Source organism: Heloderma suspectum, chromosome 3 (genome assembly GCF_057233095.1).
Source record: "Heloderma suspectum isolate Gila_16-S chromosome 3, 16-S_ref, whole genome shotgun sequence".
NCBI lineage: Eukaryota > Metazoa > Chordata > Lepidosauria > Squamata > Helodermatidae > Heloderma > Heloderma suspectum.
This window is the reverse complement of record NC_139460.1, coordinates 307,448,494-307,520,128: the sequence shown is the minus strand read 5'-3', so window position 1 is coordinate 307,520,128 and position 71,635 is coordinate 307,448,494. Positions and strand designations below refer to the sequence as shown.

Below are 71,635 nucleotides of genomic sequence, written 5' to 3'. Positions count from 1 at the left end.
CCCACAACAAAAATAACAAATGGGCAGGTAGAATGCCTAGCAACTGGCAGCCCTAGGGACCAGAAACACTGCAAGACCTAGCCTCTCTCCCCTTCACTATCTGTGCTGCGCTCTGTTGTCTTCACGGTTCTTCACAGTTTGGCTACACTTTACCAACTGATCAGTGAATCAATTCCTAGTAATGGGAGCAATGTGTCCCTTGTCAATTGCTTAGCAGCTGCAAGATACATGTTCAGTTGTATATGGATTATGGATTATGAGGTGATAGCAAAGGGCTTCTCCCCTTCCTCCCCTTCCTCATCCCACTCTCAGCTGAACCTGCGAACAGGCCAGGCACAGGCTGCCAGGCAGGTGTAAGTGGGCTTTGGAAATAAGGTGGGCTTTGGAAATAAGGACACCACCAATAGACTTGAAGCTCCAGCCTAATGTCCCCTTTGCCCAAGGGTAGACCAGGCCTTCTCTTCTGAACAATTAACTGCCCAAGTCAGTCGGGTAACTGGAGCCTTTACATCTACATACTGAGTTAGTGGAAAGAGCCTGCAGTATGTAGCAGACTTTTCCCTATGGAAGGAGCCTGAATTCTATCACTTGTGAGTCGAGGCAAGTCTCCCTTGATAAATGATTAATCAAATCAGCAAACAGTCACCCCATTATACCATCTGCTATCAGGTAAATGTGGAGCAAACTCCAACAATGGCTCACCCTGACCAAATGGTGGTTACCCGATGGGCCTGACGATGTTTAAGAATGTACAGAATGTGACTGCGGAGTCCGTGTATGCCAGTGCCACAAAGGGCTGGCATCATGTGCCCAACCGATACGAAGCCTAGTCAACTGGCAAGAATCAGCAGTCAGCAGAAGGTCTGTCACATCCAGTGGAGGCTGGTGGCTCCAATGTCAGTGGGGCAGTGCATCTGCTCCAGGGTTCAGGCAGAACCGGCCAGAACTCCAAGGGAGCTAGCCAAAGTGCACAGCCTCCGCACTTTGGATACCTCCTTTAGAGCTCCGACTGGTTCTGACTGAAACCCAGAGTGGCTTCACCGCCCCACTGACATCAGAGCCACCAGCCACAAAGAACCATCAGGGGGGAGAGCAGGAGGGGCCTTGAAGCTGCCCATCCACAGTTAGCACCTGATAGCAGACTGAGCAGCCGCCCAGGTCACCTCATCACAGTCTTCCCCGCTATGGTGAGACTGTATTCCTGTTTACATTGTAATTATAATTTCTAAATTTGCATCTATACATGTAAATTAGTATATGCAAATGTAATGCAAAGTAGCACTCTCTTTTGTTCTTATTTTTGATGATGCATAAGTGGCCACCCTACCTATGGGTGCCTGTATGTTTTTGGCCAATGGGGCAGATAGCACCTTTGTGGGGGATTAGGATCATGGTGGTTGGAACCTGGTGGTCGGAGTCTACTACCGGCCACCCAACCAAGGAGAAGACGAGGATGAAACTTCTGAAAAGCAAATAGCCAATGTTTTAAGGAAGCATGATGTAGTAGTAATGGGGGACTTCAATTTCCCCGATATTTGTTGGGAGACAAATTCTGCAAAACATGGCCCCTCCAGGAAATTCCTGACTTGTGTGGTGGATAACTTCCTCCTACAGAAAGTAGAGGAAGGAACTAGAGGATCGGCTATCCTTGACTTGATCCTTTAAAAGGATGCAGACAAACTGGAGAGGGTTCAGAGGAGGGCAACAAAGATGATCAGGGGACTGGAAACAAAGCCCTATGAAGACAGACTGAAAGAACTGGGCATGTTTAGCCTTGAGAAGAGAAGACTGAGGGGAGATATGATAGTGCTCTTCAAGTACTTGAAAAGTTGACACAGAGAAAAGGCCAGGATCTCTTCTTGATCATCCCAGAGTGCAGGACACGGATAATGGGCTCAAGTTACAGGAAGCCAGGTTCTGGCTGAACATCAGGAAAAACTTCCTGACTCTTAGAGCAATACGACAATGGAACCAATTACCTAGGGAGGTGGTGGGCTCTCCCACACTGGAGGCATTCAAGACGAGGCTGGACAGCCATCTGTCAGGGATGCTCTGACTTGGATTCCTGCACTGAGCAGGGGGTTGGACTCGATGGCCTTGTAGGCCCCTTCCAACCCTACTATTCTATGATTCTATGATCAGGAAAACGGCACTTGTGGCAGGGTTAACTTCCTCTTCCCCCACCCTGAGGTCTTGATTCAAATCGGGGTGGGGGAAGGGAACCTTAAACAAAGCATGTGGGAGATTCTGTTGGAGGTTTCCCATGTCACATCTTGTTTGGCCCTGAGGCTGCAATCCTATGTACACTTGCTTGGGAGTAAGTGCCATTGAACTCAATGGGACTTATTTCTGAGTGAACACAGATTGGGACTGGGATGCATCAGGGCCAGCCCACATCCTTTTGCTTCCTGAAGTGAAGGACCAGATGGCACCCCCTTCCATTCCAACTAGACCTGCCATTGAATCCTACTGGCAATGGTCCAGCATCTTCCACTACACATGAGGGCAGTCAACTATCCTCGGGGGTGCAGGGCATGCCGTGCAGCACACCCAGCTCTATCCTCTAGCACAGAACTTTCCAAACTGTGTGCTGCGACACATTAGTGTGTCGGCGGCAGTGTGTAGGTGTGTCGCGCGAAATGCAGAAAATTGTGCGGAAGGGCACCGCAGAGCTCCCTTACTTGCGTTTGCTTCCCTTGGCCCCTCCCCCGGAACTTCCTAAAGCAGCTAATGTTAAAGCAGCTAAGGTTTAGCTGCTTTAACATTAGCTGCTTTAGGATCATGTGGCGTCTTGACGTAGGACGCACATGATTGGCGGTGTTGGAGCAGTATGGCGAGGTTAAGGCGCAGGGCGAAGAGAGGGGAGGGGAGGCGCTGCCCTGGGAGTAGAGCTTGGCTGACGCCAGCGCAAAGTGGCAGCGGCCACCAGCCCTGCGAGATTTCGAGCATGCCCTTCGTGGACTTCTGCACCGCGCTCCTGCGCGGCCAGGCCAGAGTAGCGCACGGGTGGAAACGCCGCCTGGGCCTGGGACTGCACCAAGCAGGCCATCCGCCATCTTGGCCAGTCAGAACGGAGTTCAGTGGAGGCCAGAAGCCTCAGAATTGGCGTGCTCCCAATCACCTGGGCGAGCGCAGCTGCAGGCTGTCACCCAGTCAACCCACCTGCTGCTGGCTGAAGGGAGGCCACCCTCCCAAACCCAATGTGGCAAACAGCAAGCCACCCACCATGTGGCACTTATAATTTGATTTCTGCCATTTATTTTTATTTTTACTCTGCTGTAATTGTGGATTAACCACCCACCGGCAGTGTACCACCGGAGAGTGCTGGAACTGGACTCTGGACATAGGCATTGCAAATATTTACAGCAATATAGCCTTGTTGTGAGACATATATATTTACACCATTTTTGTTGGACTTTTGCTTCTCTACTTCATGTGTTTTTGCAGCTGAGCTCCTACCTGGGCCTATGTATCTTAATATGTATTGTAAATTCTTTAATTAATTTTGTTTATTTTTCACATTTTCTTGCACATATTTACATACTGTTACTCATTAATGACCACAATGTATGTTATTATCTTACAAATCATATATTTTAAAAAATATAAATGAAAGGTTTTCATGAGATATGTTCTATCCCCATACATTTCGTTATTACAATTTATGTATGTGTCTGTATCTCTTATAACGGGTTAGTTTAACGTCTGGTTTGCTAGTAAAACTGAATTACCGTGTCACGAAATGATGCATGTGTGTCACCAACATGAAAAGTTTGGAAAACTGTGCTCTAGCATCTCCCCACTCCAGGCCCAATATCTGCTGCCTGATGCACCTGCCTCATTCTGCTTAACGGTAGGGCTGGCCCATGACACATCCTTCGCAAAGGAATATCCTCATCCCTTTATCAAACACTTATTGGCTCCATTAGTGAAACAGTCCCCCTTTGGCATAGCCTGTCAGCAGGGATATCAATTGGCCTAAGTTTAAGAATGAACTTTTCTCCTTAAGTTAAAGTTTTACTTGCAAGCAGAGCCAAGATTAGTGTTGTCTTGTTAGCCAAGGACATTTCATTTCCACGTGAAAACTGCCTGACAGGATCATGGATGGGCAGTGTGGGTTCAAAAAACAGCAGCTGTGGTAGTCGGGGCAACATCATTAAATTTCTTCCAATGACTTTGACCCAGATGGGATTTCCTCGAAAGATGGATCTCCACCCAGGTTCAGCATCCCTTTGAGAGTGCTGGTTTGGGCAGAGCCTATGGTGGAACTTGTCGTGCTTTAATCATGATGATGACGAGTCAGTGACACTCGGTTGTTCTGGTGGACACCAACAAAACTGTTGCCAGCCGGCCCAGGCCAGATTAGTGTTGATGACCTAGAAGAACCAAGTCATGTTCATTGCTTGTAGCTAAATATATTAACTGTAGTTAATTGTGCCCTGGTTAATGGGAAATATAAATTTGTGAAATATGTTTGCAGCTCTCCAATTTTGCAAATACTGTGTGAACACTGGACATAATCCAGCAAACATGAAACATATTAGACTGCAGTCCTAGACACAACAGATTCACAATGGGGCTTACTCCCAGGTAAGTGGATATAGTATTGTACCCTAAGCCTGCAGTCCTATGCCCACTTACCAAGGAACAAACTCAGTGCAACTCCATTGCACTCAGTGAGGCTTACTTCTGAGTAGACATGCACTGGATTGCATTGCAAAAGTCGTATTGATTTCGGCGGGACTTAAAAGTGAGTAACTTTAGCAGAATTATGCTCACTATGTGTAATCTATGCACAGTATTACTGGAAGCTGTAGTTGGTGGACTAACAGTCCAAATCTCACCTAAGTCATTGGGTGGCCTTAAGCAAGACACTGTTTTCTTAGCCTCAGCACCCTGCACTCTTGGGATAATAATAGTAGTGACCTACCTTATAGGGCTGTTGTATGGATTACATGAAATACCTCCCAGCATGTGAAATACTTTGAGCAGTTCAGAGCAGAGTTTGTCAAACTCTGGTCCATGGACTAACGCACCATTTTAGTCGATGAGCTCCTTTCAGGGGGTCTGCATAAAGTTTGTGGAACAGTTGAGAATATTTGTACTTGGGCACTTGATTCTTTTTCTTCTGACGATGGAGGATGAGGCCATTTTGAGATTGGCTCGATTATCCAATAGTCTAACAAGCCCCCCCACCATTAATTTTTATTATATGGCATTGATTTTGACCATGCCCATGCTGAAGAAAAAAGTGTTATTAAAATATAAGTGATGCACGTGCTTAATTCATAGAACAACAGCAAAACAAAGATTGCCAGCAATTTCCGAGTAGTCTGCGGTGGCAGGGGGGATTTGGGAACTGCTGCTCTAGACCTTAATATAAATGCCATGAATATCTGTTGTTTTCAGCTCTGAGTTCAACTGCTTTAAAGAAAACTGCTTTGGTTGGAAATTACTGAAGGAGTAGTGAGCTGATATCTTTTTTGCACAAGGTATTTAAAATGATGAAAACAAGTTGTATAATACCACAGAGCTCTTCTTCTAGTGTTCAATACTTTAAGAAAGAAAAAGAAAAGATGTTTCATACATTCAGACTGATGCTAGTCTGGTAACAAATGTTCTTTATAACACAATAAGCAGAGTTTATCATTACCAAGTAAACTTATAATAATTAGATCTTCTATTAAATGTATTAGAGCATACTATGGACTTGGCCAAGAATTGGACTTTGTAATAAACATAGCTGGTTCACACAGGGCTGGCACAGGGCTGGCACACATTCTGACTGGCTGTGAGCTCACCAGGAGCTTCTGAGAGCTCCAACTGAATTGGAGGGGTGTGGCCTGAGTACTCCCAGCAGCTGACTGGGCGGGAAGCTTCAGTCTGTTTCCCGCCTCCCAGCTGAGCAGAGCAGAGCAGAGCAAGCTGCTCCAGCTGGTCCAGGGACTACAGAAGCAGGCAAGCTCCCAGAGAGCGAGCGAACAGAGCGAGCGGACAGGGGGAGCAAACAGGAGTTGGCCAGGGGAGTTCGGCAGGGGAGGTCAAGGGGGAGGCCCCTAACATTTTTTTTTAACTAACTTTTTCCCATTTATTTGTCTTGTAACACACACTTCCACACCAGCGGGACTCTGCTTTTAACCTCTACTGAGTAGAGGAGCAGGCACAGGCTAGTCTAGAACAATCACAAAGCTAGACACAAAAAGGGAAACGGGGCTATGGAAGGACAAGACTCTCCAGTGGTGGTGACCTGCAAGGTGTGTGCCATGTTTGTTTTCTTGCCTGAGAACAACATGGCCTACACCTGCAACAAGTGCAAGTTGATCACGCTGCTGGAGGAAAAAGTAAGTGGACTGGAGCGGCGACTGTCAACCCTCCGGGGAATAAGAGAACACGAAGAGTTCTTGGACAGAATGGGGGAACTACAGCAGCAAAGGGCAGACCAGAAGCTTGAAGAGCAACAGCAAGATGAGGCAGAAGTGGGAAATGCTGAGGAGAAGAAAAATGGAGTAGAGGATACTCCTTGGAAAACGGTGACAGTTAGGAGAAGAAGAACTAGATGCCACTCTGCACCAGTGGAAGCGGTGGAGCTGTGGAACCGATTCCAGGTACTTGCAGATGAGACTGGAGGACAGCCTGCAGAGGAAGAATCACAGGGGAACCTGCATGAGAGTGAGCAAGAGGCTAAAGGTCAGTCAAACAGAGGCGATGAAACCCAGGCCTACAAGAAGAAGAAGAGAAGAGTGGTAGTAGTGGGAGACTCCTTGCTGCGTGGGATCGAGACCCAAGTATGTCGCGAAGACCCGTGGACTCGCCAGGTATGTTGTCTCCCGGGAGGACAGATTAGAGACGTGACTGAAAGGTTGCCTGCACTCATAAAGCCTACTGACAGGTATCCCTTTCTTCTCATCCATGTGGGAACAAATGATACCGCCAAGCGGAGCTACGAAGAGATCACGTCAGACTTTGAAGCTTTGGGAAGGAAACTCAAGAACTTTGCGGCCCAGATAGTTTTCTCATCCATCCTTCCAGTAGTTAGAAGAGGGATAGAAAGGGAACGAAAAATACTCCGGGTGAATGACTGGCTACGAAGGTGGTGCCGACGAGAGAGATTTGGATTCTGGGACCACGGGCTATACTTCCTGGAAGATGGGCTGTTGGCTAGGGATGGGTTGCACCTCACAAAGGATGGGAAGAATGTGTTTGGCCACAGCATGAAGAACTTCATCAGGAGGGCTTTAAACTGAATCCTACGGGGAAGGGAGATGTAATGTTGGGGGTAACAATGGACGTAGGCGCATGCACTGCAATGGAGAGAACAGCGCTGATAGCGCCCAATAATAGCCTTCAGACACATGTAGGAAGAAAGCCAGACTATGAAGCACATGGTCTTCGATGTCTATATACTAATGCCCAGAGTATGGGAAACAAACAGAACGAACTTGAACTCTTAATACAGGAGGGAAATTATGACTTGATAGGTATAACTGAGACTTGGTGGGATGACTCTCATGACTGGAATACAGCAGTTGAAGGATATAACTTGTTCAAAAAGAACAGGAGGAACAGAAAGGGAGGCGGGGTTGCACTGTATGTGAAAAATACATATCTCTGCACAGAAATACAGGAGGAGGAGCTTGGTAGCCCCATCGAGAGCATCTGGGTTGAAATAAATGGAGCAAAGAATAAAAGGAACCTGGTGGTCGGAGTCTACTACCGGCCACCCAATCAAGGAGAAGACAAGGATGAAACTTTTGAAAAGCAAATAGCCAATGTTTTAAGGAAGCATGATGTAGTAGTAATGGGGGACTTCAATTTCCCCGATATTTGTTGGGAGACAAATTCTGCAAAACATGGCCCCTCCAGGAAATTCCTGACTTGTGTGGCGGATAACTTCCTCCTACAGAAAGTAGAGGAAGGAACTAGAGGATCGGCTATCCTTGACTTGATCCTAACCAACAGAGATGACTTAGTGGATAAAGTAGCAGTTACAGGAACTCTGGGGGAAAGCGACCATGTTGTACTTGAGTTCTTGGTTCTAAGGGAAGCAAAAGCCGAGTGTACTCAAACGCGTACCCTGGATTTTAGGAAAGCTGATTTTAATAAACTCAGAACAATGATCAGTAAGGTCCCATGGCAAACAATGCTAGCGAGAAAAGGAGTCCAAGATGGGTGGGAACTTTTAAAAAAGGAAATTCTCAAGGCACAATCACAAACAATTCCAACAAGAAGAAAAGGTGGAAGACAACAGAAGAAGCCAATGTGGCTTCACAAAAAGCTTAGGGATGACCTGAAAACAAAAAAGGACACATATAGGAAGTGGAAAGAAGGCCAAGTAACAAAGGAAGAGTACAGGCAGGTAGCACAGAATTGCAGGGATGGCGTCAGGAAGGCTAAAGCGGAGAACGAGGTGAGGTTAGCGAGGGATGCTAAAAACAACAAAAAGGCTTTCTTCAGCTACGTGCATAGTAAAAGGCAGAGGAAAGAAATGGTTGTTCAGCTATTAAATAAGGATGGCAAAATGATAACAGATGACAAAGAAAAGGCAGAGGTGCTCAATTCCTACTTTGGCTCAGTCTTCTCCCAAAAGAGGGTCTATGACCCCCCTGGCAAAGGCGAAGTACAGGCTGAAGGGGCAGGATTGCAGCTTGAGATCGACAGGCATATGGTCAAGGAACACCTCATTACTTTGAATGAGTTCAAATCTCCAGGGCCAGATGAACTGCATCCTAGAGTAATAAAGGAACTGGCAGAAGAACTCTCAGAACCGCTGTCTATTCTCTTTGAGAAATCATGGAGGACCGGGGAAGTGCCAGATGACTGGAGGAGGGCTAACGTTGTCCCTATCTTCAAAAAGGGTAAAAAGGAGGAACCTGGGAACTACAGACCAGTCAGTCTGACATCAATCCCTGGGAAAATTCTGGAGCAGATCATAAAGCAATCCATCTGGAAGCACCTTGACAACAATGCCGTGATTACTCGAAGCCAACATGGATTTGTCAAAAACAAGTCCTGCCAGACAAATCTGATCTCATTTTTTGATCAAGTCACCTCCCTTGTAGACCGTGGGAATGCTGTAGACATCATATACCTCGACTTCAGCAAAGCTTTCGACAAAGTGCCCCATGATATCCTGATGAGCAAACTTGCTCGAAGTGGGCTAGATGAAACAACGATCCGGTGGATCCACAGTTGGCTACAGAATCGGACTCAAAGAGTGCTTATCAATGGGACCTTCTCAAGCTGGGGAGAGGTAACGAGTGGGGTACCGCAGGGCTCAGTCCTGGGCCCAGTGCTCTTCAACATTTTTATTAATGACTTGGAGGAGGAGGTGCAGGGAATGCTGATCAAATTTGCAGATGACACAAAATTGGGAGGGATAGCTAATACTTTGGAAGACAGAAACAAAATTCAAAGTGATCTGGATAGACTGGAGTGCTGGGCAGAAAACAACAGAATGGCATTTAATAGGGACAAATGCCAAGTTCTGCACCTAGGAAAAAGAAACCAAATGCACAGTTACAAGATGGGGGATACGTGGCTCAACCACACTACGAGCGAGAAGGATCTTGGAATTGTCGTCGATCACAAGCTGAATATGAGCCAACAATGTGATGTGGCTGCAAAAAAGGCAAATGCTATTTTGGGCTGCATTCATAGAAGCATCGCTTCCAAATCCCGGGAAGTACTAGTTCCCCTCTACTCAGCACTGGTTAGGCCTCATCTGGAGTACTGTGTCCAGTTCTGGGCACCACACTTTAAGAAGGATGCAGACAAGCTGGAGAGGGTTCAAAGGAGGGCAACAAAGATGATCAGGGACTGGAAACAAAGCCCTATGAAGAGAGACTGAAAGAACTGGGCATGTTTAGCCTTGAGAAGAGAAGACTGAGGGGAGATATGATAGCACTCTTCAAGTACTTGAAAGGTTGTCACAGAGAAGAAGGCCAGGATCTCTTCTTGATCGTCCCAGAGTGCAGGACACGGAATAATGGGCTCAAGTTACAGGAAGCCAGATTCCGGCTGAACATCAGGAAAAACTTCCTGAGTGTCAGAGCAATACGGCAATGGAACCAATTACCTGGGGAGGTGGTGGGCTCTCCCACACTGGAGGCCTTTAAGACGAGGCTGGACAGCCATTTGTTGGGGATGCTCTGACTTGGATTCCTGCATTGAGCAGGGGGTTGGACTCGATGGCCTTGTAGGCCCCTTCCAACCCTACTATTCTATGATTCTATGATTCTATGATTTTTTAACATTTAGAGAGAGATATTCTTAATTACTTCTGATTTCATATACTGTTTGAGGCTTGAGAACCAGTATGGTGTAGTGGTTAGAGTGCTGGACCGGGACCTGTGAGACCTGGGTTCTAATCCTCACTCAACCATGAAGCTTACTGGGTGACTTTGGGCCAGTCACTGTCTCTCAGCCTAACCTACCTCACAGGGTTGTTGTGAGGATAAAATGGAGAGGAGGAGGATCAGGTAAGCCACCTTGGGTTCCTTGCAAGAGGAAAAAAGGTGGGATATAAATGTAATAAACACAGAACAAAGTGTTGAAATACAATATGGTGATGTTTTGATTGAACTGGTATTGATATCTCTCCATAAAGGACTATTCTAATCACCCCCTCCAATTTGTTAGATAAAATGAAACATACACCTGCAATCCAGTTGTATTTCCATTCAGTCTGATGAGGAGCTCTGTGTAACCTAAAAACCTGCATATTGCAGACTGAATAAAAGATGATCAGCTTATTAATCTGGAACTCCTTCCCCTGAGATGTTTGCCTGCCTCCTCCATTCCTGATTTTCCACTGTGGTGTGGAAACTTTTCTGTTCTGCAGGGATTTGGGGACGACTTAGTTGGATATATTATGTTCCTGCTGGTTGATTTTGCGATTTGGCTCTGCTGCTCTGGATATTGTTATGATTATAATTAATTTTATTGTAAGTGATCATTTTATGTGTATTTTTATTATTTTTTGCTGTTTTTGTTGTCAGCCACTTTGGATGTTCATTCTGAATAGAGAAGTTGCAGTGTGTGTGGGGGGGTGTTAATGTTTTCAAATTAAAAAATTACAAAGTTTTGTATCTCTTGTTCTCTTGGGTCATCACACCAAAGAGTCTCTATACTTAATGTCAGTAATATGATAAATTCGCAATGAGAATTTCAATTAATTTCGGTGGGTTTATCAATGTACAATGCTCCTTTGGCCTTTGCTCTTTTCCTATTTAAACAATTGGTAGATAGAAGGTAAATGCTACAGAGTGCTTGGTTTTTCATTAACATTCAGGTTGATTAATTCTATCCTCACAGGCCACAAATAAGCTTCTTCCTACCCTCCCATGATGTCTCTCACCTACTGCCCCTCCTCCTGGCGTGGGTGGGTTAAAAACTTCATAGGAACAACTATGCCGGTCCAGCACTCTAAGCAACAAGCATAGTAAAGACAAAGGAACTCTTTTGTTGCACGGACTCCTTTTGCCAAGTGGCTACAAGCTTCTTGGCTACGTTGATCAACTGGGAAAGAGGAAGACGATGGGGAAGAAAGCTAAACATTGAATAATGAAGGTAAAGCTGATCCAAGATAACGTATCGGACCGAGATTGGGATATCTGAATTAGGTGAGCACTCTTACAGTGTAAGCCTATGCCTATTTACTGAGAAGTAAGTCCTACTGTGTTCAACGGGGCGTACTCTCACGTAAGCGGGTAGAGGACTGCAGCCTTACAACGCAATCCTATGCATACCTACTGGGAAGTAAGTCACATGGAACTCAGTGGGACTTACTCCCAGCCAGATAAGTGTATATAGGACTTCATTAATTACTGAGTAAATTCATATTAATGAAAAAAATAAAGAGGAAAAGGATAAATTCATAATTACAGGGGGAAATGTTTGGTATAGTGAGAAATTTCTATTTTTGTCTCCAAGAATGAGAGCTAGAGAACTGGAAAAAGCTTGTCTTTTCTTGCATCTATGGAACACACCACCTTAACTTACTTTGAATCTCTCGTGGATAAAACATGATCTCAACCGATCTCACACTGAGAAGGCTGCCTCTACTGAATTTAATGTATCAAGCATAATCTTCCCCTGATAATTCTCATTCTGCTTGAAGCTGTTACGAATATTTTCATGAAACCCAGTTCTACATAATTTGCTTATTTCTTTTCTTTATTGGTGGATATTGTGATGTGATATTGGTGGATCCATTCAACAACATTTTGGACCATTCGTTTTTGTTTAAAAAACAAAATTCTCATCCAAATTTGCTGAGTGAACAAATTTAACAGCCCAATAATCCACATTTGAGTCTTGGGGTTAATCCAATGTTTGCGTCCCCTTTAGAGACTTCAGCCTGTATCCAAACCCATGTATTGGAAATGAGTCTCACTGGTTTCAGTCAAACGTAGAATCAACCCACATGTGATATGGGAGAATTTATGGTGCGACCACATTTGTAATACTGTGTACAGTTCTGGTCACTGCACCTAAAAAGGATATTGTAGAGTTGGGCAAAGTGCAGAAAAGGCAACTAAAATAATCAAGGGGCTGAAGTAACTCCCTTATGAAGAAAGGTTACAACACCTGGGACTGTGCAGCTTAGAGAAAAGGAGACATGACAGAGGTGTACAAAACTGTACACGCTGCGGAGAAAGTGGATAGGGAGATATTTTTCTCCCTCTCTAATAATATTAAAACATGTGGTCATCCCATGAAGCTGATTGGTGGGAGCTTCAGGACAGATAAAATGAAGTACTTCTTCACACAGTGCATAGTTAAATTATGGAATTTACTTCCATAAGATGTAGGGAAAGCCACCATTTTGGATGGCTTTAAAAAGGGATTGGACACATTTATGGAGGAGAAGGCTATCAGTGGCTACTAGTCCTGATCGCTATTTGCTGCCTCCAATATCAGAGGCAGTATGCCTAGGTGCACCAGCTGCTGGGGAACATGGGTGGGAGGGTGCTGTTGCACTCATGTCCTGCTTGTGGGTTTCCCATGGACTGCTCATTGGCCACTGTGTGAGCAGAATGCTGGACTGGATGGACCCTTGGTCTGATCCAACACAGCAATCTTTATGTTCTTATGACTGGATATCCTGACATGTGTGTGTGTGTGTGTGTGTGTTTACTTTAAAGCAATTGGGTGCTCAGAATTTGACTAGAGTCATGGTACTGGGGCAGATGGGCCTTTACCCTTGTTCCTGTGCCATTTTTCCAATATTACTAACCTCCAAACTACTGTTAGCCTTGCAGGGGGAAATACATATTTGTTTTCCATGAACTAACTGAAGCTTTGGGCAGTTAGTTCCGAAAGATACCGCAGAGATAAATGGTTAAACACCCTCTTCCCCAGCTCCACTGCTTCAATAATTGTGTGTGTGTGTGTGTGTGTGTGTATGTGTGTGTGTGTGTGTGTGACTGCTTTAAAATAAAAATATCCAACCACAGATCTCCCACATAATGTGTAATTTGGCCCTAACAACTCATTATCTCAATATACTTTTTTCTCTTTTGACTATTCTGAGGTACAAAACTTTGGCAAAACATAAGATATAAACACACATAATCAGAAAAATGGCTATCAATAATTCCCACAGTTGTGGGATCTGGGAAAATTGGAATTCTAGCAATTGCTTCTGGGCATTTCTATGATTGAAAAGGCTGCCTTGTTAATTCTGGACATTCCCCCTGCCCCAATCCCAGAGGTCTCTGGTGCCATGGTACTCTTACACAAATGGACCTACTCTGCATGCATTGAGCTATGCCCTGTATTGAAGTGAATAGGGTAGCCCTTGTGTTCAGTATTGGATCTCTTGCTGCTATGGGATTTCCTCGATTGGGGTGCTGGTCAGTTCCAGTTCATGTATTTTAATTCCATTGGATGGGAGGACTGTTCACAAAGTATGTCAGGTTTCTTAGAGCCTTCCTCCATACACTCCTCCTAGTACAAAAACCAAGCCTCCCAGAAGCCAAGTTTGTCACTTCTGTTATGATATCCACCCATCTCTCTCACACACACAGCTTTGTCATAGAGAGCTGGTGTTCGTATTTTGAGTGACTCAGCAGATGTGCATGAATGTGTGTGTGGAATAATTGTGTTTTAATGCATTTGTTTTATCATTGTTTTAATCAAGTTTTATTTGTGATTGTAAGCTGCCTTGAGTGCCATTTTTCTAGGTAGAAAGGCAGGGTACAAATCAAATAAATAAAAGGAAATCAAAGGGTGCTTCCAGACAGACAGCTCCTAGGCCTACCAAGCAAAAGGCATTGCAAAATGATTCCATCTTTCCTTCCTTAATGGGTTTTTTTTTTTTTTGTAGTAAGAAAAAAAAAAAAGGAAAACACAGGAGGGCTACAAATGGAAAACATCATCATCTAGACTAGGGATGGATGAAATCTATCAATTAAATTAAAGTTTCTTTCAGTTCCTCATTTTTCCAGTCTTAAACTCAGCTGTGGGTTTTTCAGGATCTTTTTCAATCTTAAGTTTGGTTTGTCCCAAACTTGGAGGAAAAAGATTGCATGAAATTCATAAGCATTTTTGTGCCCATTTCTCCCAATGTATGCATTTTTGTACATAATTATGCCCAACATACATGTTTTTGCATGCAGTTTTCCTAATATGATGCATTTTGAATGTTATTTTCACGGATATATTTATTTCTGTGTGCACTTTTGCATTAAATTAAATTTTTAAATTAAAATGCAGACGGAACAAACATCTTCCCTATTCCTAGTCTGGATCCCCTTGTAAAATGATATGTTTGAGGCAGGGCTCTTCTGAAAGCACCTAAAGAGAGACAACATAAACGTGGACCTAGAGATGAGCCATAAATTTTGAGTGTATGTGGGACTTCCAAGAAGTTCTTGTTAGAACATTGCCCTCCTTTCTCTGATCGGCACTGTAAAATCCTACCCAGAATTTTAGTTCTTCCAGTTGCTGCATTGTGGTTTGATGATGGACAAGGACTCTTAAATAACAGTAGTCAGTGCAGAAGGTTGCCTTCCACCTGTTTTGATGCTCTATTACCTTGGAATGGCCATCAAAACATAGCACCAGTCTTGGTGGGGGATTAAATGAGTCTGGAATTTAATCTGCAAGGTTGCTAAAAGGATTTCTGAGAAGAGGCGGGCGGCAGGAGGGGATGGCAGGGACTGATATTGCCATTAATCTAGATCTGCCTGCATGCTTGCTTCTGAAATGCTGCAACTTGATCAACCCATAAGTGAACAGATTACTACACCCATGTCAAGACTGCAATCCCATGCACACTTGCCTAGGAGTAAGCCCCTTTGAACACAAGGGGACCTGCTTCTGAGTAAATGGGCATAGGACTGCACTACATGAGGTTCATGGTCTAGAGACCCAAGGAAGCCGCTGAAATCTGGTGAACATCTCAACTCAACTTATTCAGGTTGTTGTGTTGGTGGTGGCGGTGGTTGATCCACTAATTTAATCTCTTTAAAAAGAGGAATTTGGGACAAAATTGGTATGATGATTTACTAGGACCAATTTTCAGAGGGGCAGCCATGTTAGTCTGTTGCAGTAAAATCAAACTGAGTATTTTGGCACCTTAAAGACTCACCCATTTATGATGGCACCAGCTTTTGTTCTATGATGGCATCATGCTGGCCAATGGCCAGGCTGGCTGGGGAAGATGGAAATTGCAGCCCAACACATCTGGAGGGCACCAGGTTGGGAAAGGCAGCTTTAAGAGGCTCGGAATTGTTCTTCTGTGATGGAGGAAGCTAAGAATCTCTAGCAAAGAATACTCAGACCTCGCCAACTTACATTTTCCAGGATTCTGTGGGAGGAATCCCAACAGCGGAAGAATGGCAGTTAGTGAGGTATAAAACTGATCTCTATTTATAATATTCCGGATCTTAATGGCATTTGAGTCTCACCTCTTATAATTTATGCTTTCTAGAAATCTTATTCATTTATTTATGTCTGTTAGTGTGTCTAAGCTCTCCTATTTTCATGGTTCTGGGGCAGCTGGCCAGCCCCACACTAGTATCTCAGATGTTATGAACGAGAAAGGATGGATCAAAAGAAAAGTTGGCCTTCCTCTCGCCCACATCTTCTCGGGATGACTGATTTATCTAACCTCTTTGGGTGGGATTCAGATTTGCTCATCCTTAGAGTAGACCCATTGAAATCAGTGGGACTTGAATTAGTCATGACTAACTCAGTCCCATTGATTTGAATGGGTCTATTCTATGGGTAAAAACAGATTACTTTAAATCCATATCTATCAGCTATCTCTCCCCCCTCACTCCCCCTGACAACTTTTACTCTGGAGTAAGTACAGGGGCCCTGATAAAATCAAGACTGGTGTGGGGGTAGGAGGGCTTTTAAGATCTGGACTGAGCTCCTGTACTTACTCTAGAGTAAAAATAAAAAAGACATCACTGCTAGATGCAGATTTATAGTAATGTATGTTGTGTATGGACCCAGCCCTTTGTCCATGGCCCCATCTACATGAGCCATTTACTCCGGGGCTGCTGCAATCCGAGAACCTTTGGGACATACAACACAATTGCCACTTTGCAGCAAAACCGTGGTTTTCACAGGGAAACGCAGATTTCAGCAGAGGCGTTTTGCTGTGATTTTGTAGCTTGCTGCAGATTTACCGCGGTTGCTGAGCTGTCTGTCCCTTCCTTGAACTGATTTCGCAGTTTGTGATGGGCGTGGGGTAGGCGTGCTTAGTGATTGTGTCACTCTGTGATGCCTTTTCACTCCTCCCCGTTCTTCCCTGTTCCTTTGCAGCTGTGCAGTAACAGAGAGGTACACCCAAAACTCAGAGGGATCCATTTTGGAATGATGGGTAGGCACGTATCTCTCACGTGGGCACACCCCTTTGCATGCGCGAACCATTGCGAGAGTGTGGGGCTGGAGGAATGCCGCTGTGATTGTGTACAAACAGTTGGCATGGTAACAAAGGAGCAGACTACCCACATCTTACCAAAGAGGGATGGACAGACACAAATGAACCCCTAAAATACAAAACAGCCACTAAAACCTGAAGTGTGTCGAACCCCCATCCTCACGTGGCTGTATAGGTGCGCGTTTTATTATAATGGTTAAAAAAAAAAAAGCAGTGCAACTGCTGTAGTTTACTTCGCTTTAACAGCCATGTATCAGGGCACAGCAGATTTGTCCATTGGAGAAGTCCACAGTAAATCACCTGTGTACCGCAGCAGAAGCTAATTCACAGCTGCAATGCTGCGCAGTTACGATGGAGTGAATGTTGAAAGTGGTGCCGTGCAGATGGCCCCCATGATAGCCAGTAGAGTTACGAGATCTCCACTCAGATATGGTGCATTTCCTTTTTAAAAGCTCTAAAGCACTGAGAACAGATGTAACATTTTGACATGGGGTGGGTGGGCTCACTTTCTAACCTGTCAGTTTATAGGCAGACCAGTCATTCAGAACTGCAGTGAGGCAAAACAAGAGTATGAGGTCGCCTACTGTGATGACTGTGCAATCTTGTACACATAATCACATCTCTGTGATGTAGTGATGTGGTGTTTACAGCAGCTTTCCCCAACCTGGTGCCCTCCAGATGTGTTGGACTGCAGCACATCTGGAGGGCACCAGGTTGGGGAAGGCGTGTTTACAGTGTTAGATTTAGAGCAGAGAGATCTAGATTTGAAACCCAGCTCAGCCATGAAGCTTACCTAGAAAAATCGTACATAGCCATGTTGGTCCATTAGAAAAATATATACATCCCAAAACACCTTTTGTAGGGACAACTAAAATGTATTTATAGAGAAATCCTATGTACCTGGGGGAAGGGAGATCTCTAGCAGTGTCCACCATCCTGCTGGTTTGCTGGAGCAGGGCACAAGATAGGGAATGGCACATGCCCCAAGGTTAGCACTGTGTTAGGCACTTTTTCTGGATGTGCCAAGGGAATGAGGGGGCTTTCGATTCTGCAGATCCACAGGCACCTGTGACATGCCTCAGTCCCCCATCCCCCCACCCATCAGCAGGACATTGACAATGGAGCAAATATACTGTTGGAGTTGTTTGCTGGCATTCTAGGAGATCTCTGATGAAGTACATGTTATCCCACTAGTGGTACTGAACCCAAGCTGAGATTTGGAAATCCAAGGTTTTGTGCCTCCCATTAACTATTGTGGGAAAACAAATAATGCCTATAACTTTTTTATGTTTGTCAGAATTGGATACATTTGCAGCTATAGTAGTCCCTTGGGAGGAGATTACGCCTGCCAAATTTCTTAGGTGCAGTAGTTTTTGTGCTACGCACCTTTATATTTTGCTTTCCCCACCCTCAAGGGAATTGATGATAACTTTTTTTTCATGGCAGAAATGGATGAAATTTGCAGGGGTAGTTGCCCCCTTTGAAGGGGGGCAAGCTTGCCAAGTTTCATATGAACAGGTACAGGGAATTTTTTTTTTTGAAAGAGCAGCCTTTACTTTTTGTGGGGATCCAAAACAGGACATACTTAGCCCCCTATTTTCCTTATGGCCTATTCTGAAACAAGCAGACAGCATAGAGGTGTCCCTAAGTAAGAAAAGTTCAAAGTTCCATAAGGATAGGTGCAGCAGTTTATGTGGAAGGGAAGTCCTCAAATTTGGAGGTTGGGGGTGAGTGATTTGCTTCCCTTTCTCCCCTATGGCCTTTTTTTGTGTGTGGGGGAGAAATTTGTAGAAAAATGGCACACATCATAGAGATGTCTCCAGCCAAGAGATGAGCAAAGTTTAAGAAGGGTAGGTGCAGGGGTCAGGGAGTTATGATGATTGAAACCCATTTTAAGGCTTTTTCATAGTGAAGTCTGGTGGCGTTGGAAGAATAGCCATCTCACAATCCCTTCCTTGTCCTCCCCCAAAGCACAGTCATTGGAGAGCCCCTGGTTAAAACATGCCCTATGATTAGGAGGTGGACTTATTGGACATTCAACTCCCTCCCATCTCCCTCTCCCCCACCTCATCAACGTTTTAGAGAAAGAAACAAAAGACACTATTTTTGGAGACATACTGTCTGCCTTTCCAAAACTGAATCATGAACAAAGCCTCGTGCAGGGTCCAGCTTTCATTCTGGCCACTTCAGAGGGAAGCCTGGGGCCCATCTATATGACACCGCTTTGACCTCCCCCCCATTGCAACTGTGCAGCAATGCAGCTTCGAATCAGCATCCCCTGCGATACACTCGTGATGTACTGCGTGCTTCCGTTACAGACTTGCCGTGCCCTTTTTTTTTGCCATTTTACTGAAATGCGCAGCTGTCCGGTCCCGTGAGCATGGGAGTGTGACACTTCAGTGGCTGTTTTGTATCTGAGGGGCTCTGCTGTGCCTTTCCATCCCTTTTGAGGTAAAAAGTGGGTGTTTTGTGCTCCTTCATTTCCTCACCATCAGTTTGTCAGTTCCCCAGCCCAAGACTCTCACGATGGTTCGCACTCACAAGAGTGAGTGCTACATGCCTAGCCATCACTCCAAAATGGTGGCTGGAGCAATGATGGTCCTCCCCCAAGACACCCCCCCCCGGCCCTTGGGTACTGAGTCCACAACCATTGCGAAGATACGAAGCTGCAAAACTGTGGGAAAGTGTGATTAAATAGTTGAAAATGCCCCTCTGTGCCTCTGTAACTGCACAGCTGAGAAGGGATAGGAGAGTAAAGGGGTGTCACAGAGTGAAGCAGGCATTATGCAGGCCTACAACACGTCCATTGCAAAATGCGAAGTCGGTTTGGGGAAGGAACAGATGGCCCGCAATCGTGGGCCACAGCAAACCCAAAAAATCTCAGTAAAACGACTCCTTGGAACTCTGCATTTCCTGGGTGAAAACCATGGATGGCTGCGATGTCACGACTGTGTTATCTATCATGAGGGACCTCAACTCACACCCGCCCCAGAGTAAAAGCCCCATGTAGATGGCGCCCTGGTTCACTTTGGGAAACACCAGAAATGGTCCATAGGGACCCAATTCAGTTTGGACTTCGGGCTGCAGCCAAATCCAATGCACGTCCCTAGTATTAGGGCTAAGATTCCACCTCTGCTTTATATCTTGGCCAAAAACCTGAGCACTTGTCTCTGAGCCTCATCAGGTTGCCTTCTATGAAATGGGTGTTGGAGCAGAAAACTATGGGTTCAAAAGAGTGGTTTTGTGTTTTGGAACTCAGACACACACACACACACGCCCTGTACTTAAATTCTTGGGCAAGTTTCTTTTTGTCTCATCAGTCTGCCATGCCCACCATGGCAGCCATTTTGTGAATGGGAAGCCTCCTTTATAGCAGCCATTTTGTGAGGATGCCCAGAACATTCTCTCAACATTCCAAATGATTTTAACATGTGAAGAGGGTTCAGATAAACCTTCCATCACAACAAGCTTCCTTGGGTGGGCAGAAGGGAGATTGGATTCTACTAGTAGATATCTGAGTAATTTGTAGTAGATTTGCAAGGATTTCTGACTCCGAATTGTTTAACGATGGATCTCGAGGTTGTAGTAAAAAAATAGATCCTGATGTCTGCCCAGCCCAGTACTAGACTCTTGCCTTTGTCCTCTTTTTGTTTATTTTGGCAGCTGATTTAAATGTGCCTCTTCTGTTTAATACAGGCCCCTCCCAGGACTATACCACCTCAAAATGAATAGTGGGAGAGTGTCGCTTGTGGAAAAAGCCAGTCCCATGGCAAAACCTCTCCTACATGTTGAGAGAAGGCCAAACTGTATCAACCCAGCTTTGAGATGTACTTTTCCTTTAAGATCCCAGGGCATAGTCTGAAAGCACATGAGGCAGCCATCTTGCTGAAGCTACGCAGGTCTGGGTCTGGTCAGTGCTTGGGGGGGAGACTACCTGGGAACCACATGTAGCTACCTTGATTTCCATGATGGAAGAAAGGTGGGATATTAATGTAATACATACATAAATAAGGTTGCCATGGCAGGGAGAAATAAGCACTGATGCAAGAAAGGCATTCTGGAGAGGGGAATGGGCATTAAGTAACCTGAAGAACATGGCTGATGGCTTCGGTCAGTCTGATAAATTTTCACCAGAGAAAGGGGAGCCAGCACAGCTTAGAAACATCCATTTTTTTTCCTGATTTAGTTTCCCCATTGATTATTACACAAGTGCAAAGCCCATGTCTATAATAACAAAGTTGGCTTAGGCATAAAACTCAACATAGGGCAAGCTCTCTGGCATGACTGTGGCATGACATACAAAGCATTACATATGGATGTATGTATGGAGCCCAAAGGGAGATGTCATATCCAACTGTGGAATAAATGTGGATTCCTGAGATAATTTATGTGAGCTGGCTTGCACATTCAAAAGAGTGCTTTCTAAATGCTTGGTTCAATGATCATTACCACTATCTCTTACAACATCTGAAAGCCATTTTAATTCCCTTCTGAGTAAAACTAGACAAAGCATGTTACTGTGCATCTTCTTGATTAAAACAGGAGAGGGCTGTTAAAGGGCAGTCAAAATTGCTTTGGGCGATCATACTGCCTGCACACAGTTGACAGGCTCCCCAACCTCTTGGGGTTGGTGGGCACATTTGGAATGTTGAGGGAGCGTTGTGAGTGCTCTTAGAAAATGGCCGCTTGCCCATTCCTAAAATGGCTGCCATGGTGGACATGGCCAGTCACAAAACACTCATTTCCCAGAAGGCAACTGGTAAGGCTGAAAGAAAAGTAACTTGCCCAAGAACCTAAATACAAGGCAGAGGTGGGGTCTGAGTTCCAAAACACGAAAACATTCTTTTGAATTCAAAGCACAGGACTGGAGGGCAGCACTTTGCTTTGCAGCATGCCAGCCTCCCAGTTAATTTTTTAAGGGCGCAATCCTATGGGGATAGGCAGCCACATCCGAATTTGGAGGCGACTGCCTATCCAATGCAGGGCAGGAGAAGCGCAGAGGGGATCATCCTTTCTGCACTTCAGCTGCCCTGCATTTGCGGCCAGACAGGTGGTTTTGGCTGTCTAGCCGCGGGAAGGCAGAGCGGGGGAAGCAGCTGCCAGACGACACATAGAATGTGTCATACTGGCATTTCCACCTTCCCTGCCCCGGAACGCCCTGTTTTCACTGCTCTGCGCTCCTCTTCTGAGCGTGGAGTGCAGGGCCATTCCAAGTTGCCTGTGAGGCAGCGTGGGAGGGGGTGAAAGTTGGTTCCTGGAAACCAAGTATCCTATGGCCGTCTAGCTTCTGATTAGCAGCCATAGGATTGCTCCCTAAAAATCTTTAAAAATAAAATTTATATCAGGAATGACAGGTAGCCTGACAGGCACCGATTGGTGCCCAAGGGCACTGTGTAGGAGACTCTGGTGTTAGGCCATCCCTAGCAAAGGCAAACCTTTGATGGGATAGTAGTAAATGTTTTGATGGTTTTAAACCAGCTCAGGGCAAGTGGTTGGGAAAGATATGGTTTAGCCTTCACAGACACAGCCTGATTCACAAAAGAACCCAGTCTGACGTGATGATAGGGTGGTTGTGTGTCCTAATTTACCAAGGAAAATCCTCAACTTGTCCTTTTATTTGATGGGCTGTCTGGTCCAAGTCCAGTTTAAAGATAAAGAACCAGAAGAAGGGAGAACAGAGGCCTTGTTTTCTATCCATTGTAAGAACCTGGACAGCAGAAAGAGCAAGTTACACAGGTCACCAGATCAAACCCCACTATGATGAGATACATTGTATGTAACATATGCAATTTTTTATTCAACTCTGTATTGCGTTTTGTCCCCTTTTTTGGTGATGGATAAATGGTCACCCTACAATATGAGGTGTGGATTGGCCACAGCTGACACATGATTTCTTCACCACATTCAGGTCCATTTAATTTACACTATTAGAACATAGTAAGCAGCATTATACCAAGTGAGCCTATTTGTCTCTCTGGCTCAGTATGGTTTACACTAACTGGCTGGGGTTCTCAAGTGTCTGGGAAATTAGTGTTTTGTGACTGGCCATGCCTGCTATAGTAGCCATTTTATGAATGGCCAAGAACCCACCCAATGGCAGCCATGTTGTTAGAGCACTCACCACATTCTCTCAAAATTCCAAATGTGCCCACTGACCCAAAAATGTTGGGGACCCCTAGATTAATATGTTGGTCACATTAGCAGGTGATTCAGATTTGATAACTACCACATATTTCATGTATTAATAATAAGATCATGTCTATGTTTAATGCGAAATGCTCCTGCCTTAAGCAGTTGCCTTGCCTTATTTTTTTTGATATTTTGAACCCTTACTGTTTTCATATGCTTTATTCAGAAAAAAAAGTATGATTTTTAAAGTGGCTCAAGGCAAGGGGCTGGAATGTAATGCATATCAGATCTCTTCCCTCCCACTTATTCTCCAGTCTGATCTCAATCTGGTGATGAAACAACACAAAGTGACATTGGCCCTCATTTGTTGCATCTTTCCTAGGATGTCACTTGTACCCTGTTTTTCTCTGTCTTCACTGCGGTGCTAGGCTTTTTCCAGTTTGGATACTGCATTGGAGTCATCAATGCTCCACAACAGGCAAGTAAATGTATTCATTTTTTTTAATTGTTTTGATATTGTTTATCATATTTGGTCCTTGGTCCTTTGGCCCTAAGGCCAAGGGATGCCTGCCCAGATTTTCCGAGAATGCACCACTGCTACAAACCAGATTAGGCAACACAGTTAAAAAAAAATGTAATCATAGTTTAGCATTACATGCATGAGCCTGCTCCTTCCCACTCCCCTCTCTTCCTCTGGCAGAGCTGTGAAGAAGAGATTGGAAGCACCCACTTCTGTTTTCAACTAACCACAGTTTATCATTACATCTGAACCAGGAACTATGGTTAGTTTTAGCTACAGTTTATCAAAACAGTTTGAAGTTGGCTTGTTTGGACAATCCATAGTTAAGACTAACCATAGTTTGTTCTAGTTAAGACAAGATGGCAAACTGTGGTTAGTTGAAAATGGAAGCAAATGCTTCCAATCTCCTCCTTTTAGCTGTGCTAGAAAGAGAGGGGAGGGCATGAGCCTGAGATTCATATAGCCCTAAACTATGGTTTGTCATTATGTCCAAACACAACCACCATATTGTTGTCTGATTTGTACTATTCGTAGTAGTTGTTGTGTGTAAGTGCGTGTGTGTGTGTGTGTGTGTGTAGATAGACAGATGTAGATATATATAAATTTTTTCTAAGCATATACCTAAAAATATAAATGTGACAAACACGTTAGCAAATGTGTACCATATAGGTACATTTATCAGAGTAACGGGATTGACTGAAGCTCCCTGTTGAGTGTATACTTGGTGTCAACCATATCCAGATTAGGCACCATGTACTATATGAATAGCCCCTGGTATTTCAAAGGATTTGTGGGCTGTTTAGGGCAAATGAAATGATTAATAAATTTTTGTCACCACAGATCATCATGATGCACTATGGCAAGGTGCTGGGCATTACAGATGACATAATGAAAAACCCTACAGTCATAATGCTCTGGTCCTTGTCTGTGGCCATGTTTGCTGTTGGTGGAATGATTTCCTCCTTCACTGTTGGATGGATTGGAGAAAAGATGCCAAGGTGAGAACAAGCAGTTTTTGTTTGATTTCACAAGTGGCCAGGAAAATTAATCTCACATTGTAGGCCAGTTGAGGATGATGATCATTATCATTGGCTAATGGGGAATATGACATCGTTGTTATCATCACCACCATCACTACCAATTCGGCACTGTACAGAAATTATGATGAGTCCATGAAGACACTGGCATTTTAATCTAGACCAAGTAGCTATGTGGGCTTATGATAATAAAACCCATGGGATCAATTAATACTTTTATTAAGGCCAACCACTGTTCATAATACAGAATTATTCCTTAGGCCAGGGGTCTGCAACGCAGTGCCCGCAGGCAATTTCAGTGGCACCACAAATGGGTCCCCAACGTGGTGCCCGGAGGCACCTGATTTTTTTTTTTAATCCCCCATTGTTTTAATATACATACATGGATTTGTATGAACTGCATACAACTTCCTAGCAATTATACATGGAGTTCAACAAAAGTGGACCAAATATCCAAATAAGTATCCATTTGGAGGTGGCGCCTATATGCCACCAGTTCAAATACTGAAAGCGTTGTAAGGTCCTCAATCCATTGCATTATAGGAAGTGGGTGTTTATCCTTCTAATATCAGTCTTTTAGCTGTCAAAAGGGTGTACAAAATCCATTTATGCTGACCATTTGTTGGTTTCATGTCTATTGGAAACCGCAATGTCTCTTTCATAAGGGATTGTCTAATTTCACTCATTGCTGGTAGTACAATACAGCTAATGCTTCTTTTTAAGCATTAGCTATATTCTTTTGGCAATATTCAGTAGTTGCTTCTTTTTGGGAGGAGGTTATTACACAGACACATTTTGTACTGGAACAGTCTTTAATCATCACTGATGTACACGCTCCTTTAAATTATTTACCTGCTTCATGGAAATTTTTTTTTTCATGAATAAGATGCAGCCTAAGATCCATAGATGCGACAGGGAGGCACCAAAGTGGTGATCCCCTGATTAGGCATTTTGTGGTGGTACCCATAGCATGGTCTCAAATTCCTAAATGTGCCCACGGGTCCAAAAAGTTTGGGGACCCCTGCCCTAAGCTGACACTTGAGTGAATCTATACACTATAATAGGGCCGCGGTGGCTTAGTGGTTAAGACGCTGAACTGCAGACTGGAAGGTTGGCAGGTCAGCAGTTCGAGACCTGGGTGCCACGTGACGGAGTGAGCTCCCATCTTCAGTCCCAGCTCCTGCCAACCTAGCAGTTTGAAAGCAAGAAATTGCAAGTAGATAAATAGGTACCGCCTCAGCGGGAAAGGTAACAGCGTTCCGTGCACCTCGGTGTTCAGTCATGCCGGCCACATGACCACGGAAGCGTCTTCGGACAGTGCTGGCTCTTTGGCTTAGAAACGGGGATGAGCACCGCACCCTAGAGTCGGACACGACTGGTTGGGGACACCTTTACCTTTTTATACACTATGAATGACATGAGGATGTGATGAAAAATAACATCTTCTCATCAAGTAGTCCTTCCCCATAATATGAAATATCATGTACTCCATGCATGACATTATGCCTTTCCATTCATCCCCACCAGCAGCAGCCAGAGAACTACCAGTAGACCCAGAGCTGCCTTCTGCCTACTGCTGTTCTAGAGCAGTAGTGTGGAACTGCACATTGTGATGTCATAACATGGAATTAATGTGACTATACGGAAGGAAAAAGGGGAGTCCTCAACATGGGAATGCCATATTTTGCTAGCATCCTTGTGTTTGTCATAGCATGAGTGACCTGTAATTATTATTGTAGCCCTATAATGAGGAATATCTAGCTACTCAAAAGTTGTTCTGTTCTTTGGGGACAAAAAAAAAAATCAGTGGAGTTAAGCATGTAGATTCCAAGACTTGAAGTTTGTCCTAACTCTGACCATGTCTATAGACACAATGAGTCACTTTGGACAAGTGGTCTTCTCTACCCTCAGCTCCCCATGTACAGTATCAGGAAATACAACAAAAAGAACATCTATAAGTTGACCCTATCAGGATATCACTTGATTCCAACCTCACCCCCCTCCAGCCCCTTGTGGAACATGACAGTGTCATTGACTTCTTCTCTCCGATGGGCTTCCTACAGTGAGCATAGAGGGATTGGCAGCTCCAGATGTTTGCTGGTCCAAGGTATGAGACATGATAGAGGTTTATGACAAGGGTGAAGAAACCTCAAGCCCAGGATTAAAATCCTAATGCCGATGCACCTGGGGTTGTAAGCTCTTCTTCTTCTCTTGTAAGCAAGAGAAGTGAAGTTTCAACTCAGGGCAGAGGAGGCTGGTATGCACTTCCAATGGTGCATCTTAATTAGAGAATGTTTAGATTATTAAAGCATCAGGACCAAGAAACATCACTGATGCACTAGGATGTCATAGAATACTGGACTTTACCTGCCTGCCTGGGTTAGTGCAAATGTTCCATCCCTCACCCCTTAATTATAGTTAAGGGATTGGGGTTGGGGTGCAGGATTTCCATTCTCCCTCCCTATCTTCTCAAATATGATTTCTCCCTACCCTTTTGAACCATGGTTAAGGGTTATAGCAGCACCAGGTTTAATCATGGTTAACCCTAAGCAGGTGCACTTTTAATCAGGGTTTTCTAGACCCCCTTAAAGCCTGGTTTCAATGCCTCATTCAGAGAACTTGGTTAGTGCTGTGTCTTAGTAATGGCTGCAGTAATGAAGTGGGCTTAAAGTTCAATTTTCAAACTTGTCTAATAGTCAGAGTATATCAGACTATACATCTACCAATTTTCATCGGTCTATCTGTTGTGGAAGAGCCATAATCATTTTGATACTGTCCTATTGTGAAGTGAGTGAATGAGGCTCAGGGGTCTTTTTGTACAAATGTTGAACTGATTTCCCTCCTTTGCTTCAGAGTGAGAGCCATGATCCTGGTGAACATCCTTGCAGTCTCTGGGAATATCTTTTTGGGCATTTCAAAATATGGTCCTTCGCATGTCCTTATTATCATAGGAAGAGCATTAACTGGACTTCACACTGGTAAGTTGAGGCGGATCTCAGCTGAAGATCAATTTCTCTCCAAGTTTCCCAGATGTTTTGCTGGACAGCTTGGAATTGTTATCAGTATGCCAGATGGCATGAGCAACAAGAGAAAAGAGAAGAAAAAGCCAGACTTTAATGGGCTTCTCCAGACAGGACTTTTATCTTGCAACTGAGATTGGTTACTAACAGAAGTTTGCGGTTCCTTAACATGACGTTGTCAACCTCCAGGGTGTGTCCTGCGCTAAATGACCTTTATCCCATTTTTTTAAAGATCAGAGATAATGAGCTATCAAATTACAGCGCATTGAATTTCCTTGTGAAAAGAGGAAGTCGGGCAATAAGAGGCGCTAGACCGCAGCGCCATCTAGTGGCTTTATAATGAAACATATAGAACACGCAGATAAAGGGGTGGAAGGGGGGAAGGGAAGCACGTGTAAAGAGAGCCCATTGTGATCCTGCATTTAAAATGGAAGCAGAAAGCCCCAGTCAAGTTGCGGGATTTTAGCCTGGTGTAGAAATGCTTGATGAGATGGCAGAAAAAGGAAGGAGGAGGCTTTGGTAGGCCTGGTATCAGCATGCTTGGGCAGCGGCTGGTGCTCTAGGGTCCCACCTGCCCAATGTCCAGGGCCTGGCTTTACCAAGCAACAGCAGCAGGCAGCTAGGAAGCTTCTATTTTGAATTGCTCACAATGCCTGGTAAGCCTGCCAGAGGGGCACTGATGCCAGACACCTTGCTGGAGAAGCCCTCAGATCTGGCACTGGGCTGTCTAAGGCAGATTTGATTGGCAATTGGGCAGATCAGACCCCATGATAATGTCAAAGCACTAGAAGGTGCAAGAACTGTGGGGAAAGCTGAGGGAGGGTGAAGCACAGCAATGTGGAAATGGTACAGTGCTACAGAGGGTTGTGGAACTGCACAATAATAAAGCAAAGAAAGGCTAACTAAATAAAATATTCAGACAGTTCTGAACCTGGGCTGCATTCACGCACTGTCTTTCCTCCATCCCTGCCATGCTGTGGATGCAAAACATTGAACTTATGGCACTTCTCCATGTTTCCAGAGCTCCAAAAAAAAAAGGACAGACTCCCTTATCTTTTTTGAAATATGTTCTCCCTCCTGCTGGTTGCACCTATGCATGCCCAGAACCTTCTTAAGGGCACAAAGATAATTGATTATTGGTACTGATTCGATCATTGACTCATATGCATGTTTTGCCCAGGGCTCACCTCTGGACTTGCTCCAATGTATGTTGGAGAGATTTCGCCCACAGCTCTTCGAGGTGCACTGGGATCACTGCACCAGCTTGCTGTAGTTATTGGCATTCTTGTCAGCCAGGTACGTAAGAACACAGGGAGGACGAAATGACCATGGAACCCACGTATGAGTCAGGTGCTAGATGGGACAGCCATAAGCCCTATATTGAACGTCTTGTTCTTCAAACTTGGATGGTTTTGATCTTACTTTGTCATTAATACAAGAGGAATTTAGGGAAACATGACTTTTTTAAAAAACCCAAAGCAAAAGATCTCAGAGCTTAGGGTTTGAGGCCATTAAGAACATAGGAAGCTGCTTTATACTGAGTCAGACCATTGTCAGGGTGGACACTGAGCCCATAGAATCCCAGAGTAGTTCTGATGCTGAGGAAGAGCAGTCGCTCCTTCGGGAGAGGAGCGCGCTCCTCTCCCGAAGGAGCGACTGCTCTTCCTCAGCATCAGAACTACTCTGGGATTCTATGGGCTCAGTGTCCACCCTGACAACCATTGGTCCATCTAGCCCAGTATTGTCGACACTGATTGTCAGCATCTCTCCAGGGTTTCAGGGCCTTTTCCTAGCCCTACCTGAAGATGCCAGGCATTGAACCTCAGACCTTCTCCAAAGCAGGTGCTCTACCAGTGAGCTCTGGCCCTTCCCTTGAGCCAGACTCAGGTTGCACCATCTCTATTTGCAGTGAGTAGAAAATGGCTCCTGTGATCCTGAGAATGGTTGCTGGCTATATCTGTGATCAGCTAGTTCAGTCATTTACTTTTCTCTGCATGCTCGCATGCCAAGAGAGCACTGGAGCTTCTTGGATGGTGTGCAAACTGGCCCTTAGTTTACAATAGCCCTGCCAAAGGCAAGTCTTTATAACTGAACCATTCCAATGATACGGCAGAGTTACCGAGAGAGTGCCATTTTGCTCACAGGATAGACGAAGGGGGTACCCTACCTTACCTAATGCTTAATGCCAAGAAATATGTTTTCATTTTGCCCATGTGAGGGCCCTCTAGGGGTTGCGAGACCAACATTCTGACAATAAAGGATAATTGATTTGTGGTTATGGAGTTCTGTTTTGCAGAAATGTATGGAACTAGAGGGACAACAATTGTTTCTCACTGTGACATGTCTTGGAATAAGGAGTCATCTCTTAAAATAAAGGATATCCCCCTTAAAAACAAAACACTGGAGCAAATGGGTATAAAGCCTCCAGGAAATTGTCTTAAAAGGAAAAGGTTCCTTGGGCATTCAAATCAGCACTGGTAACTGTAGGAGGGATTAGTAATGTGTGTGTGTGCATGTGTGCACACACACACACGCACACACACACACACACACACACACACCTGCCAACTTAGGATAACCCTTCAGTGGATGAAGTGGACTCTCGTCCACAAACATTTATGCCATGATAAATGTATTAAGGTGCCACACGACTCTTGGTTGGTTTCGCTGCAACTGACTAATGCAGCCTTCCCCAGCCTGGTGCCCACCAGAAGTGTTTGGACTGCAATTCCCACTGTTTCCAGCCAGCATGGCCAATGGTAGGGGTTGCAGTCCCAACACATTTGAAGGGCAGCAAGCTGGGGAAGGCTCGACCCCTCTGGACATTCTGGCGATGATAGCTCTCAGTGATGCCCCAACATATAGACATACATACACTTTCACAGGCGGAGTGGGGAGGGAGAGGAGAAAATTGTAAGAAGTGAGGTCAGAGAGAAGTGAAATGCAAAAAATGCAGACTGTGACAGTTACATTAAAGCTTAAAAATGTATGTGCCAATATACCTGCTAACTTAAGATTACCCTTCATGCATCTGGTGAAGTGGACTCTAGCCCACAAAAGCTTATGCTTTATTGATTGATTTATTACATTTTTATGTTGCCCAATAGCCAAAGCTCTCTGGGTGGTTCACAACAATTAAACAAATAAATATGTTAGTCATTAAGGTACCACAAGACTCTGTTGCATTTGGAGATAGGACTGCTGGAACAAGTTCCTGGCACTCAATGATCTGTCCTTGTCCTGCAAACTTGACTCTGATCTTCTCCTCTGGACCTGTATAAGCTGTCTGCCAGTGAGAGAGCCAGTGTGGTGTAGTGGTTAGGGTGTTGGACTGGGACTTGGGCGATCTGGGTTCTCTTCCCTGCTTGGCCATGAAGTTCACTGGGTGACTTTGGACCAGTCACTGATTCTCAGCCTAACCTACCTCACAGGGCTGCTGTTGTGAGGATAAAATGGAAAGGAGGAGGATCCTGTAAGCCACCTTGGGTTCCTTCAAGGAAAAAGGATGGGATATAAATGCAGTAATAAGCAAGCAAATAAATAAACAAAAGACCACACTGTGCTGTCTTCCTCTTGACCCTGATCATTGCTATCATCCATGCTGTGGGCTCCTGCTGCCTGAGAACAGGACACCCCATTTCACATCATTCGCTGGCAGTGGCGAGGAAATGTACCATGTCCTGCTATCCCGGCACTGAATGTTTGCAGAAGCAGTGCTGTTCTCTTTCCTATAATGTCTAGTTCTCAGTTGTCATTGCTGAGCTGTAGGCAGGTGTCAGAGGGGACTTAGAGCCAAGGGACCAAGCCAGGAGACAGAGCAGACCAAAACACCACAGCCCAAACAGGAAAGTCTGCAAAGGGCTTCCTGTCTATGAGGACCCAATGGCTAGCTTGGGTGGGTGGGATCTGACCAGAGCCTGAGGATACTGAACAATCAAGGAAGATGCTCCAATCCACAGTCCTGGTGGTTCACTACACAAGGCAGTTAAACACAAAGCGGAGGGTTTCCAGGTCTAACCCTGGGGGCTCCTGATATTGATGGAGCATAGTGGCTAAGAGACTGAGCTTCACATCAGGAAGTCAAGTCCCTGCGATGAACACACCAGGCAGGCTTAGGTGTGCCACTCTCTTTCTCAGCCTTGGCACTTCCATCCCCGATATGAGGGTCGTCATCATAGTCACTTTACAGGATTCTATTGTTGCATGGTTTGCAACAAGTTATGCTTGTGGAGTGCTCTGAATCACATTTCACTTCCCAATGAATCACTTCCCAATGTGATACAAATGCTAAGTATTATTACAGCTCTGCCCTAAATCCAAGGAAAAGTCCAAGGAAATCAAAGATCTCTTTTCCTCATGCTTCCACTAAAACCAAAGTGAGTCACAGGGTAGTTTTCTCAGGACAAGTGATGGTGTAAACAAGCCCAATTCCTGGGAAGATGTATGTGTTGGGAAAAGGGTTCTCTTTAAATTATATCTCTTATGAACTCTTCATTGTTGATGTCAAGAAACTAATCTATGGATCCATGTTCCCTCAGATTCTTGGCCTAGACTTTCTCCTGGGCAGAGATGAAACTTGGCCATTGCTTCTTTGCTTGTCTGGTTGTGCAGCTGTTCTTCAGATTTTCCTGCTCTTCCTTTGCCCAGAGAGTCCTCGGTACCTGTACATTAAATGTGGAAACACAGAAGAAGCCAAAAAAAGTAAGCCCATGTTGAGATAGAACTTTTATCTTCTCTGTGGACTTCTCAGTCTTCAAAGTGTCCCAGTGAAATCAGATTGGGAGATGGGGTGGTGGTGGTGGCAAGCAAGCAAGATGGCCTCCTCTCTGAGGTGGGGCCTAGCTCTGATGGAGAAGAGGAAGGGGAGGTGATGTAGTTCTGAGACTTCCCTCTCCCCATGGTGAACCAGGAGGTGGATTCAAGAGAGGGGAAGCAGGAGGAAGGAGGCAGTGCTCTGGAAAGGCATTGGGCTGGGTAAAGGCTGAAGCATGGCAGCTGGCAGTGTGTAGGAGCTGAAGAAGGGTAATGGGAGGTAATCAGGAACACAGTTAGGAACACAGGAAGCTGTTTTATACTGAGTCAGACTATTGGTCCATCTATACCAGGGGTGCACAACTTTGCATCTATACCAGGGGTGCACAACTGCACGTGATTCTGGCTTGGGGGGGGGGACATGTGCATCCACTCACACACACACACATACGCACCCATACACACAAAGGCGTGTGCGCGCACACATCCCAGTGATCCTGATACAGATGTGCATCAGGATCACTGGGTGAAGGGGCAGACAGAAGGACAGACCTCTGGGTGAGGCAGTGCAATTAAGACCTGTGGGAGGGGGTGTCATGGGTTGTGAGTCTCGGGTGGAGGCTTTTTCTTATTACTACGTACCAGATTCTGTAACTGGAGCTGCCAGAAACTGGACAAACTGAGAGGGTTCAGAGGAGAGCAATGAAGATGAACAGGGGACTGGAAACAAAGCCCTATGCGGAGAGACTGAAAGAACTGGGCATGTTTGGCCTTGAGAAGAGGAGGGGAGATAGAATAGCGCTCTTCAAGTATTTGAAAGGTTGTCACAGAGAGGAAGGCCAGGATCTCATCTCAATTATCCCAGAGTGAAGGACACAGAATAATGGGCTCAAGTTACATGAAGCCAGGTTCCGGCTGAACATCAGGAAAAACTCCTGACTGTTAGAGCCATATGACAATGGAACCAGTTACCTAGGGAGGTCGTGGGCTCTCCCACACTGGAGGCATTCAAGATGAGGCTGGACAGCCACCTGTCAGGGATGCTCTGACTTGGATTCCTGCATTGAGCAGGGGGTTGGACTCGATGGTCTTCTAGGCCCCTTCCAACCCTACTATTCTATGATTCTGTGATACACCTCTCCCCCAATTTCTGTAATTAATAACATGCAAATTAACAAATATGGGTGCACAGCATCATTTATTTTAGACTGCTCTGTCCTCAAGATGATATTCATATGCTTAGGTGGATGAACTGAGTGATGGGGTTCCTGAGGCGCTGAGGATCTTCCCTTGGGAAACAGAGCTAGATGTGAAAGCCACATGGTTCTCACCAGTCATTTTTGAATTTATAAAATATTTGCAGTGAATGGGCTGCATAGGATGATTTCCATTTACCCTTTTAGAAGAGAAGTAACCATGATCCCCCCCCTCCCCACCCTTCCTAGGTTTGAAAAGGCTGAGAGGAGAAGCCTATGACCCCACCAAGGAAATTGAGGACATGGAGAAAGAAAAAGAAGAAGCATCAAGAGAAAAGCCCGTCTCCATCTGGCAGCTCATCACTGCCCCGATCTACAGACAGCCATTCCTAGTGGCCATAGGGGTTCATATCGCTCAGCAGTTTTCGGGAATTAATGCTGTGAGTGTACCAAGTGATGGGTCCTAGCAACTAACCACATTTAGGCTGCAGTCCTATATAACAAGCATGGGGAATTTCTGGCTTGTGAGACAGATATGGGCTTCAGGCTGCCCCATTTGGCTTGCCAGCCTCTCCACAGGCCCTACCCCTCTCACCATGGTCGTCCCCCTCTCCCCAGCCCCCTTTTCTTGCTGCTTTTCCGTGCTGTGTAGTGACAAAGAAATCTGCTTTGTCACCACATGCTAGGGAAAAACTGTTTTCTCCAGTCAGAGACAGTTCCACTGATTGGAGATAACAGCTTTTCTCCACTGTTATCTCCTATCCGCTGTGTTATCTCTGGTTGGAGATAACAGCTTTTCTGTGTTGCATGGTCACAAAGGGGTTCCCTTTGTCACTGTGCAGCATGGAAACGCTGTAAGTTGGCGTAAGTCTCATTGAACTCAATGGGACTTACTTCTGGGTAGACACATTATGCAGGTAATCACTTCATACTCTAAGCATGATCTATGTTGTCTGAAGCCAACTGCAAGGTCTTAATAGATTGTCAATCTATTCTGGATAATATATGCATTATTGTAAATACAGTTGAAGGCTTATTTGTACCAGTGATGTCCTGGAACACCAGGAAAATCAGCTCCATGTCCACATGCATAGTGTGGTGAGAAGATAAATGTCAATAGCCATTAGTACTTTTAACAGTTTACTCTTATCTTCTTTGTTAGATTTTCTACTATTCTACTGACATTTTTAACACAGCTCAGGTCGGCCAACCTGTGTATGCGACCATTGGAGTGGGGTTTGTGAACACCGTATTCACTGTTGTTGCTGTAAGTAAATACAGGTTTAAATGTAATATGCTTAGTCTGGTTCCATAGAACTGCTGAGGAATGTCTTGCTGAATAAAAGACTCGTGTGATTCTCTTTCATATTGTTGTACAAGGGGAAATATCATATTCTGTCACTAGGTGGGGCTATAACTGTTTGTTATCTCAACCATGGCTTGCCACTGTGTTTGTTAGGCTAACAGTGGCATACCATTTTGTGAACTGGTTTTGCCTAACAAAAAGTTAACTTCTTGTTTATTTTATTTAAGGCAATGTTTGGGAGCTTAGAGAGCAGAAAACTGTCAACTCTCTAGACCTGCCAAGATTTTAGAGTATGGACGGAACGTATGGGAGGAGGTGCTTCCTCATTATATGAGGATGGGATATTGTGCAGCTGGAGCTGGATACATAGGAAGCTGTCCTGAACCAAGTCAGAGAAATGGTCCATTCTAGCTCAGAATTGTCTACCCAGACTGGCAATGGGTCTCCAGGGCTTCGAGCAGAGTCTTTACCTGGAGATGCCAGGGACTGAACCTTGGACCTTCCCCATGGAAAGCATGTGAGATTAGCAAGATTGTAGGACTAAGGTTACAATCCTACACACTTTTACTAGAGAGTAAGCTCTACTGAAATCAATGGGACTTGTGTCTGAGTAATCCTGGTTAAGAATCTTGCTGTAAAGAAGGGGGGCAGTGAATCCAGGCTAAAAAAATATATCCAGAAATGCCCTCAGACTCTACTGACAGTCTAAACAACAACCTATTTTGCCCAGTTAGTTGGATACCATTCTGTTGACCTAGGATGACCAGGGATGACTGTTTTTCAATACCGTCTTCCATTTGACATCTGCAGTAGATGCATTTTCACTAACTTCCTGACAGTGTTTGCTCTTTTCTTTGTTAACCACTAGCCTTTCACTCTTGCCTGATATTTATCCAAAAGTCAATGACTGGTGGTCCAGATCAATTGGCCTGCTAGATGTAACCATCTAGATGTAACCTTGAGCACCAAGGTAGCAGAAAGAGCAATCCCAATAATGTGTAATTGCAGCCAGCTGGACAGATGGAGGCCTGGCAACTCAATAAGAAGGACATGGGCATACAGATACACTGTTCTGCAAGAATATTCTCACATGTTGCCCAGTCTCCGAGGGGTGAGATATTCCAGTGACAGGGCTACTATCTTTAGTTTCCTTAGCATGAGCGGGACCAATAGAGACTAAAGGCAAAATCCTATGTATGTTCAGACAGAAAAAAGCCCGACAGCTCCCAGCTGGAACTTAAAGTCTCTTTAAATCTTAAAGTCTCCTTTAAACATTTGCTTTATTTACAAATATACAAATAGAGCAAGCATGGAAGCCAACAGAGACTCCTGCAAGACAGAAGATTCCCCCAGAGAGCAACAAGGCTGCAACCCTAGTTTTCAGCTAATTTTAGTTAGAAATGTTCCTCTCTCTCTCTCTCTCTCCGACCAACCAATGTTTCTGTGCCACAATCTGCTAAGCACTGGCCTTAGAACCCATTGCTGCAGGCGATTTGCCCATTCGAAGGGCCATCCCCCCTTCATCCAGAGATGAAGAAACATTGCCATCCTTTTGTCAAATCCCTAATGAGGTATCCCCTTATTTATTTTACTTCACTTAAAATATGTACAGGCCACTCTTCAGCAATCCTGTTGGGGTGGTTTTCAATAAAATAATTAAGTCACCACTGAAAAATGATGAATCATTAAAAAAAAAAAAATCACAATAGAACAAGCCACAGCAGAGCAATCAAATAAGATCAAATGCCAGCATAAAAACCTTAGACACTGAAAAGGCCCAGGTAAATAGGCACTGGAAAGAAAACTAGAATGATGCCAGCTGTACCTCTTGGGGCAGGGAGTTCCAGAGATGGGGGCCACAACAAAAGAGACCCTGTCCCTTGTCATCTCTCTCCTCCCCTTGGAAGATGGTGAGATTTGGAATGGATTCATTTGTCCACAGAGCATAACTGAAGACACCATGTTGTGCATCTAAATGCCCCTGACAAGGACATTTTTCAAAACATGTTGGCTTGTTAATTCTTTATTCTTGTGCCCCACTGAAATGCCATCTCTCTCTTTTCTCTCTCTGGTATTTGTGCCCTTCCTCATTTTACCTTTTCATGTCCCAAAGCAGAGCCTCAGAGACTGATCTTAACATCCAGGCAGGTTCAAGTGGGAACTGGTGGTCCTTCAAGTAACATGGTTTGGCACTGTTAACAACTTTGTTGGTCAAAACCAGTACTTCAAATTGCGCCCTTTGACAGGCCTTAGGAAAAACCATTGTGAGAGACATTCCCCATTCTTTAGACATAATATCATACAGCATTATGGGTTTTCTATTATTTGAAGCATTTTCCCCCCCACTCTTTAGCCAAATAAATGCTCCCAGAGTAGCTTACAAAGATTAATAATAAGACAAACTCTCACCTCAGGCTTTCAAATTTAAAAGACATGACACAAAAGGAAAAGGTTTGGGGAGGGAGGAGGAAAACAAACAAACAAACTGAAACACAGGTTCTTAGTTACAAAATTTAGCATTTGCATACTGCACTTCCAGAGTTCAAAGCACTCCACGTACATCGTCTCTCTAACCCCTGCAACAGTTCTCTAAAGTAGGTCAGTAGTGTTATCCCCCATGCTGCTGACGTGGGGTGCAGATGAGACTCCAAAATATCCGAAGGACATGCTGTTGGGGAAGGCTGGTGTGGACACTGGGTTGGATCCTGATTTAACCATACTTAGAGTAGGCCCATTAAAATCAATAGGACGTAAGCTAGCTAAATCTGGATCCTACTAATACTCTGCAAGGAACTTTGCTGCATGCGTCATGCAGCCGCGTCAGGCTGCCAGTTTCCAGACTATTGACTGTGGCAATGCAGATGTAAAGCTGTTCGACCTGGCTCTTCTTTTCTTCCATGAACAGGTCTTCCTGGTGGACAAAGCAGGGAGGCGCTCCCTCTTTATGGCTGGCCTGTTAGGCATGATGTTTTGTGCAATAACCATGACCGTTGGCCTTGTGCTTCAGGTAAGGCTCTTATTTGTGAGTGTTGAGAGATTATTTATGTTACCATCAGCTAAGTTTGAACATTTAATTCCCCTTCACAAAATGCTCCAGCTGTACGATAATCAGACATGCATTCATTCAGTGTAAATTGCAAGGTTATGTGTTATTTATTTATTGATTGCATATCTATATCACCCTTCTGAGGCCAACCAAGGCAGTTTAGTCCCACAGAGCTGTAGACACTTGTCTTACCCAACCATCATTACTAAATAAAAGATTTGTGTGATTCTCTTTCGGATTGTTGTGTGAGGGGGTAATACCATTTTCTCTCAATAGGTGGGGCTATAGTGTTATTTGTTATCTCTTGGTGTTTTCTCTTGGTGGTGTCTATCATGAAGAGTGCTGTAAGTCTCATGGTTCAGGCCCACAGTGGAGTTTGAACCAGGAGCATGAGCAGTGGCAGGTGTGCACCCCCACTAAGCACAGGCAACTCTAACTATAGAGTAACCAGACAAACCAGCACAGAAGGCATCTATTGGCCAGGTCAAGTCACATGATAAGCTTGACCCCCTTTAAAAGCTTCCAGGTGAAGCTTGCTCTCTCGTTTGAATAACAGTGGTTCTCCTCTACAACCTGGTCTGGCTGTATCCAGTCTTACCCTATTTACAGGACATTGCTTCCCCAGACATGTCAGAAGGGGTGGAGGAGAAGCAGCAGTGGCCAACCCAGAGAGGATGTGTGCTTACCTGAGCAATCACAGAACGTGTACACACAAGCCATGGTAGTCAACCTGGGGGAAAATATCACCTATATGTTGATTGTGTAAACAGAAAACATTAGTGAAAACATAATCTGCTGCTTTTCACTGAATAAAGTCAAGGGTTTGGACAATACGTGAAAGAACCAGTCTGGCCCATTGTGTGGAGTCGAGATTACTATCTCCACCTCCATCACTCTGGTCCACCTGAACACAACCTAAATCTCACACATGTAGGCCAACATATCCATCACTTGATAGAATCTGGGATTCGACCATATGATCGAGGCCTACATAGAGCGGCCAGGTGTCCTACTTTACAGATGACAATCCTCCATTTTGGAGAGCCGGCAGGGTACAGTCCTCTGTTTGAAGGTGTTCTGTATTTCAAGAGCTGTTTGGTTTAAAGTGAAAGGAGAGCATAAGGAGGGAGAGTGCGAGCCTTGAAGTTGCCCATCAACACTTTGCACTTGGGCAGCAGCATGAGCAGACACACAGGTCACTCAGTCAATCTTGAGATGGCTTGTATTTGTAGTTATATAATAGTTATTATCAGTGGGGGCTGGGGGCTCCAATGTCAGTAGGGTGGTGAATCCATTCTGGATTTTAGTCAGAACCAGTTCAGACTGGTTCTGACTGAAACCCACAGCGGATTCACCACCCCACTGACATTGGAGCCCCCAGCCCCCACTGGTTCTTATTGCTATATTTGCATCTATAAATATACCTGTGCATATGCAGATGTTATTCTGATTGGTGTCCTCTTTTTTGGGGATGTGCAAGTGGCCACCGTACACATAGGCCATACTTGGACAGGCTTTCCCTATGTGAATGGCAGGGGGTGTCAGATATGGATCTGGCATGCTGGCTCCCCATGATGGGCTGGAGTTGTCCTTTCAGGTATCATCCGGTCTTGCCCACTGACAATGGCTGAAGACAGATGCATTGGAAATGTAACCTCTAACCTTGCTAATATGCTTCTGTTTTGCTTTGCTTTTAGCCCAAGTTTGAATGGATGAGCTACATAAGCCTGACTTCCGTCTTCCTCTTTGTCAGTTTCTTTGAAATTGGGCCAGGACCAATTCCCTGGTTTATTGTTGCCGAGCTATTCAGCCAAGGTCCTCGCCCAGCTGCCGTCGCAATGGCTGGTTTTAGCAACTGGTTCACAAACTTCTGCATCGGGATGTTCTTCCCATACATTGCTGTAAGAAAACCCGCAACATTTACTGTATTGCAATGAAGTCCCATTGCATGAGAATGTCAAGGGGCTCGGATACATTTAAAGTTTAATGTAGGGAATGGAACAGGCTAGAAATACAAAGTGACATATAGAAAATACATTTCTAGACTGCAGTGACAACTAAGAGTGTATGAATTCTGTACCCACTGATGCAACAAGAAAGAGAAGAGAACCACAGTTCTGTCAACAAAAACACAGTGAAAGGAGACGTCTCCATGACTAGTGGTTGAGGATGATTGGCCAAGGCTCATGCGGTACCTAGCTTGAGGGCCTATCACTTTGCCACCATCTTGGCAGTAGAGCAGGGGCATTGAACCTCTTTCAGCCCAAGGGCCAAATTCCATTTCAGAGAAGCTTTTGGGGGCCACATTCCAGTGGTGAGACGGGCCAAAGGCAAAACAGGCAAAAGCCAGCAAACCACCAAACAATTGGCAGTCTGGGGAAGGGGGGTGTAGAGTAAGGAGGTGTGGCCATCTGGGGAACCCTAGTGGGTTGGACTGGAATCTAAGATGGGCTGGATTTGGCTGGTAAGCCTGAATTTCTACACTTCTGCAGTCGAGGTAGCACATTCAGAAGGAGCCTGGACAGATCAGAGGCAGTGTGCACTAACTTTGGCCTGGCTGGAGACTGCATAAAATGAGAATGTGCCCAGGGAAGGAGTGGGGGGAGGACAGAAACTCAAGATCCCACAAAAATCTCCAGCCAGCCCTCAAGAGAGGTCTGCAATTTGGTTACTGTATACTCCCTTATTTAGAAGGGAGAGGCTACTCTTCAGTACTCTGAGGTGGAGATGTTGCTTATTGGCCAATCTAAACTATGTAAACTTAACAAAGCCTAACTTGGATTCATGCCCTTAACTCAACTTCACAGTTCAGGACAGGTTAAAATGTGGTACTTTGTCACAACCCTTTTCATTCTTGCTTGTGAGGAAGGTGGGAAATTCTTTGCTTGTTCTGGGTAGAGGACCATAGGATGATGATCATTCCAGATTCAGGGAGGCAGAGCAGCAAGGCATGACCTTGTGTATATGGTTCAAAATGTTATGCCCTGTAAAACCTACCTCACAAGATCATTGTGAGGATACAAGTGGGAGGAAGAATCAGGTACCCTGCCTGGAGAGGAAGGGAAAGATATTAATATCATTAATAGTAATAGTAAGCATTATGGAACAAAAGATATCGCATAAATAGTGTAACTTTAAATCTCTTAGTGGGTTCACCCTGTTGTTTGGCATTGTGGGCTCCGCTACATGGGAGCCATCCAGGAGCAGAATCCAAATCCAGTGAAGACACAGCATGGTGCAATTTACTTGGGTCAGGTTATTGCTCCATTTAGCCTAGCATTGTCTATTCCAAAGGTGCAGCAGCTCGCCCGAGTCTTGGGCGGAGGTCTTTCACATCACCTGCGACTAATACTTTCTGAAGTATTTAAAGTATTAAACCTGAAGTATCTGAAGTATTAAATACTAAACCTGAAGGATTTGAAGTATTAAACCTTGAAGTATTAAAACTGGAACCTTCTATGCACAAAGCATGCAATCTACCCCTGAGCTATGGTCCCACCTTTTGGTATCATAGAAGGCATCCCTATGATGGGAGAGGAGGTGAGGGGCCATAGCTGTGTCAGAGTATATACTTTGCATGCAGATGCTCCCTCATTTGTTCTCTGGCATTTCCTGATAAAAGGATCTCAGGTAGCGGATGATAGGAAAGATTCTTGCCCAGACAACAGCTGTCAGTCAGAGTACACAGCACTGGGCTAGGTGGACCGATCACCTGACTCAGTATCAGACAGCTTCCTATGTTTAATGCACCCACTTCTCCTTTCAGTCACATCCAGTGGCCCATTTTGAGTGGTCCAAGGACCAAGATTATAATATACCCTCAGCTCAAAAGGGATTTTGCCTGGCAAGTGTGACCAAGCATGCCAGTCCAGTCCCACGTGCCAATTACATGGGACAGTATATGATACAATTTATTTTATTTTTAAAAATCTGCAGCAAGGTAATTCAAGGAGGGGGAGGGAAATCTGCATTAAGAAGCACCGAGAAAAGCTGAATTCTGCAGGCTGTATAAATTATGCAGATTAAGCATATTTACATACAGGTCGCAGAATTTTTAAACTTTGTAGCTTTCCTTCTACTTCTGCCAATTATGTGGAGGGTGAAAGAGCTATGCAGGCCACTAAACATGGCCTCCTGATCACTAAACATACTGTGGAGCTCCCTTCTTGCATTTGAAAGGCATTATTCCTATCCTTTTAAGCCTATGTTGACATCCATAAGGACTATGCTTAGTCCTTATGGATGCTTGCTTTTATTATTTTAAATTTACATGGAAATCTTCAGAATGATGAATATCAGATCTTAATACCAGATTCAGCAAAACAATTTCAACTGGGGAAGGAGGAGAGGGAAGGTTACTATTTAGTTTTTCCATCTCAGGCACCAAAACGACTTGGACTCAACCTTAAAAAAACAAACACCGGTAATGCTGTAATATTCTAGAAGAGAGAGAGAGAGAGAGATCTAATCACAAAAATGCAGCCTCCTCAGCAGGGCTTCTGACCAATAACACTGCTGCTAAAGGGGGGGAAATTTGATTAACAGGTTTTCTCTTTCTGTTTTGTCCATCACAGAAACTATGCGGACCATACGTTTTTCTGATCTTTGCCATTCTGCTTGCCTTTTTTGTTATGTTCATTTACTTCAAAGTGCCAGAAACCAAAGGCAAGTCATTTGATGAAATTGCAGAAGAGTTCCGCCGCCGAAACAAAAGAGGTATCAAAGGACCCAAAGCAGCTACTGAAATGGAGTATCTGGGAGGTTCCCAGCAGGCATAGAGGCATCTGTGCAAGAGGAAGACTGGAAAGAATGTGTTATTCACTGCTTCTGGGAGACAGCATTTTGTTAAAAATGTAAAAATATGGAAAATGAATGCTGGTAGGTTGCGTCTGTTCTGTAGCTTCAGGTGGATGCATTTGCAAGGTGTATCTGTTTTCCTTGCTTTCCCAGGAAGTTGCTTCATAGCAAATTGTGAAGTCTTAAAGTTTTACACAAAAGAGGCAGAGGAGGGAACTGCCATGATCCATGAACGGGAGACATCTTGTGTCCCAGTGAATTTGCTCTGTGGCATTCAGTGCAGAACAAGAGAGATGCAAGGGCAATGCAGAAAACAACAACCAAAGGGCTGTGGTGTGGTCATTCCTTCTCAGAAACCTGACATTTTACATTTATAAAAACTCCCAAGTCCTGTGATTAGAAGGCATTTATTTTGCCCATTAGGAATTTCTGCTATTACTGACTTAGCTTGACTATGTTATTTTGGCTGCCTCATTTATTAGGGATTTTAAGGAGAGGGGCAATTAAGCAGAAATCTACTTTTTGTTCTGCATTTTTTTGGTTGTAGATTGGGCAAGAAGAAATGCACCCAAGTGAGTAGATCAGCCTTCCCCAACCAGGCGCCTTCCAGATGGAGTTGTAGTCCAACCCCATCTGGAGGGCACTGGTTGGGGAAGGCTGGAGTAGATGCTTTACCTACCCTTTGTCTGTATGGGCAGTTGTATGTTTCCCCCCTGCAAAGTAAATGCTTGGAGGGGTGGGGGTGGGAATGCAGATCAGGAAAATGATGCAGGAGAAGACTTAGTCCCCTCCTCCAATGCCACAGGCCTGACCCAAATCAGGGGACCTATCCTTTAGAAACACCGATGCAATGAATATGGACTTGAGCACACTCCGGGAGAGAGTGGAGGACAGGAAGGCCTGGCGTGCTATGGTCCATGGGGTCACGAAGAGTCGGACATGACTTAACGACTGAACGATCCTTTAGAAAACCCCTTTTAAAAAACCACGGGAGAACCCATCACAGATCTCCCACTAGTTTTGAGACTACTTGCTTTCTTAGGCCCATGTGTGCTCTCCACCAACATGTTCATTTCATTTCACTTTTGTCCTGGAAATAAGTTTTTTTAATTTCCATTTATGCAAGCATTTCCTCCTCCTACAATGGAATGCACAGGATCAGTATTTTTTCCCTCCAGAATACACAGAAGCTGGAAATCATTAGTGCTTGGAATGGCACTTGTACTTCAGAAAACATCCTAAATGCCAAAACAAAGACTTCATATATATGGCAAAATACCACAGGGGTAACAAGGTACCACTGGGATATTTTGCATGCTCAAAATATAGGGTTCCCCTTCCCTCTACAGTAAAAGTAAATTTGGAAATCAACATTCAAATTTGCATGTAACAATTTGAAATTCTGATTTCATATTCTAAATGTAAAACTGAGCAGTGTTCAGGTCTTGTGTGAATTTCCCTGATCTCATGCTTGTTTACTTGGGAGTAAGTCCCACTGATAGGGTGACCATGTGTCCTACTTTACAGTCCTCTATTTGAAAGGCTATCTGGTTTAAAGATAAGTAACCATAAGAAAAGAGAGCAGGGGCCTTGAAGTTGCCCATCAACAGTTAGCATTAGGACAGCAGACTGAACAGCACGCACACAGATCACCTGGTCACAGTCTTCCCATTATGCTGGGATGCATTGTATTTCTATTTAAATTATAGTTATTATTTCAAAATTTGCATCTAAGCGCATACATTACCACATGAAATCTGTGTCCTTCTTTTGTCCTCTTTGTTAGTGATGCAGTACTCAGTGGGACTTGGCTTTGGTGTGTGTTTTGGACAAAAAGAATTTTTTACAATCCAAATATCAAATTCTGAATTTTCAGAACATCAAAAAATTTACATTTGAAAATGGAAATTAGAAAGTCTTCACAGTTTAACATGTGGCAAAGTTTATTAGGGCACTGCTCTTTTCTACATATGTTGTTGAAACTATTTATTTTATGAAAGGTATTAGTCATTTGAGTCACAATAATACTTCTGGAGGACATTACTCAGTTATCGCCATTGGTTTGTAACTAAAATGTTCCAAAACTATTTAAGTGCTGGGACAACACCTTCAAAGCAAATCTTATCACAGCCTGGTAATGTTTCTTTCTTGGATGTATCGACACCACTATTGAAGAATACAAAATAAAAAACTTTATATTCAGTGGCCAGCTAACGTCCCTTCCATTGCAATTTGGAGTGTTGCAACATTAAGTCTGACCTTAAGGTGCCAATGTCAAGTGGAAGCAAAACTCTTTCCAACTGTGCAACACATATTAGTAACGTCTGGTATTAAATGACACAATCCAAAGGGTCATGGTGCAGAAACCTCTCTCAGCATCGAAACGCATTGGCCTTCTCCACAGCCTTGCCTGATAGATACTCAGTCATGGCACGGCAACAAAGACCCTCTACTTCTACTGTGGCATCGTGTGACCAGCTATCCCCCACTCTGTGCACACACACTGTTCTCTGAAGGCTATGCAAAGCAAGAAGCAGAGCAGAAGAACGTGTGACTCAGTTTGCACGATGAAACAACCCATGATTTAACTGTGGATTGTTTGGGTGTGCGGGGCATGCTGGCTCCCAACTGTTTGCCCTCTTCCTGTGCACTAGACAACCCCTGGATTGTTCTCTGGGTCATCCAAACCCAGACCGCTGGGTTGTTGAGGGAGAAACAAACCAGAGTTATAACCCAAGAACAAACCATGGGTTATAACTCTGAGTTGTTTCTCCTTCAACAATGCAGAGTTCCAGGTTCTGACTTCATGGAGAATAACCCACAGATAAAGCCTCCTGGGGTTGTTTAGCCCACCAGAAGTAGGTGAGAGCTCAGGAGCCAACACGCTTGGTCACTCGCTGCTGCGCACTCCCAAATAACCCATGGTTAACAAACTGTGGATTGTTTTATTGAGCAAACCAGGTCTGTGTATGTGCATGTATGTTAAAAGGGTGTTTATGCAATCTAAGAACTTTGACTCTGCCGACTGTTACTCTGTACATTCATAAATTTCAAAACCATACAGGTTAAACCAAAGTTCTTCAATTTTAAGTAACCTCTTGCAGAAAAGCTAGAGAGATTGAGGTGCTTTGTAAATAAAATAATCGTCAAAATACTAGTGACCATTAAAGTACTTTTATGTATGTTTTTAAAAACACCGGCTCTTCAATCTGATGGAAACAAAACACTTTCCAACAGTACAGTATATTTCAGTGACAACTTGTGTTAAAGGACACAATCCAAAGGGGCAGGGTGTGGATGTCTCAGTATTGAAACACACTGGCATTTGCCACAGCCTTGCCTTATCGATACTCAGCAATGCTCCAGGTCATGGCCCATGATCTGGCATTTTATTATCTGTAGAAGCATGCAGTCCTTCTAGGGAAAAATGTAGTGTAAACCATCTGACAGAAGCAATATTCCAAGTATCGCTATATACTTCCTGTCTTGTCCTGACGTTCCTTCACACTGAGCTTTTATCCTGCGATTGAGATTGCTCCATCACGGAAGTTTGCGGGCTCTTTACATGACACCGTGATCATTCAAGGTATCTCCTGCACTAAATACCCTTTGTTCTATTCTGAAATAGATAGTAGATAATGAGTGATCAAATTACCCCATTCTGTGAGGGAAAGAGGGAAAGTGGCAAGAAGAGGAGCGAGATCAATGAAAGATAATGGAAGACTCAGATATGGGGAGAAGGGCAGGGAAGGGGCTGGGGGAAAAGGAAGCGTGTGAAAAAGGGAGTTGTTGGGATCCTGCATTTAAAATGGAAGCTGAAAGCCCCGTTTTAAATGCAGGATTTTAGGCTGGTGTAGAGATGTGTGGGGAGCAAAGGCAAACTGAGTTTTTTGTGGGGAGTAGACCTGGAACAGAGGATCAAAGGTACCAGCCAGGCAGGCAACAGGTGTGATCAGACTGGACCAGTGGGACCTGCTCCAACAATGTATTATTTATTTACCACCATTTGTATGCTGTCTCCTAGCTCAAAAGGGTGCTCCCAGTGAGGCTTTATCATTCAATTGCCCTACCTCATTCACAGAATATTATGATGGATCCAGACACTGTAGTCTACTTGTAATCTTCCTGTGTTTCCCCACTGCTTCATCTGTTTTTATTTTTTCTTATCACAAAAAAATCCGTTACAGAGGAAAAGTAAGAACAGCTGCCCAATGTTTTGTGATTGGCAATGGTAGGACCCATCCACCTGGAAGCACTCAAAATTCTCTGGGCTGCTTACAATATATACATAAAAAAAAGTTTAAATACAAAGGACATGAAACCATAAAATCAAAAGCAGCATAAATACAGCCACAGAAAACATAAGTCACAGCAATGCCAGAATATAACAGACTATATATAATCATTACGTAATCTCAAAATCTCTAAAGGATTATAAGATTAAAACATTAAAGGTGCTGGCTGGCAAATACTGGGAGTTGTTGTAGGACTTTTTTCTGTTTAAACATGCATAGGATTGTGCCCTAAGAAGCTAAAACATCTGGAAAAATAAAAAGGTCTTCACCTGGTGCCCAAAAGAGTGTAAGGTAGGTGCCTGATCAGCCTCTCTGGGGAGGGCATTCCACAACTGACAAACGGTGTTTCTACATTAAGCAAAACCCCCGCAAAAACCCACATCCTTTCCGGAGCTTCCTGCTTTTGGTTTCTTTGCAAGATTACTACACAGCAGCCGCTTGGTTTGAACTGAGTGCCTTTCTCCCTCCCTGGCATGTGTGCAAAGGAGGGCAGGGGAGTCTTGTTTTTCTAGTTTAACTTCTACTGCACTGTTTTCTCGCAGCCCCCCAGGAAACCTCTGACTTACTTCTGAGTAGACATAACATGTAAGTCTGCAGCCCTTGGCACACTTATGTGGGAGTAAGCCACACTGAACTGAATGGGACTCACTTCTGTGTAGACATAAGGTCACCCTGTAAGTCTGCAACCTTTGGCACACTTACTTGGGGGTGAGCCCCACTGAACTTAATAGGGAGCTCTGAAACAACAGAGGACGGTGCTTCTGAGCCTGGTGGGGAGCGGGATCAGATGTGCCTCCCTTCGTTGCAGGGCGGCATTTTACCCTCTTCTCCCTCCAACTGAGAAATGCAGAGGCAGGAGACACAATCGGCAGGCAATTCTTGCCCTTGCTCCTGTCAAATCTCATCCTGCCTGTGTTCCCAACAACCGAAAACAAACGCTCACAGCAGGCAGACACAGCTGTTTCTTCCGCTATTGGAGATTTTCACAGGGAGGACATGGTGCTCCTGTTCTGTGGGCTGGAAAAAATACCACATTTTTTGCTTTTGGGGAAAATATGAGGTAGGCTGAAGGAAATAGCAGGAGACACCCTGGAGGGCAACCGTGTCATCTAAAGAGCTCTCAAACCTCCGAGAGAGCTTTCTCAATAGCAGGATAAAAGCTCTGTGTGATGAACCCCAAAGCCTGGAGCCAAACATATGGCCACCTGGCCCTGCTACCTATCACAAGCTCTGCCCCTTCTGAGACAAGATATTTAAAGGGGCAATCCTTATGCCTGGAGCCTTGTGCACTTTTGCCGTTGGACCACATCTAGCTTTGTCTGTTGACATCTGTGTGTCATGCCTTGCCTAGACCTCAGCCAGGGAGTCTCCTCCTCCGGTTCAGATTCTGAGACACCATGAGATCCCTTGACTTCAGTACTCCCCTAGGGTAGGGGTCCCCACCCTTTTTGGACCCTTGGGCACATTTGGGAATGTAAGAAACTGCTGTGGGCACCACCACAAAATGGCTCCCATGGAGGATTGTCGCTAGTCACATAATGGCTGCCGTGGGGGCCTGGCTAGTCAAAAGAGGTGGTTGTAGAGGAGAGAAAGAGTGAGGCTAGATGCGGTGAGTAGGAGAAACAGCAAGATAAAGGGGTAAGTGCGAGAGAAAGAACAAAGCCAGGGGCTAGGAAGGAAGAGAAAGAAGGCTAGGGATGGGGAATGGAGAGAAATGGGGAGGAAAGGGGTTGGGTAGTGAGACAGAGAGCACGAGAGAGAGAGCATAAAGGAGAAAGGTCTGTATGGATGGAAGCGGATTGAGTGGGGCTAGTGTGTTAAGAGTGGAACACACTAACATGTTCGTTGTCTAGCCAAGAGTCCAATAAAAATCAACTAGACATGGGTAAGCTCTGGATCAGACGTGTTTATTGCTTAAGCAAGACAGAAGTCTCAAAGAGAAATCAGCAGCGAACAAAGGGCAGTACACACCTGTTATATTGTGCAGTAAAGGCCAGTCTTTCAACGGAAAAATACTGCTGTTAGACAGAAAACAACTATGTCACATAGGTCATGTAGACAGGAAGACCCCTCTGGCCGGGCACCTATCAACATTCCATTGTGTTGACTCACAAGGCAGAACGGCCAGTTTCTGGAACAAACTGCTGACAGGGCCGTTCTTTGGCACGTAGCTTTCCTAGCAGAACTTGAGGAGGGGAGACACAGGTCAAACATGGAGGGGCTTTGGTTCCCTTTCTTCTCAGTCCCCCCTTTGAGCCTAGTGGGTCGACTTAGGCTCATTTTACCTCGTCCAATTTCTTAATTCTTCATTATGGAGTTTTGGAAGCTGCATCTCAAGATCAGCACCAGGGAAGGCAGCATACATCTACCCTCTCACAACTTTTGTACAGTAGTGCAGACACAATGGAACACACTTGATACAACAAAACACTATGATGAGTAAAATTATTACTGGAATGAGGAGCTTTACCAGAACTCCTAACACACCAGACAGACCTGGCCACCATGAGATAAGTGAACTAACCTAGACAGGAAACTCTTTCTCTTCTGGGAGATTAATCCTTTGTGCTTGTTCATATGAAGCCTGCGCACTGTGATTTACAACACTTTGTTGTGTGTGTGTGTATATATATATATATATATATATATATATATATATAGCACAAAGCAAGGAATAGCAATTACTATGCAAACAATAATAACCAAAGTGATGATCTGATTATAATTTTTGCAATCCCATGAATAGGTATGATGCCATGACCAAACCTAGCCCAACTGCGTTTATCACATTGGCAGCCCTGGGGAAGGTCTGTGACAATTTGCATACCTGGTATGACAAGTCTAGAAGTGCACTGCCGTGGAGCGCAAGTGTTGCTGTGTGTCTACACAACCGCCACACTCTCGATGGCAGCCTTATACTGGAAATGGTGCCATTCTGTGTAAAGAGATTAGACATATTGTCAGAGACTGCTTCTCAGCTGCTAACTATGTTAGCCACAATTTCTGTAGAGGAATCGGTCTCTACAGTCTAGTTTTGCCCATTAAACTGAATTGAGGTTTATGTTTGGCTGACCACTGGGAGCATATGAGGCGCACAGGGGAGCCATAACTTCACCACTTAAGGACAGTGCAGACTGGCCATTCAGGCCAGGTGGCATCAGGTTTAACCTTGGTGACTGTGCTAACAGTCATTGGGACACCAACAAGAGGAACTCTACCTTGACTATGGGCAGGTGCATGAGTACGACTATAACATATCTGGTTAGCCGAGGCAGCCATGACTGAGAGCAAATGCGCTTGTTGTACCACTGTGACATCATCCATTGCTCATGATAACCAGCAAAGAATGGAGATTTGTCCCTTTGCCAAGTCCCATTCACATAAGCCCCATTTATTTTATAATTTACTTCACATGTGCTAATTCCTAAATTTAATTTTGTACCATTACATTGCCAGCAATATTTTCTCTGTGCTTCAATGGCCAATTGTACATAGCCAGATCTCTTGCAATGCACATCATGCCATGTTCCACTTCTCTTCAAATCAGAATAATTAGGAGCTGTCATTTCAGTTTCATTCAACGGGTACGGTATCATTGGCACGCCCCCTACTGAATGTATTGGTACATGACTACATAGCCAACAATTAGACACATTTAAATCACCGCGCACTTGTTCCATTAATTTCAGGAACGTGTTTCCTTCAGAGTACCCAGTCCACAATGTGATGAACGCAAGGATAAGACTGATCTTTTGGTGATCTTTTCTTCAGATAAGGGAGAGGTTACTAGCACAATCACCTCACTTCTTATGCTTAAGCTGCCTTTTGAGGCTAATAGAAGTAGGACCAATGGGTTCAGTGACCCAAGTGTCAGTTAACCACAGGCCAACTGAATTCGTAGATGCTATGCTAATATTATTTAACCAATCTTCTGACTTACTTGCTGCTGCTTCTGGCACACCCTTGTGCCAGACGTGGTCAGGTGTGCTAGTGTTGTTCCCTCGAAGTCTGACGTTGTCTGCTTCACGTCCCCTTGTTTCTTGGTCAGGGGGAGTGTGGCTTGATCTTGTGATGTCAGCTGCTTCTGGCCCTGGCTCGTCAGGGCTGTCTGTTACAGCATTTTTAGCTGCAGCGCACTGAGAGTAATGGATCTAGGAATCCCTGCTACCTTGAGGACCTGCTACCTTGAGAGCGGTGTGAGTGACCAGCAGAACTTGGTATGGCCCTTTGCACCACTCCTTGATGCTGTCTGCTGTCCAGGCTTTCATGTAGATTTGATCACCAGGACAAAACCTGTGGGCGGGAACATCTAATGGCAAAGGCTGTGAGTCTACTGCGTACACTCAAAGACGAAGACACTGGTGCTGCAACTCAGAAACATATTCAGTTAGTTCTTCATCCCCACCTAGAAGGAATGCACTAGGTTGACTATATTGTCAGGAAACAGGTGAAATCTCCCAAACAGGATTTCATAAGGAGACAGTCCCAAAAGTTGGTGAGGCGCTGTCTGCATTGACTGTAAAACTAATGGCAAAGCATTTAAACATGTGAACTGTCCTTGAGAACAGATCTTAGAAATCCTTTGTTTGAGGGTTGCATTCATTCTTTTTACCTGCTTAGGTGAATGTGCAAGAGTTTTGCCAATGGTTGTATGATTTTACCCAACCAGGCAATTGGTCCACTATCACAAGCAGGTACTGAAAGTCATTACACTTTGGCATGTGGGCAAAGTCTATTTGAATTGATTCAAAAGGCAACTGAGCCCGTGGCCTGCCCCCTTGGGGTCTTGGTGACGCCACTTTGGCATTTATTTTTGCACAGATGTCACAAGTCTGTAGTACACGCTTCGCCACCTGGTGGATTCTAGGGGCAAACCACACACGACTAATTGCTTTTGCTAAACTTGAGGTGCCAACGTGGCCCAGGTTGTGTTGTGCTTGAGCCAATACACACAATCTTGCCTTTGGAAGCACCAAGCGACCATCAGGGACACGCCACACTCCTTCTGTAGTCTGACCCGCTCTCGCCTTAACCCATATGTCAGTCTCTTCTTGGCTGGCTTTGTCCCACCAAGATTCTAATTCTGCATGAGCTACCTTTTTCTTTGCTGCAGTCAAAAACCCTCATTCTTTCTACAAGGAGCCAACAGTGTGGCAGATTTTAATAGTCCCACTTCTCTTGAAACTTCAGCCTAGTATGCTAAAGGAATGTCCCAGAGGGCTTCTGGGAGCGAGGAACATTTTGGCTTCACTCCTCCAGTAAGAGCCATCAAATGAGTTGATGGCAGCGAAACCCACAAGTTGTCAGGATCACATTTGATTTCAGCTCGACATTTTCTTAACAAATCTCTCTCTAATAAATGTATAGGACTATGATACATTAGTATAAAAGCATGTTCTGTTTTGAAAGGCCCTCCAGACACCATGACTTCTTTACTAAGGGGTTGACAATTTAGGATCCCATCAAAAGCCATCACCCATTCTTGGCGTCCCGAGAGGGGGAGTTCTTTGGTATTCAACATAGAATAACTGGCACCAGTATCAACTAAACAAGAATACTCATTTTCTCTGACCTTGATTTTCAAGAATGGGCATTCAATTTCAGTTTCCAACTGTTGGGTGTCAAGGCAGGGGTTTGGGGTTTTGTGTGGAAATCCCCCTGGGACCATCACTGCCTGTCTTCTTCCTCTCTCTCTCCATCGGCAAAACCTACAAAATCTTCCTTGCCTTAGGTCTGAGGGGTCGCGGGCATTCTGGGATGGCCTGGGTGATCCATGAGGTTTGCTTCCACGGCTTCCTCCCCCGCACCCAGACCCCTTAAAAAATCTCCTTCAGAGATTGCAACAGCCAATATCTCCACACTATCTACTGACTCCTTCTTTGCAGACTTGCAGCTCGCTCTTACATTCCTCTTTACATTCTTTAAGTCTCTTTTCATATTGTTCCTTGCATTCTTGCAACTCACATTCACGCTTATATAGCATATCTTTGGTATCAACCAAGGCACATCAAATTGTCCACATTGCTCCATTTAATTTTCTAGATTTGTTAGGCCTGAATTTTCCACAAAATTTCTTACAGAATTCTGCATAACATTCTGTTGCAGTGGCTACTGGATCTCAAGTCTTAAATGATCTAGCTACCCAAGGACATTCTCCACGTTTTCTTACAAATTTCTCTAGCTTAGAAGGTTCATTCTTTGGTTTTAAAGCAGCTTCAATTGAAACAAATTCAGAAGTCATTCTGTTTTTTCTTTGTAAGGGAACCCATTCATTTGAACTTAATACTTCTACCCAGCTGCCAGTAGGGGGTGAGTAGGAGGACTAACTGTAGTTACTGAAGCAAGCGGGAGAGGGCAGGATGCAGGAGGGGGAAAAACTTTTTAAAATGAGGTTTGTCTGTCTTTTGGGGGGAGGAACAACTAGAAAAATCCTCTAGTGAGGCAAATCAAGCTTAAACACAACAGAGCAAAGTATCAGGCACTTACACAGTGTTTCAGAACACTGGAACTTCTTCAAGAAAACAAACTAACAACAACAACAACAACACGAAGTGGGAGAACTTCAAATTCCTTTTAGCCCCCTGGTGCTGCTCTGCTATGCAACACCCAAATACCATTTAACAAGAGTGCCCCATTAGCTTACTTTAAACCAGCTAGCCAAGCACAAATTCCAAGCCTAGAATGCCCAAAACACACAAGAACCAAAGATGCCCTGTTGGTTTGTCTTCAGCAGAAACCACCCAAGCATAGATTCCAAAACAATGGGGAAAAGGGGGTGCAAGATGCAGGAGGCCCACTGTACCAAACCTGGGCACTAAACCGAAATGCCACCACAAATTCCCATCCTAGGACAGACTCTTTTCCTTCAGAGCTGCCCAGTATGGTTGGCACTGAAGCCAGAACTTTGGAAGCCACAAATGGGGACAGGGAAGAGTTAAAGGAGACCCCACACTACCTATTCCACACTAAGGTCCTGGGGTTGCAAAAACCAACTGCTATGCCAGACCTTGCCCTAGAATAACTTCAAATGCTATCCAGTGCAGTTTTGTTTAGGTCTCAGAATAACAGAGGGGGAGGAATGAGCAAAGCACCAAAAGGGAATGGCCTACAAGCTTTTCTTCAAGCAAATAACAAATTATTGGGCATTCTCTGTCATCTCAAACAGTCTCAAAATTCAATTCAAACAGTCTCAAAAGTGCCCTGTCAGCATAACCAAAGCTAACCAAGCATGAGCAACAATTTTCAGCAAACCGTTTCTTAACATTCAATAGTTCCCAACCAGAACGATTTCCAATACACAAAACACCTAGGCACCAGACGTGAGACAAAGAGCAACATAGAACAAACATGTAACATGCAAAGAACAGAGGAAGAACTCGGGGTATTGATTTTCCAGAGCTACCCAGGTTTAACGCCTCAATATCTTCCTTGAGCCCTGCTTGCCTGCATCATTCTCCACCTGGGACAGCGGGGGTTAAAATTTGTATAGTGGAACTCAAAAGGGGATACAAACCAGATGGGGCAGAGGCAGCTAAATAACCAGGCAGAGCCGTTAGTTGGGAGCTAAGGCTTTCTGGGGCAAAAACCATTCTTCTTTGGCTCTGTTAATAAGCCCAATTTGCCCTAAGGTACCAATAATCCATCTGGCCAGGAAATGTATCTTCTAAGACTAGTCTCAAATCTCTTAAAATATGCTCATTAAAGGATCCTATATTTGGCCACAAGTGGGATGTTACTGGCCACTCTTCACTACATAGAATACACATTCTTTTCTTATTCATACCAGTTGTGTACCACATGTATTACCAGAAGACTTCACCATTACATCCAAAGGACTACCCACAGGGGAATAACACTTGTTACCCACTGTAACACCTTGTTACTGTCACATAAACCTTGTCTCATAGAAGTTTTTTTTTCTCAAGAATGACTTCTAACAAGAATTATACGAGAATTACTTCTAACAAGAATTATACGAATTACACAGAATTACACAATTATGGAAGTCTTTAAGAAGAGCTCATACGTAACCAGGATCCTTCTTACCCTTTGTATGGACCTGTCCTTATCGATGTCCGCCTGTCCCTCCACCGGAACCAAGAAACCCAAAGGTGAACTCACCCAGTGCCGGCTGGGTGTTGATTTCCGTGGAGGATCAGGGGAATGGCGAGCTGGGGGGGTCCCTTCGTGGTCACCAAATTGTGGTAAGAGTGGAACACGCTCACATGTTCGTTGTCTAGCCGAGGGTCCAATAAAAATCAACTAGACATGGGTAAGCTCTGGATTAGACACGTGTTTATTGCTTAAGAAAGGCAGAAGTCTCAAAGAGAAATCAGCAGCGAACAAAGGGCGGTACACACCTGTTATATTGTGCAGTAAAGGCCAGTCTTTCAACGGAAAAATACTGCTGTTAGACAGAAAACGACTATGTCACGTAGGTCACGTAGACAGGAAGACCCCTCTGGCCGGGCACCTATCAACATTACATTGTGTTGACTCACAAGGCAGAACGGCCCGTTTCTGGAACAAACTGCTGACAGGGCCGTTCTTTGGCACGTAGCTTTCCCAACAGGACTTGAGGAGGGGAGACACAGGTCAAACATGGAGGGGCTTTGGTTCCCTTTCTTCTCACTAGGAACTAAATCTTTCCTTCTCTTCCAGCTTGCTGATCAGCAGCAGGTTCAGGAAGAGGAAAGAGAACCTGGGACCCTAATGTTTTTCAAGTTTTTTTCTAAATAAAAATAAAATTTTGAAGGGGCAGGGAGTGGAGAGCTTTGCGGGTGCTGTTGGAGGTCCCCACAGGTGCCATAGTGCCTACAGGCACCATGTTGGGGACCCCTGCCCTAGCCACCCCTCACAATCCTGAAGAGGTGATGCCAGGCCCTTTGACAACAGTGGTCTTTGAGGCACCCAGGGAGGGGCTCCTGACTTTGCCCATGGAGTCAGAGGAGGGTGAGCGACCATCCAGCCCTGGAGAGTGTTGGTGCCAAAAGATGCAGCGGGCCTTCTGGCAGCAAAGTGCTCATGTGAGGGACAAAAGAACCTGGGCTCCTCAAGAGTAGGGACTCCTCAGGAAGAGGAATCCTGAAGGATTGGGTTAACCGTATGCATTTGGGTCTAAGTGGGGCTCTGAAGTCCAGGCTACATAAGCCTTTGATTCTGGTCTATCTGCTGTTGGAACAACCCAGGCTTTAGGCAAGTACAATAAAACCAGTGATAATACATGTTAAAAGAATTGTCCTAAGAACAGCAACAATTCAGGATAATTTAAAAGAGATAAACAACCGAACCGCTAAAACATGGAGAAGTTTATTTTAAAAATGCAGCATTAAAGGTATCATTAAAAATAAATATACTTGCAGTAGCAGTGATACAGTACCAGTATTTAAATATCCTGTCCCATGGAATGGACAGGTCAGGTGGAGGGCAATGATTTGGGTATGGAAAGAATAGTGTGCTCTTCCAGTTTTTTCATGCCAGCAGTAGCAAGGGTGAATGCACAGCCTTCAAATAATTTTTTTAAGGGGAAAAAAGGAAAAATGCCACAATGGCAGGGTGTGCGTGTTTGTGTGTGTGTGGAGGGGGGGGGGAGCTGTGCTGGTGTATAGGCAATTTTTGTTCTTGCTGTTGAATTCATCAACTATTTTTTTTTTAAATAAACAAGAGTAGAAATTAGGTCACCACTCACTAATGAAGCTGAGACACTTGTCAATTGTATTCTACAGATCACTTGCAGTAATATTTTATTTTATTTGATTATTAAAAGTATTTTTATCCCACACCTCAGCCAAAGAGGATCCCGGAGTGGCTGACATGCAATCGGTAGAATAAGATGGTCCCTGCCCTCAGGCTCACAATCTAAAAAGACAGGACATGAAAAGAAAAAGGGAAGGGAGGAGGAGGAAAAAACAAGTAGTCTTTCAGCAGGGCTAGTGGAACAGCCTTGCTCTCTGTCTGGTTTCCTTCAGCTCAGCCTGCTGGAATGGCTGCTGGTGGAGACAGCTGAGGAAGGAGCCTTCATGAGGGAGTTCTTCAGTAGGGCTAGTGGAATGGCCCTGCTTCTCCTTTCATCTCCCTCTGAGGGAGACAGTTTTGGGGGAAATTGTATTTTTTCAATGATCTCATTTAATCTCAGTTTTAATTGTTACAATTATACCCAACCATTCCTTCAAGGTTCTCAAGGCAGTGGACATAGTTCTCTCCCCACCCCACCCTCAAGGCAGAGGACATAGTTCTCACCCCACCCCACCCCATGAAGTGAACTTCATGGATGAGTGAGGATTTGAATCTGGGTCTCCTGTCATAGTTTGACACCCAAATCGCTTCACTATACTGGATAAAAATATGGTGGTCTGTACTCTGGGGAAATATAATCTCCCCACTAAAGAGCTCCCCCTTGTGAAAATAAAGCAGGATTTCCAACAACAAATCGAGTATTTATTGTATGAAAAAAAGGATGTCTGGAAACACCTTCGGTATTGACTGTGTTTACTTTTTCAACTTGGAAATCAGGGTGGGAAAAATGTAACCCCAAACAATCTGGAGGACTCCAACTCCCATTATTCCTCACCATGCTGGCTGGGGCTGATGGAGTCTAACAAAGCCCAGGTTCTCTACCCCTGCCAGTGTAAATTCATAAACCAGGTCTGTCACTTGATTAAAGAAACCTGAACTGGTTAATCATATCAGTTTTAATGGATGGATCCATTAAATTGGCTTACATTTGTACATGAAGGAAACCATTGTTACAAAGTAAAACGAATACTTTGTTTTTAGGGGATGCATGTATATTTTGGAGAAATCATTTCAAAAGATGAATTCCCTTGTCTGTGAGAAAAATAATTCTCTGTAATGATACTTGCCATCTGCAGCTTTTATAGCAACAGTATGTTGCAGTACTTAGAGTACTGGACTTTGAACAGAGAGGTCTGTATTCTAATCCTAGCTCAGCCACAAGAGTTCACTGGATGACCCTGAACCAGTCATTGTCCTTCAGCCTGAATTACATCGCAGGATTGTTGTGATGGTAGAAGGGAACCATGTATACCACTCTGAAGATAAAAGGGAATCATGTGTACCACTCTGAACTCCCTGAAGGAAATGTAGGATTAAAATGTGTCAGTCATAATTGTATAGACATTTTAAAAAATGCATTGCCAGATTAAGCAGGGGTAGCTTTTCGGTTGATCAAGAGGCTTTTAACTGGTTAATCAACTAAATATTGCAGCCCTAAAATAAACACAGTTTCACAAGGTATTTATAAGACCCCCAGCCCAGTTGGTGTGGCTTGTACTCCAAAGGCAAAGACTCTTGTAAAGCAGCAAGCCAGTGTAGCAGTTAAGAGTGCTACACTGGGAGTGTAAAGAACTGGGTTTGAAGCACCAGTCATCCTTCATGAAGCTTACTGGGGGGCAGGGGGGCTTGGACAAGTCACTATCTATCAGCCTAATCTACCTTGCAGAGTTGTTGTGAGGATAAAATGGAAGGAGGAGACCCATCCATGCTGTCTAAACTCCTTGGTAAAAGCACGAGATAAAAATAGTGTCACACACACACACACACACACACACACACAAAACAGGCTGTCCTGAACTTGGGGGTGCAGGATCAAAGCTATATGTGCTCTTATCTTTTTGTGTATGTGTCGTTCTGAAGAGTTTTGCAAGATTTGATGGAGTTAATTAGATCACGCTATGGTACACAATTTTTTCAAAGCTTGGTGCCTTACAAAGTGAGACGTCTTCATCACCATGTTTGTATAGAATCAGTAAAGCAACATGTTTACTGCTCTGTACTCTCAGCAATTTAGCAATTAAAACGTCTGCACTTTATCTCTGTCCACTCAGTGGAGTCCCAGCTGAAATTTGTTTCTGGGATACAGGCAGTCAAGTTGCTGTTTTGGTCTCTCAAATGTTATAGTTTGACTAACTTGCTAATCATTAAGACAACTCCCAAAGACCAAGGCATATGTACTAGCTAAAAGGTCGCTGCACTTCAGCGAAACACCATGGTTAGCTAATAATGCATTATAATTAATAAACTTTACAAAAAGCCTCTTGTCAGCATGGCTTTGATGGTGTTTTCCTAATGCGCCAAAATTACGGCTCTTAGGAGTTCTCTGTTGTGTCAGATGAATGGTTGACAATGCACACTTCCTCCTCTAGAAAATGAACTCAGTGTCCTCATGCAAGAAATGTGGGACACGTGATCCCATTATCATTTTCTGTGCTGATCTATTATGGGTTTTTCTGCCCCACTTCATGCCGTTTTTCATTATCCTCTTGTGACAGAACTGAATAGTTGAGGGGGAGAGAGAGAAATGAGCCAGGGAAGCTGGGGTGTTTATTTGGGGCCTCTTTCTGAGTATCCTTGTTTCCCTTACAGGTTGAGGGGGTTTGAACTTACCTACAAAACAAGGCATCTCTCTTGATTCAAATCCTTCTGAAAACTCACTCAATCCCTTTCTTAACCAAACACCACAAAATCTAAGTATTATATATGAAACTACTTTGAATATCTGGAAAAGGTACAGAAAAGGGCAACCAAAACAAACAGGGACGGATCAACTTCTACAAAGAAAAGTTACAACATTTGGGCTTCCCTGTTTAGAAAAAAGGAGAGTAAGGGGGGAAATGATTGAAGTGAGTAAAATTCTGCACTTCTGATTGAAGTGAGCAAAATGGATCAGCAACTGGTTAAAGAACAGAAAACAGAGAGTAGGAATCAATAGTAAATTCTCCCAATGAATGGATGTAAATAGTGGGGTCCCACAGGGATCTGTATTAGGACCAATGCTTTTCAATTTATTAATAAATGATCTGGAATTAGGAGTGAGCAGTGAGGTGGCCAAGTTTGCCAATGACACCAAATTATTTAGGGTGGTGGAAACAAAAAGGGATTGTGAGTTGCTCCAAAAGGAGCTCTCCAAACTGGGAGAATGGGCATTCAAATGGCATATGGGGTTCAATGTAAGCAAGTGTAAACTGACGCACATTGGGACAAAAAAATCCCAAGTTCAAGTATAACGTGATGGGATCTGAGCTAGCAGTGACTGACCAAGAGATCTGGTGGTTGTGGTGGACAGCTCGATGAAAATGTCAACCCAGTGTGCGGCTGCTGTCAAAAAGGCAAACTCCATGTTAGGCATAATTAGGAAGGGAACTGAGAATAAAACTGCCAGTATCATACTGCCTTATACAAATCTATGGTGTGACCACATTTAGAATGCTGTGTTCAGTTCTGTTCACTGAACCTAAAAAAGATATTGTAGAGCTGGAAAAAGTGCAGAGGAGGGTAACTAAAATAATCAAGGGGCTGGAGCAACTCCCCTATGACGGAGGGTTACAACAGCTGGGATTGTTTAGCTTGGAAAAAAGGAGGGTAAGGGGAGACATGATAGAAGTGTACAAAATTATGCATGGTGTGGAGACTACTAGAACCCAATGGGGTCATCTCATGAAGCTGATTGGTAGGAAATTCAGGACACATAAAAGGAAGTATTGCTTCACGAAGCACATAGCTCAGTTATGGGATTCTCTTGAGCACACTCTGGGAGAGAGCGGAGGACAGGAAGGCCTGGCGTGCTATGGTCCATGGGGTCATGAAGAGTCGGACACGACTTAATGACTGAACAACAACTACCACAAGATGTAGTGATGGCAACCAACTTGGACAGCTTTAAAAGGGGCTTAGACAAATTCACTGAGGATACAGCTATCAATGGCTACTAGTCATGCTGGGTATATTCTGCCTCCAGGATCAGAGGCAGTATGCTTCTAAATATTAGCTGTTGGGAACAAGAGTATAAGATGACTTTTTAACCTCATGTCTATCTTATGGGCTTCTCATAGGCATCTGACTGACCACTGTAGGAAACTGGATGCTGGACTGATTAAGCCTCCAGTCTGAAACCATGATATGGACAGGCCATTACACTGACCTTCTGGAGGCCGGGGTGTGCCAGTCCACAAGAGTCCCATTCCCCTGGCATTATATTGGTCTTTTTGCCCATAAGAGGCAGATGTAAATATGCATTGATTATATTTAACAGTAAGGAAGGGAGCTAGAGGTTTCTGGCAAGCAGGCATTTTAGCTTCCTAACCCCTGCAATGTGATTTTACATGTAGGATAGCCACAATACTAAGTCCCATTACAGAAATGTATTTGTGAATCAGATTAAATCTGCTCTAGTTCTACACAGTACATATTCAATAAGATCAGAAAGGACTCTGCATGCAACAACTCTTCAATATTATTGAATCTTGTGACTGAGCAACAAATTATAGATAGTATTTAATTTTTTCAACAAACACAAAATAAACTAAATTAAATTAAGATAAGATCCATTACTGGATTTTCAATTCTGTTTAAAGAGCTGAATTATTCTTGCTCAAGGTGAGGGATGAACAATTTATTTCTGCACTAATAGGAAATGGATTTTAGAAAATGTGTTTGATTTTTTTTTTTTTTTACACAAGAACTATCTGTATAAGTAATGATCAGTTTTATGGAATTTCACAATGTATATCAAAAATAGACCCAAGTATTGACCCTGCACAAAAATGTACAATGTTAAAAACTAGCAGATTGCAGAATGGCCATCACTATTTCCTAAAGGAGGGCTGATCCACATACCCCGCCCCCAAGAATGAAGTGTGCATTCTTCAAGTGTGCATTCTCCAACTGTGCAGGAAATGTCCAGTAGCCATGTGAGAAGTACCCTCTTCAGTAGCAGCAGACCTGGGGTAATTGTAGAATGTAGATGGTAGAGTCTGGCTGCCTGGAAACTGAAAGATGCCAATTTCCCTGGATGACTTGGCCAGAGTTGAAAAGCAAAAATACTGATTCTATGAGCAGCTAAAGTGTAACACTGCAAGTGAAACCACATACACAAGATCACATTTGTTTTTCATCTGAAATAAAATATAGGATTATTACCCTTCCAGTTAGACACATAGTCCAACAAACTGATTAAAAAATCCCAACACTTCTAGTAAAAATCCAAGTGGCAAAAATGTACTGTTTCACCATTGTTCACACACTAAAATATTACATATGTCAGTCTTTCCCATCCTGGTGCCCTTCCACCAGATATTTTGGATTTCAACTCCCACCATACGCAGCCAGCATGACCAACGGTCAAGAAATCTGGAAGTTGTGATTGAAAACATCTGGGGGGCAGCAGGTTGGGGAAGTTGATTAACAGAGGAATCTAATACATATCTACTCAGATGTTGCATAGAGTTCAATGGGACTTATGCCCAGGTAAGTGAGTCTAAGCAATCCTAAACACACTGAGTGACATTGCACATTTTTAATAACTAATTTTTATTGTAAAATTTCAACAAAACAAAACAAAAAAGAGGAACGAGAAAACTTGTAGCTACATAGATGTATATATCAATTTCAATGCATGCATATAAAGTGTGTGTGTGTGTATGTATGTATATATATATATATATATATATATACAGTATGTATATGAAAATACAGCTTTCTAAGAGTTATATATAAACTTCACCAAAAGCAGACCAAATATCCATGTGTGTCCATTCACAAGTTCATACCACCTGTTCATATGCTGAATTCATTGTTAGGTCCTCAATCCAATGTATTCTAGGAGGTGAGCATTTATCCTTCCAATGTTATAATATCAGACCTTTAGCTTTCAAAAGGGCATGGAGAATCCATTTGTGCTGACTATGGGTTAACTTCCAGGAAGCAGGTAGATAATTTAAGAGGATATGTGCATCAGTAAATATTAAAAAGTGCTCCAATACAGGGTTTATCTGTATAATACCTCCTCCCCAAAAGATGCAGCTACTGGGCATTGCCAAAACATATGGTTAAAAGAAGCATTAGCTGTATTACACCTCCAGCAATTAGCTGACTTAGACAAACCCTTATTAAAGAGACGTTGTGGGGTCCATAAGACAGAATATTGAACATAGTAGGATTTACTTCCAAGTAAATATGCATAGGACTGTGCTGAAAGTAAATCCACAATGAACACTTCTTTATTCTAGTGTGACTGTGCATTAAATTACTTCTTCCACCACTGTTCTTCTCCTTCTCCTTACATATTTGAAAACTATTCACTTCAATTACCTTTTTTTAGTGGACCTCCAGCTGCTGAACGAAAAAATGATTCCCCATAGCAATCATGTGGTGTCTGCTTGAAATCCAAACCAAATGGGGGCTGTATCATGGACTGAATGGTTTGCTTCTGTACCCACTTCCCTGTGAATCTGCTGCCTTAACCATGCCACTGCAAACCACCAGATAACATGGGTGGCAGTGGCATGATCATCATATGGTTGCTTAATTATGTGAATTACAGCAAAATGAGGCAGAGGCAGCAGATTTGGGGGTACTGTTAAAAGGCAACACATCCTTAGTTATTTAGTTTGTGATGATATTTTTACAACCACAACAGTGTGTGCTTGTGTGCAGAGGGGAGGTCAGAGCCAGCCCTACCATTAGGCAGAGCAAGGCAGGTACTCAGGGAGCAGATGCTAGGGTGTGGTGAACAGCAATGAGATGTTGGAAGGCAGCATTGTGTTTGCCACATAGCGCCCCCTAAGTGACCCTCCTGCCCTCAGGTGTGTGGTCCCATTGAAAAATAAGCAATAATTGTGTTATCACCTATCATTGCTGTTGTGCAGGGTCACCGTGCTTATTTTGAATACATTCAAGCTCTAATTGAATTGTCACTGTCTGTATTTCTTGCATTTCATTTCCCTCTAACCTTACTGTTTACAATTCCCGCGCCACACACTCAAGCATGTCAATATATACCTGCAACTGAGGGTAACACTTGATGCATCTGATGAAGTGGACTCAAGTCCATGAAAGCTTATGCCTTAATATAAGAAATGGTTTTCATTTTTAAAGTGCTACAAGACTCTTGTTGTCTTTAGGACAACCTTCCTCAACTGGGTGTCCTCCAGATGTGTTGGACTACAACTCCCCGCACACCCCAGCCAGGTGGGACTAGTAATCCAACACATTTGGAGGGCACCTGGTTGGAGAAGGCTATTTTAGGAGATGATTATGGCATTTCAATATGTTTGGGTATGGAGTGCTGCTTGCCAAGGCAAGAAAATATGATAAGGCATCCACACCTAGGGTAAGCAGAAGATAGATCTCCAGGCATTTTGGATTTCAACTGCCAGAAGCCCCTGCCAGCTTGGCCAAGGGTCAGGAATACTGGAAGTTGAAGTCCAAAACATCTGAGGGTCTACTTACTGCCCACCCCTGGTCTACAAGGTAGAGTTGTGTCTAAACTGTAAATAACAAAAAGAAGCTAAGCAGCTGGGTTGAGAACTGCAATTTAAGTATAAATGAGAATCTAAATCACATCACACCCGAGACCTAAGGAGACAGATAGATGCTCATTAAAGAAAACCTGGTTTAGGCAGCAGCAATGGACCATTTAAAATGCTAAAGTAAAATTGATTTCTTTATCAGGCACAATAGAGAAATTGCGGGAAATGAACAAAGGGCCTCCCCACCCACAATGGAGTATTAAGGCTAGCAAAACAAACCATCCACAGCTGTGAATAAGTTTGTCCACAGATGCTATTTAGATAGATTTTGCCAGAATATTCACCATTACCCTATTGTTTAGAGCCATTTCTCTATGCTGCACTTGATCTCTGGTGCCCAGTGGTGATTAAATTGGCAGGGCCTTTATCTTTATCACAGGATACATTAAATTGATTTTGTTATATTGCTGCAAGCCCTATGGCAGCTGATAGAGGGATGTTCTTAAAGAATTAGCAGGCTTCATTTTCCCCCCTTGGCATATTGTTAGATTCCATTTGGCTACTCTGTGAACACCAGCAGCACTGCCTTTTACAGATTTGCAAGTCACACACTTAAGTTATTTGTTCTATTGATAAAGGAATTATAATTGTAGATAGCTATGCTGAAGCGGGCGGGCGGGTGGGGTGGGTCGGGGAATACAAAAATAATAGTTGTATCATACCTTTTACTGGACCACTATGATGTCTCCAGGCAGCGAGCAAGCTTTTGAGTTCCCCAGAAACAACATTCTAGCACAGTGTTCCACTGACATGTCTAGGTAGACCCCATAGGAGCTGAACTAAATAAAGAAGTTTGTTTTACAGGTTGTTGATTCAGTAGGACGAAGGGCCGTTGCTTATCTGAGTATTGTATATGCATGTCTAGAAGCTAGAAAATGGCTGTGCACAATTATACACATGTTTATCAGCTAGGAATAGTGGGGCATGTGTCTAGAATGTAGACTCTCTAGATCTTCACCAACCTGGTCCCCTCCAGTTGTTTTGGACTTCACCAACCTGGTCCCCTCCAGAAGTTTTGGATCAGCCCAGCCACCCTTGCTAATAATCGGGAATACTGGGACATGTGGTTCAAAACATCTGGAGAGCACCAGGTTGGGACGGCTTCTCTAGATCATACAACTTAAATATATGAGCATGTAAGTAAACCTTTTTGGCTTCAGACATTTTCTTTTCCTGTCTTCTTAGAAGAGGATGCCCCAGGGCTCAGACATTTGCGCATGCTCATTGACAAAATGCCATTCTTTAATGAACAAAATCCCTTTCCTCGCTTAATATATCGAAGAGAGTTTGCTGTATTGAAAGACAGCATCATTCAGAAGATATTAAGAAGTGCAGATATGTATTTATTTGATATGTGCTAGAATGTGGGTTATGTCATATACAAAGGGGGGTATGTAAAGTACCCAAGTGAATTAGAAGGAGGTGCTGAACCTATCTTTCATCAGCACTTTTCCCCGAAACTCTCTCTCCCCAGCTAGTTTCCCCCTGAAACTGCCTCTCCCCATTTACTTTTCTCCCAGAAGCCAGCTGGGGGTGGGGGTTTAGAAAGGAAACATGCAGACAGGAAAGGGTTCGGACACCCCTTCCCACCAACCTTTTCCCCACATAGAATCACCTGTCTTGCCGTCGCTTACTATATCTGTTCCACAACAACCTGTGTTCTAAAACAATACTCCGCCAACCTGCAGCCTAGCTAGAGCCCTGCCTGCCTCTGATCTCAGGGTGCTGTGATAGTCCAGGCACTGCTAGACAATCAAAGGTCTCAGCCACTAGTTATTCTGTTTCCAATTTGAACATACTTTTTTTTCAGTTCACTGCCCCTTTGTGAAACTTGAATGATTTGTTTTGTAATCTAATTAAGCATCTGCCTAAACCTTGCTTTATGTCCAGCACTGCTTTACATTTGTGGGCTGAAATAAAAGGTGATTACTTCACTTATTCCATATTGTTAGTTCTAAATGGCCTTTTCTGTTATTTTATAATCACCAGCACCATCTGCTGAATGAAACTGTGAAATACATGTCCCACAGGATTATTATTTTGCCAACTGCAGTCCAGTTTCAGGGAGACGTTTATTCACTTTAGCTCCTGCAATGTTCTGAACAAAGTTGGGACAGTTTTTTGTTTTGTTTTAATCATAACCTACCAATTCTCTTTTGAAGGGCATAGAGGTTTGATTTTAGAGGACTCCCAGGAGTGATGAGCAAAACTCTCAGGTGAAATTCTGGAATGGAAAAGTGAAATATTTCGTTTAAGTGCATTGCCCTAAGAAATAGAGTGCTTAAATTACATTCCCAGCATAACGTTTACTGGCTCTGCCACTGACTCATAGATGGTCTTGGGCAAATATCAGGCTGCAGTCTTACAGCACACTTACTAAGGAGGAAACATGCATAGGATTGCACTGTCAGCCCCAAATGCCCATCTTTGAGCAATTGAGCTACGGGGTGCCGCAGGGTACCATCTTGTCCCCAGTGTTGTTTAACTTCTATATGAAGCTGCTGGGAGTGGTCATTTTATAATTATAATTGTTAATCCTGTTATTATTTTTGTTAAGATACTTGTTTCATCTTTTATTGTGTAAGCCATCCTGAAAATACCTGCCTTGAAGGTGGCATAGAAATAAGTCAAAGAAAGAAAGTAGCCTGTTTGCTACAGAATCTTGGAGCTTCTGTATTTGGAGCTAAATGCCATCAGAAGGCTGATGACATGCTGTTCTATCTCCCTGTGACACCTGAATCAGGAGAGGCTGTGCAAGTCCTGGATCAATGCCTAGACTCAGTAATGGGCTGGATGAGGGCCAATAAACTGAAGCTGAATCCTAGCAAGATGGAAGCCCTGTGGGTGAGTGGGTCCCGGGTCCAGGAGATAGGCTCATTGCCTGTTCTGGATGGGGTTGCATTCCCTCTGAAAGATCAGGTTCGTAGTTTGGGGGTACTGCAAGATCCATCATTGTCGCTGGAGGCCCAAGTAGCTGCGGCGGCTCCGAGTGCCTTTTATCAGCTTCAGCTGGTTCGCCAGCAATGGCCTCTCCTGGACATGGATAGCTTGGCCATGGTGGTACAGGGTTTAGTAAACTCAACACTGGATTATTGCAATGCCCTCTATGTTGGGCGGCCCGTAAGGCTGGTCCGAAGCTGGAGCTAGTGCAGAATGCAGCAGCTCGGCTGTTGTCAGGAGCTGCCCCTTTTCAGCATGTAACTCCTTTGTTGAGGGAACTGCACTGGCTGCCTATTCGCTACTGGGCCAGGTTTAAGGTATTAGTACTAGTGTACAAAGCCCTAAACAACATGGGATCAGGATACCTGAGCGAGTGCCTTCTTTACCAACCTGCCTGGTCACTGAGGTCGTCAGAGGGCATGTTCCTGGTGGTTCCACATGGACCCATGGCCTGGCTGGAGTCCACCAGGAAAAGAGCCTTCAGTGTGGTGTCCCCCTTCCTGTGGAACTACCTGCCTTTGGAGGTCAGGTAGGTGCCGACATCGTGTTGCTTTTGGCACCTCCTAAAGACATTGCTATTTTGAGAGGCCTTCCTTGGGTGACGAGCTGTGGTTTATTAAATTCAGAATTTGTTTCTTTTAAACTGTTCTAATATGATGTTTTATTCTTTATCTTTGTTGTTCACCGCTCCAAAATCTTTTGATGTGGAGCAGTATATGAATATTGTAAATAAAATAAATAAATCTTTAAAATAGCTGTCATAGTGACTGTCCTTTTACATGGTTATTGTGGAAATGGATGGTATAAAGAAAGGATGGCAGCTCTGAGCTTTAGGGTCAACAAATACCCTACAGCCTTTATCATGCATTAGCAGCTGGGTTCTTATTGAGACTCAGAGGTCAGTAAAAAAGAGCACCAAGCTGGGAACTGACTGCTCCTATTATTCTCACTTTGTATGGGAAACCCAGGAAGGCTAAAGCAGCTTCTCACAAGCTGGTGCCCTCCAGATGTTTTGGACCACAACTTCCAGCTTTCCAGACTATTGGCCATGCTGCCTGGGGCTGATGGCAGTTGAAGTCCACAACATCTAGAGGGCACCGGGCTGGGGAAGCCTGGGCTAAAGTCTCCCATGTGCTTTCTTCCTAAGCACTTGGTGCAAAATGAAGAGGAATCATGCCTCCAGAAGATTCTGTAGCAAACAAGCTACTTTTCTTTGACTTATTTCTATGCCACCCTTCAAGGCAGGTATTCTCAGCATGGCTTACACAATAACAGATGAAACAAGTAGCTTAACAAAAATATTAACAGGATTAACACTTATAATTATAAAATTATAAACAGTGGAGAAAAACTAGCTGCAATAAAGTCCTCATAGTTAGCCTTTGATGAGTGTCCCAAAGTTAGCAAAGTAGGTGCCCAGCAAGTCACCTACTTTGGTGACTTTGGTAAGATAATTCCAGAAATGGGAGGCCACCTCTGAGAGGGCCCCTAGAATTTATGGGTTTGGGTCCCCCCCCAAAAAAAGATTGGCCATGAAAGATTGGAAGCAGCACAATTTTATTATTTTTGGAGTGCCTAATACTTCTAACCAAAGAGGGCTAAAGCTAGGGTAGGTAGCCAGGTGAGGGTCTCTAGATTAGGAACATATCAGTTGTTTGTGCTTATGATGACTGTTGGATTATAACTGCCATTATTGCTGGAGAAAAAAATCCAGGGGGGATCCAGGAAATTACAGGCTGGTTAGCATAACATCTGTTCTGGGTAAATTGGTTGAAAGCATTATTAAAGATAAAATGAGTAAGCATATAGAAGGAGAAGCCCTAGTGAAAAAGAATCAACATGGCTTCCATAAAGGTAAGTTCTGTCTTGCTGACTTTTTAGAGTACTTTGAGAGTGTCAATAAACACGTAGACAGGGATGATCTACTAGACGTTGTTTACTTGGACTTCCAAAAGGCTTTTGATAAAGTCCCTCACCAGACTCCTGAGCAAACTTAGCAGTCATGGAATAAGAGGAGAGGTCCTCTTATGGATCAGTAACTTGTTAAAGAACAGAAAGCAGAGAGTAGGAATACATGGTAAATTCTCCCAATGGAAGGATGTAAATAGTAGAGTCCCACAGGGATCTGTATTAGGACCAATGCATTTCAATTTATTAATAAATGATCTGGAATTAGGAGTGAGCAGTGAAGTGGCCAAGATGACACCAAATTTGGTCAAAACAAAAAGGGATTGTGAAAAACTCCAAAAGGATCCAAAACAGCTCCAAAAAGAACAGGAGGATCAGAAAGGGAGGTGGAGTTGCACTATATGTTAGAAATACATATCTCTGCACAGAAATACAGGAGGATGAGCTTGGTAGCCCCATCAAGAGCATCTGGGTTAAAATAGGAGCAAAGAATAAAAGGAACATGGTGGTCAGAGTCTACTACCAGCCACCCAATCAAGGAGACGACGAGGATGAAACTTTTGAAAAGCAAATAGCCAATGTTTCAAGGAAGCATGATGCAGTAGTAATGGGGGACTTCAATTTCCCTGATATTTGTTGGGAGACATTCTGCAAAACCTGGCCCCTCCAAGAGATTCCTGACTTGCGTTGCTAATAATTTCCACCTACAGAAAGTAGAGGAAGGAACTAGAGGATCAGCTATCCTTGACTTGATCCTAACCAACGGAGATGACTTAGTGGATAAAGTAGCAGTTACGGGAACTCTGGGGGAAAGGGACCATGTTATACTTGAGTTCTTGGTTCTAAAGGAAGCAAAAGCCAAGTGTAGCCAAACACGTACCTTGGATTTTAGGAAAGCCAATTTTAATAAACTCAGAACAATGATAAGTAAGGTCCCATGGCAAACGACTCTAATGAGAAAAGGAGTCCAAGATAAATGGGAGTTTTTAAAAAAGGAAATTCTCAAGGCACAATTACAAACAATCCCAACAAGAAAAAAAGGCAGAAGACAACAGAAGAAGCTGATGTGGCTTCACAAAAAGCTTAGGGATGACCTGAAAACAAAAAAGGACACATATAGGAAGTGGATGAAAGGCCAAGCAACAAAGGAAGAGAACAGGCAGGTAGCACAGAATTGCAGGGATGGTGTCAGGAAGGCTAAAGCTGAGAATGAACTTAGGTTAGCAAGGTATGCTAAAAGCAACAAAAAGGCTTTCTTCAGATACATGCATAGTAAAAGGCAGAGGAAAGAAATGGTGGTTCAGCTATCAAATAAGTATGGCAAAATGATAACAGATGACAAGGAAAAGGCAGAAGTCCTCAATTCCTACTTTAGCTCAGTCTTCTCCCAAAAGAGGGTCTATGACCACGCTGGCAAAGGCAAAGTACAGGCTGAAGGGGCAGGATTGCAGCTTGAGATCGATAGGCATATGGTCAAGGAACACCTAATTACTTTGAATGAGTTCAAATCTCCAGGGCCAGATGAACTGCATCCTAGAGTAATAAAGGAACTGGCAGAAGAACTCTCAGAACCACTATTAATTTTGAGAAATCATGGAGGATGGGTGACGTCCCAAATGGTTGGAGGAGGGCTAATGTCCCTATCTTCAAAAAGGGTGAAAAGGAGGAACCTGGGAACTACAGACCAGTCAGTCTGACATCAATCCCTGGGAAAATTCTGGAGCAGATTATCAAGCAATCCATCTGTAAGCACCTTGAAAACAATGCAGTGATTACTCGAGGCCACATGGATTTGTCAAGAACAAATCCTGCCAGGTGAATCTGATCTCATTTTTGGATCAGGTAACCTCCCTTGTGGACTGTGGGAATGCTGTGGACATTATACCTCGTCTTCAGCAAAACTTTCGACAAAGTGCCCCATGATATCCTGGTTCTCAAACTAGCTAAAAGTGGGTTAGATGAAACAACTATCAGGTAGATCCACAGTTGGCTAAAGAATTGGACTCAAAGAGTGCTTATCAATGGGACCTTCTCAAACTGGGGAGAGGTAACGAGCGGGCAACTGCAGGGCTCGGTCCTGGGCCCAGTGCTGTTCAACATTTGTATTAATGACTTGGAGGAGGAGGTGCAGGAATGCTGATCAAATTTGCAGATGACACAAAATTGGGTAGGATAGCTAATACTCTGCAAGACAGAAACAGAATTCAAAGTGATCTTGATAGGCTGGAGCGCTGGGCAGAAAACAACAGAATTAAATTTAATGGGGATAAATGCCACGTTCTGCACCTAGGAAAAAGAAACCAAAGGCACAGTTGGCGGATACGTGGCTCAACAATACTACAAACGAGAAGGATCTTGGAATTGTTCTAGATCACAAGCTGAATATGAGCCAACAATGTGATGTAGCTGCAAAAAAGGCAAATGCTATTTTGGGCTGCATTAATAGAAGCACAGCTTCCAAATCC

General features: G+C 44.0%; 1 protein-coding gene across 3 annotated transcripts; it reads left to right on the top strand.

Annotated features, from left to right (window-relative positions):
• The first annotated feature begins 11,426 nt into the window (after positions 1-11,426).
• SLC2A2 (solute carrier family 2 member 2) lies at positions 11,427-45,848 on the top strand. 3 transcript variants are annotated; one of them, XM_084842065.1, is made up of 12 exons: positions 11,427-11,621; positions 15,811-15,857; positions 23,409-23,504; positions 24,387-24,544; positions 27,437-27,561; positions 28,784-28,899; positions 32,142-32,304; positions 33,801-33,991; positions 34,714-34,818; positions 37,763-37,864; positions 39,601-39,804; positions 42,478-45,848. In XM_084842065.1, the coding sequence occupies exons 2-12, from the start codon at positions 15,843-15,845 to the stop codon at positions 42,679-42,681; spliced, it is 1,479 nt and encodes a 492-aa protein (XP_084698191.1). In that variant the 5' UTR covers positions 11,427-11,621; positions 15,811-15,842; the 3' UTR covers positions 42,682-45,848. The 3 variants fall into 3 exon arrangements, with proteins under 3 accessions (XP_084698191.1, XP_084698192.1, XP_084698193.1); XM_084842066.1 differs by lacking the exon at positions 15,811-15,857 and having other exon boundaries at positions 11,427-11,568; XM_084842067.1 differs by lacking the exon at positions 15,811-15,857.
• The last annotated feature ends 25,787 nt before the right edge of the window (positions 45,849-71,635 follow it).

Bases quoted from the DNA above. Each gene is read 5' to 3' on its own strand.
- SLC2A2 (XM_084842065.1), top strand. The intron at 23,505-24,386 runs GCAAGTAAATGT...TTGTCACCACAG, and splicing joins TCATCAATGCTCCACAACAG to ATCATCATGATGCACTATGG. The intron at 33,992-34,713 runs GTGAGTGTACCA...CTTCTTTGTTAG, and splicing joins AGTTTTCGGGAATTAATGCT to ATTTTCTACTATTCTACTGA.